Source organism: Chlamydotis macqueenii, chromosome 1 (assembly GCF_036417535.1).
Source record: "Chlamydotis macqueenii isolate bChlMac1 chromosome 1, bChlMac1.mat, whole genome shotgun sequence".
Classification (NCBI taxonomy): domain Eukaryota; kingdom Metazoa; phylum Chordata; class Aves; order Otidiformes; family Otididae; genus Chlamydotis; species Chlamydotis macqueenii.
Window position 1 is genome coordinate 189,365,669 of NC_141556.1, and position 71,336 is coordinate 189,437,004.

A 71,336-nucleotide genomic window follows, 5' to 3' on the forward strand; every position below is an offset into this window, starting at 1 on the left:
CTGAGGGCTCCCATGGGGATAGCTAGGAGCTATGGCCCCCAAATCCCTCTGCTGTTGTCCGGCCGCCCGAGAGGGGCATCTTCCCAGTGTCTCCCCACAGCAGGAGCTTGTCCCTCATGTCCCTCATGCTGGGTCAGCATCGCTGGGGGTGGTTCCAGGGCTGAGGAGAAGTCACCCCGTGCCCCACTTGACAGCTGTGGTCACCCACCCTCGCGTGCTCGCAGGCTGGTGTGAGGGGCTGTAGGCGAAGGGCTGGCTGTGGAGGCACTGGGCAGAGGCTCTGCCCCGAGTTGGGTCCCGCACGGTCCCAGGCCCGGCCTCTGCCGCCAGCCCCTCGTTGGGCCCCGGGCCGGGGTCAGGGTGCCCCCTCGGCGGGGAGCCGCGGGGCGGGGAAATGGCGGCGCCTGAGGCGGCTGCGGTCCCGCGGGACGCCGGGCTGGGGGCGAGTGTGAGCGGGTCGGTGTGTGCGTGTGTGTGTGACGGGGGGTGTGTGAAGGGGGGACTCCGTGGGTGTGGGCGTGTGTCTGTGTGTGAACTCTCTGAAGGGGGTGACCGCGTCCTGTGTTGGAGGGGGTGAGCTCAACGTCTGCAGTGGGGCTGGGTGGGGTGCGCGCCGTGCGTGGGTGCTGCGGGGGCACTCCTGTGCGTGTGTGTGAGCGCGGGGCGGCGCGGACGGGGTGGAGGGGGGGGGGGGCGCAGGGGCGGGCCAGCGGCAGCGGCGCTGCTGGCCGCGGTCCAGCCCGGCGCACTAATACAGGCTGGCGGCTCCCGCCTGACTGACGCCGGCCGGGGCTGCTGCTGCTGCCGCCGCCGCCGCCGCCACCGCCGCCGCTGCCGCCGCTGCGCCCTGGCCCCGCCGCCGCGCAGCTGCAGCCCCGCTCCCGCCCGCGACGCGCCGAGACCCCAGCCCGCGCCCGGTGGCAGGTAAGAGCCGGGGCTCCCGGTAGCGTCCCGGGAAGGACTAGAGGAGGGTGGGGAGGGGAACAGGAGGGTGGCGGTCCCACCGCCGCCCCAAACTTCCCGCCGGGGCTGCCTCGCATCCTTCCCCGTGCCGATTCGCGGGACGGCGGCGGGCCGCCGCATCCCGCCCTGCGGGGACCAAGGGCCGGTGTCCCCGCGACTGCCGGCCCCGCTGCGCTGGGGCGGTGCGGGGGCCGGGGCCGGGGCCGGGGCAGCAGGGCGCTGAGACACACCGACGCCAGGACTGCCGGCGAAAGGAGGAGCTGGGAGGGGGGGGAACCTCTTTATGGATGGCTAAATGCTGACAAGTCTTCCCGCTGTCAGGATTTCTTTCCTTCTCGTTTAAGTAGGAGGAAAAAAAAAATAACCCGACAAAAGCCCCCACATGATACTTTTGGAAATACAGAGGTTATTTTCTGTTCAAGAAATGCCGCTCCTGGACACGCTCCCGAGCAAAGCGGAGCAGAATTGCTGGGATTTGGGTTTGTATTCCAGCTACAAACGAGGACTCTCTCTTTTTTTTTGGCTCGGACGTTAAAACGTTACTTGTTAGCAAGTAACCAACATTTCCAAAAACAATACCTCTCGATATGGCAAATTATGAATTATTGTAATTTTATCTCCGTGCCCGGGCAGCTCTAACTGGAGGGAATTCGAAGTTCTACTCATTTATAACAATTTGGATATTGTGCGGTAACTTTGTGTCTTCCTACTTTGATTTTATGGGTAAATTTATGTGATGCTAGCCAGGTCTGCTTTAAAAGAGGCTTAGGGGGAATAAAAACAAATGACACACACAGGGACGCGCGCACGCACACACGCACGGGCGCGCTGTTAATTACTTGTGTTTTATAAATGAGTGAAACAAAATTTCAGCCCGGAATGGTCAACTTTTCAGTGAATGAGCTCTCCCTTGGCAGAAGTGGGAAATGATGTGCGCGGCTCGGGAATGCCTTCAATTTTGCAGTGTTTTGGGAAGGACACTGCAGATGACGCAAGTTTCAGTACTTTGTGTCTCCAGTGTGTGGAAATGTGCATCTTTATACGTGCGTGTATTTTGTGGTGGGAGTAATCTTCTCATCTTCAGTAGTATAAGCTGAAGAAAGCGCTGCAAAATTCTTCCTCTCAGCAATGGTAGGACAAATGTCATCACTCAAACAAACCTCATCCGTTTTAATCCAGCCAGACAACTCCCTTTTTTCAGATTTGATAAGTTCCAGTGTCTGGCTGGTTCATGTTTGCTTCCTGTTGGATTTTAAAGCAGAGACTGGGGAAGTTTGTGGTTTGTTGTTTTGTTATTTTTTTTTAATATTGAGTTAATTTGACATAGTGGCTAAAATAAACACACTCAAAAATATATTTAAATTTAATTGTATCAAGAAGGATACCTTGTATTATATTTACTGAGTTTGGCAGTGGTTCCCATTCTTATCTGTCCTTTGTGATGGTGTTAAAACCATTTGCTTCTTCACGTTTTTAACTTGCGTGTAACAGCTGATAAACAGTAATTCTGAAAAAAATGACTGGAATAAGGGTCAAGTGATAATCAGGATTTATAAATCAATAGGAGTTGGAGATAAAGGGTTTTATTTACATGCCGCAACTGAAACCAGTATGCAGAAAGCTGTCAACTGTGCAACTTTGTCAAGAAGTTGAGTATTAATATTTTATTAATACATTTGCCCAAGGCTAAGAGGCATGCACACAAGTGCCAAATATCTGCAGAAGGTGGGAACGTGTGTTGAGGAACTGGGTAGCACCTTTGGTTTGGAGGCTGCTCTCGTGGAAACTGGTAGTAGTTCCCCATTTTGTCTTCAGTGGGTACAAGGCGAGGCCTAACTCGCTAAGAGAAAAGTGTAGAAGTGTCGGTATAACATATCACATAACATCTGGACAGCTAATCCTCCTTTCTCTCCTTTTATTCTTTTACAGACTTTCTGCATCTCACATTTGAATCCTTAGCTATCTGCTGTTATCAGCCTGGGAGGATAGTGTGTCATGTAATCTTCTCTCCCGAATGCTAAAGTGCTGTAATTTTGATGGCCAGGCTAATCTGTCTGGATAAAGTTTTATTTTTCCATTGTTAAATTCAAAGGACAATGACTACTAATTACAAGTGACCTCTAACCAAAACATTAGCTAGAGTTTATCACCGGTACTGATACTGGCTAACAGCAATTCCAGCATCAGCATTACTAGGCACTCTGTTTCAAAGAGACTTATTAGAATAAGGGGAGCCAGAAGGGAAAAAAAAGTATATATGCTCTGGGTAGTTTGTCTGCTGCAAAAAATATAGTGAAAGTATACAGAGATTCCATTTCCTGTGCAATATATCTCTTACAAATAATTACAGGGATGAGGAAGAGAGAGAAAAAAAAAACCCATCATAAATATTTTAACTGAAAACAGCACAGCAAAAATGTACATAGGAAAGGTTGTTCTGGTAGACTGCCTGGTTTCCTGCTGCAGGCAGGTATAAAGAATCATTAGTGTTATTGTATGTTAGCAGCAAAAAATAGTAATAACAATGACAATTTGCGAGAATCATTGCTGTCCTATTACTGTCTTTGAGAACATTTGTTGTAAGGAAGCATTAGTCTCTGCATACAGTATAATAAAATTAATTTTTCAAAAATATCTCAAATTATTTCCCATCTTATATTTTGCCTATAATGTTCGAATGGTTAATACCGTGGGAATTTTACAGATGAAGAGGTGAATTAAGGAGTCTAGAGCCCTGTGTATTTTTATAGCAGCTGAAAACCTTGCTGTGCTTTTGCAGGAGTGGCTCTAATAGGCTGTGGGATCGGAGCCCAGGTTGAGATCCTGACTATACATGTACGCATTTAAGTCAAAGCAGGTGAAACATTGTCTGCCCAAGTTCTGTGCAGATATCTGTGATTATTAGGAAGACCATTCTACAGGAATCATTTCTGCAAGAATTATTGCAACATCTTAGATGTAAGGTTGAGCAGTTTGCTTTGAGGTTCAGCTCCTCTGGACAAGGGCACAGCAAGGGCACGGTGGAGGTGGACATGGAGCAGAGTCAATTTCCCAGTTTACGCAGTCCCCCCTACATAAAAACACAAAACAGAAGAGGAAAATCTGATAATCGATCTCTGTTTTTTTGAGACAGCATTAAGATTGAGGTGTGTTTCTGACTGGGAGGAGAAGTGCCTTATCTTTCCCACATCCATCTCTCCAGAACTTGTTTCCTTCCCACTCTTTTTCCTTGTCAGCAGCATCACTGTCCTCCTCTCTGCCAAACTTCACATAATCTTTGACTCTTCTGTTTCCTTGCAGATCTTGGTATTCCCAGATGTCTCTTGACACTTTTTCTTCATGTTACTTCTTATATTCCTCCTTCCTTTTGTTTGCCGCTGCCAAAGCATTAGTCCACACTGTGGCAAACTTCCAGCTTGGTACTGTAACCTCCCGTTTCCCAACAAGCTCTTTTCTCCCACCTACAATCTGCTCCCAAGTCAGCATGTCCCCTGCCAAAATCCGGCATCTTTTGCCTTTCTTTCTGAAACGTCTCCATGCAGGCTCCTGTTCTGGAGTACCTCTCTATGCCCAGTCTTTGTTTAGGCTTTGAAAATGTTCCCCACCTCCAGAGTTCCCTAGGTCTATTGGCCTCAAACTCACCGTCCACTGAAAGAGATGAATGAGGAGGAAAGAAAATTAGCAGACCCTTGGGTCATTACAGTTTGTTCTGCTTCAGGCTTCCTTTCACTCTCATTACCTGGCTACAATAGGAGCAAGATTGGTCATTTCTTGATAAGGGTTATTCTGTGTTTGTTTGGTCTGGTGTTGTACTCGGTCACACGGCCATGCTGTGAAGAACAGCAGGCAGGGAGCCGGTGGTGGTGGTACCCTTTCCAGAAAGTGGTGTCTGCTAATAGAAAAGCTCTGTGTAATGAAGCATCCTTTGTAAGGCGCATTACCCTGCTGCTGAGGTCAGTACATTTCAACAATACATAATTTTTTGTGTGTGTTTTCTTGTCATGCCTTTCCTTAACAAAAAAAAATACTTTTTTTTTTTTTTTTTTTTTAAGCATTCCTGTGCAGCACTCCCCACGAGGAGAGTTCATAGTGCTTTACAAAGCCATCCCTGTCAGGGTACCTGGATGACAGATGCAGAAATCAAGGCACCTGGGGGAAAACCATTTACCCAGAGGCCCACGGCAGGGTACGATCCCACACGCTGCCCGGTGGGCACAGAGCTGACCGGAGGCACAAGCAGTTCAGGTGGCTTTTCAAGACTCCGTTATGGTTACTTGCTGGCCTGGCCTTTCCAAACCTACTTGTCTCAGTAAAATTACTCTTGCCCAGCTGCCAACGTGCAGTTTCTTACCCTGCAGCACATACGAAGTACCTAATTTATCTCTCTCTCTCACTTCACGCAGGGCATGAGGCCTCCGTAGGGACATCTAGAGTAGAGGAACCAGAACTCACTCCTGTGTGCGGCAGCAGTCTGCGGCTTCCGTGCCTGCCCTGCTGTGTGTCCTGCAGGACCAATGCTGGGACCAGGGTTTCTTGGTGGTAACCTGCTTGGGACTTCTGGGCTAGAAGGGCTGCATGGGCGGGGCAGAGCTGAGTGCTGGGAAGGGAGAGGAAGGGGAGAAACAGCCCTGGAGAGATGGGCTATTCCTCGGACTCCTGGGGTGGCTCTGCAGAAGAGAGATAAATTTCTGTTGAAGACTCACCACTCTATTCCTGCCTTTTCCTCAGTATTCTGTGTTTTCTGAAGCTGGTTGTTAGCATGGCATGTCATCTTACATGCTAAAGAGAATCCAGCCCTCGCTTTATACTCCCAGGCTCGAATGTGGGCTTAGGAAGCCTGTTTAATCTCATAAGCAAGTGTTCTGGTTTGCAGAGAAACCAAGCACCCACATCTTCAGCTGAAGTCACTGGGAATGGCCGACTGTCTCCTCCTTTCCCCCCACAGGAGGGAACTAGATGGACAAGTTCTTGCTTCTTTTGTTCTTAGTCCTGTTGTTGTGAAGTAACTCCCAGATATATATCCAGATATAAAATATCCAGATATTTTAAATGGAAAATGCCTCAGTGCTGTTGCTTGCAAGTGTTGGCCCCTTCTCTAAGGCAATCCCTGCCACTGAATCAGATCTTTACGTGGATAAAACACACTATTAGTGCTTACCTGTCCTCCACACTCTCTATTTTTTGCATTTCTCCAAGATGTAGGCCTTGTGGATGCTCCACCCTTCCTCCCCCCCTGCAGGGTTTCACAAGCTACTGAAGGCTCAATTAGCACAGATTACTGCGGATGTTCATGAAGGAGAACCTATATGTCAATCTTATTGCATTAGCAATTTCCCACAGTGATGCACAATGAAAGCCTTTTAGGAAAAACAGATTTGAATGTGGTAGGGTTTGAACACAATGAAATGCTAATATGATTCCATGGAAAACTGCTAACATGATGTATATCGTGTACTTTTTATGTGTGAAACGTATCCCCCCATATGCGCTTGGCCAGGCTTTCTCACCTGGGAGGAAGGAGAGGTGGCCGGCAGCACTGCTGCCCCCTCTCCAGGCCTGCTGTCGGTCAGAGAGGAAGCACTTCTGGAAGTTCTTCCTTTTGAGTATTTTTATTGATGATCTCTGTGATCTATTGATGTGTATTTCACTTGCCAAGCTGTGTGATGCTAAATCTTCTGCAAAAGTCGTCTGCTGAGTTAACACCGTAACTGAGTAAGTAACCCTTCAGGCGGACCTTCCAGATGGCTCTGTCTCTCTGGGACCTTGGGTGTTAGGCAGGGAGCCTCTGCGCCAGGCTACAGCTAGGAGCATGGCTGGGGATGCCCTGTCAATGTGGGCTGCTTGGAGGCCACAGACCCCTCAGCTGTCTCCTGCTGTCACAGGTTATCTCTGACTTGGTGGCATTAGATACCTGACACAGCTAGGAAGCAGATCTCAAAAGCACGAGGTGCAGTCCTTGCATAAGGAGAACCAGGAGCCAGAGTTTCCATCGCCAGGATCAGAGCTCGCAGATCTGCCAGCATGAGCCAGCATCCCATCAGTTCTGGGTATTCCCCTGTGAAATGAAGGTGTTTGTCACTGTGCTGAACCTCACCCAGCTGGCCCTCAGGTCTCCTGTTATGTGGATGGGACATGCTACCCTAAAAACCGAGGAGAACACTTGCTTTACCCATTTCCCCTGTGTGCACTGTAAATGTACAACCAGAGCTCCAAAAGTGCGTTCCTTTCTAACAACTTAAAACAGTAGACTTTCAGGATAGGTTCTCATCAGATGTGAGCGCCACATCCTTCGTTCTTTAGATGTACCCTTATTCACAGCATTCTTAATGTCTAACTCTAAGCAAATCCTTTTCCTAAAATGGGTATTTGGGAATGGCTCCAAGAATGCCAGTGATTGATAACGAGGATTACAGGATCCGATTAGTGTGGATATAAACTTCAGGCCAGCAATGAAGCTGAAATTCTTTTCTAGTCCCCTTCTTCCTTTGTGAAGTGTTTGTTCTGGAGGCACTTGGCTGCATGCTTTGTATTGGAGACAAGTCAGCGTTTATTTTAAAAGCAGGAACTCTATTTTTTGCGTATTTCCAACTGTTCCATTTTTAGAAACACCAATGGGCTTTGCTGCAGTTTCTCTGGGAATGGTGGGTATGTGAGGAATGCAGGACTGACTGTCTATAAAATGGGGATAACCAGAGCCATGAGAAGACCTTTAGCCTCCCCAGGGCAGGTTGATGCACCTCCCTGTCATATCCCACTGCCTTCTGCTTTCTCCCACAAATACGTCCTCGGAGCTCCCCCCCTGTGTGCTCCTTAGCCTCTGGCTCGTCGGGAGGAAGGCAGCTGAGAGAGCGACTCCTCCTCAGAGCTGCTGGCCTGAGCCTGAGCAAGGCAGCCACAGGAACGGAGAAGGCAGGGACTGGGTGAATGGGTGTCTTCCTCCTGCCTGTGGGGAGCAGGGTGTGGGACAGAGGAGAGGATGTGTCCCTGTGGGATTACATCTCAGAAACTTTGGTGTGGCCCAGTCAGGGAACACAGTGTGGATCACTCCATATAAATTCGTAGTTGCTAGTTTCCTTTCAAAATTAATACCAAGGAAGGAAAGAGAGATCATAGTGATAAATCAGTCCAGTTTCATGTTTTTGCACAGACTTTGGTTGTGGTAGTTTTGTGGTGAGCCTTCAAATAATGTGTGAGATTTTCAAAGGCAAAACTCAGTGAGAACGTCCAGCCCTCTGGTTTGGGTTTACCCTGTGCAGCAGGATGCGGGGTAACCCAGGGGCCAAAGCCAGTGTAGCCACATTAACCTAGTGCTGCACCTGAAGAAAGGGGCTCTTTTGCTCGGTCATAGTAGGGGACATAGGATCAGAAGGGCTCATCTCAAGGGATTTTCCAGTCCCTTCTTCTTCCCCAAGGCCAGTGTAGTTATTCTTGAAGAAAGCTGTGTAATCTGCACTCACAGACCACCGGCAGCGGTAACTGTCTCAACATGTAGCTATCCTGTTCATATGTGCTCTCCCTGTTTCTTCACAGGGACACAAAGGACAGATTGCCCCTATCCTGCTTGCAACAGCCTTTTGCACATTGGCGTACTGCTACCATGTCCATGCACCTCTGTTCTTCCCATCATAAGTCACACTAACAAAGCTTTGTTGAAGCATCTGTCGATGTGCCCACCCAGAGCGGTCCCACTGCAGGAATTGGTACATCCCTTGCCAGTCAGGCATCATGAGTATACCAAAAGTGAGCTGGGTACTTGATTTTCTTTTGTGATGGAATTTACACGTCTTAAACACATCCGCAAGTTTTTGGCCTGTGGAGATTTATGTAGCTGTGTTAAGGTGTGCAGCTTATATACTTGAATCCTTCCTTCTTTACGTCAAATGATAATGTGTTATTCCTGTCAAGAGAAGCTGAATGATGCTGAGTAGATGAGGTAATATTGGAGTAATTCCACAAGCTCAGAGAAATTATTTGAATGTTGTAGTTTTCTAAGCACTGGCGTGAAATTTTGTCCTTATTTTATCGGAGAGGCAGTGAGTTCAGTGAAGTCTCCACAGTGTGGACGACTGGCCAGAGAGGCATGAAGCACTGTGGCATTTACTCTCTGATATTGATGGCTTCATGTAAAGTTCAGTGTAGAAGGACTTCCAGAACAAACTTGAAGAAACCAAGAAAATGGGTTTCAGAAGTTTGCATTATTCATTTAAGCGTTCAGGAATAACAATGAGATGTTGCCAGGGCTGTGTGAAACATGGATAAATTTGAGTCTCAAGTACTTTGCCTCCTGTCATTGCAGCTGTTTTCAATTGCTCCTGTTTGCAGCAGGCCAGGGTCAAACCAGGAAGAACTTTAGTTTCTTAATTAAAAGAAAAAGAACAACCTTCTTTACATCCCATTTAATTAAAACCGTGGGTGTCAGGTTCTGTGGTTGTGGAAGAACTCAGTAACATTGTAATGAATAATTCATTCCCTGTATTTTGTTGGGTGCAAAAGACAGTGGTTTCAGATAGGTTCATAACAGCACCCTTGTCTGACAGGTCCTGATCACAAGAAGTGGCCCCGAGGGATCCCAAATGTGCCACGAGTGGAACATGAGTCTTTTCAAGTGATTTACGTGCGTCAAGAGTAAGATATGGCCATCACTCCTGAAGCCATGAGCGGCAGCAGTGACGGCTGTGCGGCCCGGGCGTGCGCTTCCACGCTGCTCTTCAGGAGTGAATGCGCGTGTGAAAGCCTCTCCTGCCCAGCCCTGGTCCACTGTGCCTGCAAAACCCTGGTGCCAGGATTAGTGCTTCAGGCCCAGGCATGGGAGCAGGCCCAGGGCAAGGTTGGTGAGGTTCCTCCTTCTTTTGAGGCCCAAATATTTGTAAACACACTTGAGGCCCAAATATTTGTAAACACACTTGTGCTTTTTTATTTATTTATTTTAAACCCCTTTTCCTTGCTAAGGTGTGGAAGATCCCCATAGCAAGCAGCAGTGAGAATGGGATCTGGGAAGTTCTTTGCCAGCCCTGGGCGCACGCTGGCTGCTGCCAGCCGGACACGTTTGAAATCAAATCAAAGCTCCATTACACTAAGAAAACTCACCTCTTTCGTAATAGGTAGAAGTAACTGAATCAGTGCTAGGTAAAAATAGCTAACTAAGTCCGTGTTCACAGCATTCCTCTTTACGTTGTTTGACTGAAATAATTTTCTCCCTTCCAGTTCTTCTGTGACCTAGTCAGCGAGCAGCAGACTTCCAGCTATAATTGTCTCACTACTCCGTTATCCAGCCGCGTGCATCTCCCAGGACTGCACGGCTTATGTCTAGACGACCCTCTGAGAAATCTCCCTCTGTGGCCTTACTTAGCTGTTGCAGTGACACTGAGATGGATGATGTCAGCCATTTTCAAGACTGATAGCCATGCCTCAGTTAGCCGAGGCAGGCGCTCCGAGTGGAGGCAGCATCTTGGCGCTTTATTCTGGGACCAGATGTGTACAGACATCTGAATACACCTGTGCTTACACACGTGTACACAGATGCGCTTTTGGGGGAGACTAGGCACTGTGCTTTTACACAGTTGTGTTTTAAGCCTGTTTTCATTAGCATCTGTGCGGTTTTCCTTTTTGACTTCTGCATAAAGCTTGGAGTGAAATGTAATGAGGACTGGTACAATTCCCCTGTTGTGCCCGTGGGAACTGAATTAGAGGGAGCTTCATCAGCATGTTGACCTGCACAAGCATTCTACTGAGGGGTGATGTGAGCCTTCCCCAATGCAGTGGATCTTTTTTACATAAAGCAAAATCTAAATTTCCCAAAATCTTTCCATAGTGGAGGTGTCAGTATGGTGCCACATGGGACACAGAGGAAGGCACGTTTAATTTCCATGAGCTCTGGAACCCCTCTTAGTGACTTCAGCAGGACCTGGCTCTGGTCAGGGAAAAGCAAGCCCATAGTGATGGTGTTTCGTCTGTTCTCTTTGCTCTTGATGTGTCAGGCTCTTTAGTAGCACAGTGGAAGTTACCATAGTGGTGTTCCTGGAGGAACACGTTTCTCCTCCTGACTTGAGGACCTACAGGCTAATTCTACAGGGGGGATGAAAAATGGTCTTAGAAGTAGGAGAAGGTATTCCAGTCCCCGCTGCTCTGTGTCCATTTTGCTGGGTCTTAGCCTAGCAATCATTCAGACTTCAGGAGAGACTCATGTCACCCAGCATTAGCTGTACACAATGCTTGATTTTGCTGAGCTTTTTCTTGACGTTTGCTTTTGGTGGAATGACCGATGCCATACACACACATGTTTTTCTCGAGTACATATTTATGAATTTCAGGGTGACTAGGTCAGGCACGAGTGTCAACAATTTGGACATGTTTATGTGGCCAAGTAAATTCTACCAAAAGGCTGCTTCCATAGTAATAAATTAAACATATCTGGTACTGTTCTTGGCCTGGAGGCCAAGTGGGATCCTCCAAAACAGGATGGCTCTATGCAGACTTCTTATTAGGAGTGACTCCTGAGCCATGCACAAGAGTTATTTGGATGCGTGCTGCTGGCACAAACCAAAGCCATTCCAGATACTGTGGTAATAATTTATGCTACAGATAATCAAGTTCCTATGCCTAGAAATGTTCTCCAACACTAGTAGAGCCATAGCTGAGGTAGGCACCCTATGTTTAGGGAGAATGGAGCAAGTGAAGTAGGCTAAAGCATTTCCACTCCCACCTTCTCCTGCAGACCACAGGAACGAAAGAGTGGGTCCATGTCTTCTGCCTCTTCCCTAAAGCAAGCTTCAGATCTTAGGCTAAACTCAGTGATGGAATTAAGATTTACAGTATGGAAGATTGACTATGTTTGGTGTTGACCAGTCACTTACCTGACAGATAGACAAAGCTTTCCATGTAGTCTCAGAGGAGGGAGTTGTGTTAGGGATGTACCTTGAATGATGCCTGGCTCATACTCATGGTAGCACATCATTCTGTCTCTGAGGGAGATAGAGGTGACCAGACCAGAACGTCCATCATGGTATGGCCTAGGGCTTCATACATGTGGTGAGGATATGGATCAACACTGTAACACCTCCCTCCCACCTGCCACTCTAAAGGCATGAGCATTGAGAAACACAATGCATCATCAGCACCGAGAATACATCAAACATGGCTTTGAAATGTTTCATAGAATCATAGAATCATAGAATGGTTAGGGTTGGAAGGGACCTTCAAAGGTCATCTAGTCCAACCCCCCTGCAAGGAGCAGGGACATCCCCAACTAGATGCTGGAAGTTTCCCGTTGGATAGGCAAGTTGCCTGTTACAAAAGGCGTACAGCTTAAGCAACTGCTGTCCTGAATGACTGTTAAAATTAAATTGTGAATCGACATCTCTATCAGTAGAGCCCTACAACAGAGTGGCTGCCTAGGTATTTCATAATGGAGTATCTAAGCCTAGCAACACATGGCTTAGTCTGCTGAATAATATGCAGTATTATGTAGTTTAATAACATTAAACTAGGATGTTCTGATAATGATGTTATTTGAAAGCTGTTTAGTTTATTTAATACCATTTGTATTTTGTATGCCAGTTGAATTCAGGGAAAAAAGATTTTAGAAGAAACTGGGGGGAGCACAGTAGGAAATTGTGCAATATTCTTATCTGAGAATACATCACATGGTCTGCAAAGCACAGCTTTTGCTTTTATACACATAGTCTTGGCGACTCTCCCACTAGTAACAATAGTGCTTAGACTCATACTGATGTCACTGTTGAGTTATTTAATTTGACTGACCGAGATTAATGTGTTTAGTTAAAACCTTGGTCAAAATGGAAAAGAAAATCTCAGGACAATACTTATATGTGGACGTATATTTTCGTGTCTGATGATTGTAATGTTGCATTAACTTATCAGGGGCAGTTGTTTACACACGCTAACGCCTGGGAGACCACCTCAGATAAGAAGTGTGAGCCATTTTCCCTCTCAGCCTGGAGCTGCGTCTTCTACACCACTACTGGTACTGTGGGCTTTCATCCCAGACTCTCCTCACTTCCCACTGCTGCTTTCAGGACTGATCCACAGAGATCCCAGCATTATTTCATTTTCCTGCCTGAGGATGGGATTGGTGCCACCAAGCAATGACAGTGGTGTGGTCGTGGATCCTTCCCAGTTTCTCACCGGGGCGGTGAGGGACAGACAGCTCCACTGCCTAGGTGGAGCTGGTGCTGGGCTCTGTAGGCTGGAGACTGCCTGCCTGAGTTTTAGCCACATTATGTTTTACAAGCAGCTTGAGGGTTTTTTTCCTGTGATAAATCATTCTGAACTTATTTCATTCTCACATGTAGCCTCTAAGTGTTTGGAATATACTTCAGCATTGGCTAAGAGGCATTAGTAACCATCCAGTTAAATGCTCCAGGTCATTGGATTGTTACTAATGCAGAGTGGAGAAATAATCTGGAATCTGGAGCTTCTCTTTTCATGGTGAGACAAGTTTGGCCAGTTCCGTGGAATCGATCACTGATTGCTGAATGGCACAAGTGAAGAGATTTCTGCCGTGCTCTGTCAAGAGCCTCTCTTGACAGATGAGGGCAACTGGACATACGTGTAGATTGATAATGTAGAAATTCCATGAGCCAGAGCTCAGTGCTGTGGTAGGCACCTGAAGCAAGTTGTACCTGCTCTTCCTTCCAGTTTGGTAGTGCCTCTGTTCATATTTTCATGCATCCTACTGTCTGCTGGTGCTTGAAATATGAATCTCCTGGGGGAAGAGCAGCTGCTGCTGGGGCTTGTGACATGCCAAAGAGTCGCTGTTATGCTTTCTTTTCTGTGGGGTCATGTGCTTCTGCCTCCCTACCTCTGTGGAAGGCTTTTGGGAACTTGAGCCCCTCCCTGCCCTCGTCATTGCTGCTCTTGTGGAAGAAGGGAAAAGCTCCATATGTTTACATGTGTCTGCATTTCTCAAGGTGCTGGGCATCTGAACAGTGGGGCAGAGGAACGGGCATGACAACAAACAGAAGGTCTAGGAGGAAAACAGCTCTAGGCAGTCGTTGGTCATCAGCAAACATTGCACGTTGTCTAAGAGGCTCTGATGCCCTGGGCCATGCATGCTTACCCTGCAGCATGCTCCAGAGCTGTGTGGTGCTGAGCTTATCAGACTATGTCGAGGAACCAGTCTTTGGGATTGGCCTCCTGTCTCAATACATTGTACCTGTGCCTGCACTCGGTGTCCCCAAATGCCCTTTGAACTCCTACAAGAACTGTGCATTTGAGGAAACTGCAGAATAATATGATTTATGAAGCCCTGCTGCTCCCAACACCAGGCAATCTGTCTCCTTGGTGGCTGCGTATAAGCAGTGCTGAGGTCCGTGTCCAGGCTTTTACTGGTGGGGAGCAAGACGGACGTATGTCCTCCTGCAAGGGTGGAGCAGGGCAGTCATGGAGCTGCTTCTCTGGAGACAGCCATTTAGAAGCTGCCCCCACCTCCTGCTTTAAGTTGTGCCCTCTGTATAGTTCAGACCTTTGGACTTGGTATGCACAGGGGGTCCATGAAGTATATTTAAAGCAGTAAATAGCTTGAAATACAAGGACATGTTTCCTCAGAGTTCCAGTCAGTGGAAATATGTCATTTACAGCTAAAATTAGACTGGCTCCAGCTACATTTAAAAAAAAAAAAAAAGAGAGAAAAAAAAGAAAAACCCGCAAGAGCTAAACTCTTTCTGTTGGACTTGTCAGCTGTAGCAACTCCTAACAGAAATAACTCAGGATCCCTGCAGGACAAACCGTGTCCAAAACTCGGTGATTTTCATCCAGAAAACTTTGAATTGTTGGAGAGAGCAAAACAGACTGGCTAGGCAAACAAGGTTTTCTTTTGCGTACAAGACAATGTAAATAAGCTTAGAGAATAGTGATAGATCTTTCAAAGCCACTAAATGAAATCTGTGAGTAGTTGAATTTTAAATTAATTTTGCAGTTAATATTTTACAACTCTTGACAGTCAAGTGAGATTGGAAGGGCAGAGAGGGATTTGAAATCAGAAAAATATTCTACTCATTGCTTCCATAAAATTTGATATTACAGATTTAATTTTATAGAAGATGCTTAAGCTGAACCTACAGCTACCAGCATTTAAAAAAAAAGGAAAAAAAAAGGTACATTTTCTTTTGTAGTAAATGTAACCCTAAACCTACAATAATTTGCCTAGTGCATTAAACTCAGAATTGAAGTCACTGGACACTTCATGCTTTCCAAAGTCCAAGTCTAAAATGAGTGTGGAGGGCAGTGGGGAGAAAGGCTTGTACCCAAAATAAACAGCAAAAAACAAACAGAAAACCATTGAAAATTAAATACACATCTTGAATAATTTCTCTTTCAAAAGACTTTATTGAAGGAACAATGAAAGGAGTGTGTGAAGCCTAATGATGTATTGTGTTATTATTCCAGGCTTCACCAGCAATATCTTGGTGTTTGGAAAGTTCTGAGACCCACCCTATTGGGCTACGTGTAACCAGCGCCTGAGACTACAAAAACGTATGTGTGGAAGAACCTTTCCTTGAAGGAAGTGTCCATCTCGGTATTGTGGAAACTCCGTGGAAGCCTTGCCAGGCAGGAGAGCGATTTGTGCTTCTGTTGACGCTCGTGTGTAATCTCTGCTTCTTATGCACTCCAGCACCCCTATCAGTTCCTTGTTCTCCTTCACCAGCCCTGCAGTGAAAAGGCTGCTGGGCTGGAAACAAGGAGATGAAGAAGAGAAGTGGGCAGAAAAAGCTGTTGATTCCTTGGTGAAAAAGTTAAAGAAGAAAAAAGGTGCCATGGAAGAACTGGAAAGGGCTCTGAGCTGCCCAGGTCAGCCCAGTAAATGTGTCACGATCCCACGTTCCTTGGATGGGCGACTGCAGGTGTCTCATCGCAAGGGGCTTCCCCATGTCATATACTGCAGAGTGTGGCGCTGGCCTGATTTACAATCTCACCATGAGCTGAAACCACTGGAATGTTGTGAGTTCCCATTTGGCTCAAAACAGAAAGAAGTGTGCATTAACCCCTACCATTACCGGCGGGTGGAAACCCCAGGTAATTATATCGTCTGCAAATGATTTGCATCTCTCTCTTAGCTCTTGCACTGACAGGTGTGTCCTACCGAGTAATCTGAAAAGGCGGGCTCCGTTTGATGGAGAGACCCTGGGTGTTTCCCTGCCTAGTGGCATCACAGCTCTGGCAGCCAGGAGTAAGGAGGGAGTGAGGAGCACCTCACCCCGTGGGGTCCGCGTCCCACCAGACCCCCGAGGATGCCCGGATCTTGTCCAGGGTGCTGAAACCGAGCTTCCTCTGCAGGGACGTGGGCGCTGGCTGCCCTCTGAACCCTCCTTCTGCAAACCGCTGTCCCTTTGCGTCAAGCCTGGGCATCATCCTAGACTTACCACCCTGGCTAGATTTATGTCTCATTGTTGGAAAACCAACAATCGACTCATTAATCCGCAGAAAAAAAATGTATTACTAGCTCTCTCTTTAAAAATTAGAATTGCAGTAAGATGGCTTGTTTTGCTTTGGATATGAAACCAGGTCAGTTGATTCTTCGTTCAGTGGGATTTACTTTCCTGAATGGATAGTTTATATGAAATAAATCTCCCAAGTTCCCATAAAACTTTGAATTTTTCCACCAATGATCCTCTTTAGACTGGACTTGGTCAGCCCTGAAAATTTATGACCTCACTGAAGGGTCGTTGTATTGAGCTTTGTGTCAATGAAACGGCTGTTAGAAAATTATAGTGTTCAGTGTTGACTTCTATAGAGATCTTAGAAAGCAGGACTCGCAGAGATCTTGAGCAGTCATCCTGTTCTCCTCTGCCCCTACTCCCAAACCAAAACAAATTACCAAGTACATTCCTAACAGATGTTTTTCTAATGAGCTCTAAAAATCCCATGTGATAGAGGCTCCAAAACCTCCCCAGGCAAATGAATCTATTGCTTTGCTATCCTTACAATTCAAAAATGATTTCTAATGTCTAACCTAGCTCTCCCTTGCTGCCAAAAATCACAGTAATTTAATTTACTAATGGATACGGTTGGTAAGTGTATACTTATTATTCTGTGATTACTCTTTGTCTGGCATGAACTTTACTCTGAGGTGACATTAGGATCAGATAAGTGAACTGTGGGATGTTTCTTTCCACACAGATGAAATAAGGGAAAGACATTTGTTAACATTTGTTAAACAACAGGGGCTTCTCCCTTTTCTGACAGTCCTTCCACTGCAGTGAAGCTGTCATTTTTAAGTTGTATTTGAACTGCTGTAAACATTGTCAGAACTAAAATTTTACAGCTGCAGTGAGTGGTGCATGTTGTCAACAGTTTTCAGTGGAAAGAGCTACTCTCCTGCCTTGCTAAAATAAACTCTTCAAGAATCTAAGAAAAGATGCTCATAAAATATCCCATTTTGTGTATCTTTCTCTTCGAAGGCTGCAGTCTTTAGTGTCTTCTCATTTCTTCTGGTGTAGCTCCAGTGTAGTTCGTGGAGTCTCCTCAGCGCGGTAGCTGACAGCACTGCATAGTGCGCTGTTTTCAGCCCCAGTCTTCTGTTCTGTTCAGTGCCAGCTAACAAACACTAGTACTGGCATAATCCAGCAGCTGCTAAAGAGCTGCCAAAGCTTGTTGTTCTGACCCTGAAACTCAGAAGGTTTCAGCTGTGAACACGTCTCTACCATTTGTCTGTGCAGCGGACTGGCTGCGTCTCTACTAGTAAATGAGACGGGGCCAAGGTGCAGGTCTGGGTGTTGCTGAATTAGTAGCGTGCTCCCAGGCACAGCTTTGACTTGTGTGGACTCGCATGGACTAGCAGTTCTCAGAGTGTGGGGCTGAGCCAACAGGAGGGACTTTGGGCACTTTGGACGTGACCACCTTGTTTTGCAGGTGAAAGAGAGCGCAGCTGCTTGCATGCAAGCTGTGCCGTGCCAGTTCTCAACAAGACCTGAGAGTTGTTCTTGGATTGTTGTATTCACCCCTACCACTCTTCTTACGGGGACAGCTTAGAAGCTGAAGCTCACAAGTGAATCACTCCCCTGCTAAAAATGCAGCGCAGCAAGGAGTACAACCTACTTAGGTGTGCTGGGGCAGCGGCAGGAGAGTTAACTTACACCACTGCAAGGGGCAGTGATGCGACTCCAGGCCAGAGGCAGTTAGAAAGCAGTGCTGCAAGGAGGTGGTGGTGAGGCAAGAGAAGAAATGAGCTTGAGAAGAAAGTGGTAGCAGTGAGATCACTGCAGAAAAGGCTGGGAGCAATAGATCTAGGTGCCAGTCTGTTTAAACAGCAGTCCTCTTTTAACTACAGGAAATCTTCTACCTCTTGGCTGTAGGTGATCTTAAGCTTATGTGAGATTCTCTGAATGTCATCCTCTGGAGCTAAAGAATCCACCCATAAAATTAGCAGTGCATTTCTTTATAATCCACAGGCCAGTATTATTTTTATACAAATGTCCATCCTTTTGGGGCTCACTTTCCATCACTGCAGTCTCTCTTGTTGAGTCAACCACTCTGTGACCAGATCCATTAGCTTTTATTCAGAATGAATGAGTTGTGTCAAAAATGGGAGAGCCTCACCTTTTCTTTAATGGCCTGGCAGATCCCTAGACCTCTGTTACTAGGGAGCAACTTTAAGCTCTGGTCTGAGATTCAGGGGTTTCATTGCCTCCGCTGTTTCTTCAGGCTGCCCAGCCACATCCTAGTCTATGCTGACCAATACTGCACAGATTATGCATGGCTTTTAATGCTGCTGCCCGTGTCCCCAGCAGATGTCTTCTCTGGTCTGCTGAGCAGCAGGTGCCATTTATAAAAAAGCAGCAAGTATTTCCCCTATTTGTGCAACATCCCACTGCAGAGAGGGGTTAGGCCACCTAGCCTAAAGGAGATAGGTGAGGTGGTTAGGGTCTGCTTCTCCCTTCACTATTTTGCCTCAAAGAGCTGGTCAGAAGTCTGAATGGTTTCTTGTCAGGAGAAGCTGCAGTTTCAGAAAGATGTAAAAGCTGCCCAAACATTTACCCTATTATTTTTATATGAGATCATTCATGTGTAGACAGTGCAGATTTTAGTGTGCACCATTGCTGTAGGCAGCAGCAGCCTAAATGAACTTTTGACTTAGGCTAATTGATTGCTTTTGTCAAGCCCACGTGGGATGTGGTAGCCTCTCAGTTGGAAGACCACCTGATGATCTCACTGTTGGCCATGTGTCTGGTGGTGTGAATGGGTGTGGGCATAAGGAACAGATGGATCTCACCCAAGCATCGATCTCTGAAGGCAGTAAACTCTGCAAAGATGGGCTGATGTGTGAGAAGTTGCAGTGTGGGTGTTGTACCTGGAGTTAAACTGTGAGACAAACAGTTTTCTTGCTAGCAGCTGAAGTTGCAGGGTCTGGGCACAGCCAGGTTTCCAGCAAGAACTGTTGCAGCTGAAGAGAACAGGAGAAAGCCTAGTGCAGGAAAGGCAGTGGCAGGACTCAGGACATGACTGTTTGTCTTCAATTGAACAAAGATCATCAACACGTGGGCTTGCATAGAAGGAAGGATCCACCCTTGGCTCTCAGTGGAGGATAGCAGGCAGAGGAAAAGGACCCCATTGAGTGGAGGCAACGCAGATAAATTATGAGGACAGATAGGTCTCAATGCACTCAGTCACTCAATTTCGTGCCTCTAGTCACACTTCCTTCAGAGTGGTGAGCCCTGGAGAGTGACATCTGTTACCAAAGGAACAAGGAGAACAAGGCCCTCTAGGGAATTTTTAGCCACAAACAAGAAAATCTCTGAATTCCTCACCACCACAGAGGCTTTAGACCTCCAGGCAGCCACAGAGCAGTCAGTGGAAAGATTGAGTGAGGTGGCAAAAACTGTACAGCAGAGCAGAAATTAAGAGTACCCTGGTCAGAGCTGGGAAAGAGTTCAAGGCTTGAAAATTCCACTTGCTGACTCACTCAGGGCGAGTCAAAGGCTTTCCCTGGCAAGTGCTGTTCACACATTCAGATTCTCGGCTTTCATTTAGAGAAGGAGTTGCGTTGAGTTCTCACAGGGCTGAAGAAAGCTGCTTCCTTTAGTGGTGGTACCCGCAACAAGGTGCCCACCTCCCAGTGCTGCATGGCATTGCTGTAGCACAGGTGTCCCTTGCTCAGCACCTCTGCTGGGTGCAAAGGGATCACCAGTTCCCCGTTTTCTAAAGCTGCTGGTCAGAGCTGGCTGAGCAGCAGCAGACCTGGCAAGCATCACACCAGCTTCATGGAGCAGCAGAGGAAAACTCCAGAAGCCGCAGCAGCTCACAGCCTGGAGCTCCTCACAAGAGCATGGGATGGGAAGGATCCAGCTCAGCAAAACCACATGTGCAGTGGTGGTACTGGCCTTGTCCCAATATAGAGCAGATGAACTGAGCACTAAAAGGGTCTGTTTCTCTCTACTGTCTATGAAGAGTTCCATGGGGGAACTGGACAATGCATCTCAGATGTGAATATTTGCATTGCCTCTATGAGTCATGCCTGGGGAGTCTAGAAGTCCAAAAAGCTAAAGAAGTGGTAAAGAGACAGAAATACCTTTCTCTACCAAAGAACTTAAGAGGATGGCAACAAAATCTTCATCCCACAGGTAGGGGGCATATCAGAGGCAGAAGGAAAAGAAGTAGTCTCCAGAGCACCATCTTTGTACTGGCCAGAAGCTAATTAGAAAAGCATTGGGCCAGAGAAGGGTCTACCTATAGTCTCTTAACAGGTGTCCCAGTACTTGTGTTTCCAGGCAGGTGTCGTAGTTCAGCCCTGATCGGGACCAGACTACGCAGTCTCTCTCCTGCTCTCCCCACCCTCCGAGAGAACAGGGGGAGATGATATAAGGAAAACGGCTCAAGGTTTGAGATAAGGACAGGGAGAGATCCCTAAAGTTACCGTTACGGGCAAAACAGACTCGACTTGGGGAAAGCTATTCATTTATTTCTAAAACTAGCAGGAGAATGAGACAGGGAACAAGATAACCTCCCCCCACCCCTCCCTCTTCCCAGGCTTAACATTATCTCTACTACCTTCCCCCCGCCCCAAGCGGCACAGGGGGGAAGAGGGAATGGGGGTCGTGGTCAGTTCATCACGCGTTGTTTCATGCCGCTGCTTCATCTTTGGGGAAGAACTCCTCGCATTCCTCCCCTGCTCCTTCGTGGGGTCCCTCCCATGGGCCACAGTCCTTTGTGAAACTGCTCCAGCCTGGGTCATCTCTTCCACGGGGTGCAGTCCCTCCAGAATGGCTGTCCCAGCGGGCCGTCCATGGGCCACAGCCTCCTTCAGGCATCCACCTCCCCCAATGTGGGGTCCTTCACAGGCTGCAGGTGAATCTCTGCTCCTCCGTGGACCTCCATGGACTGCAGGGGGACAACCTGCTCCACCATGGTCATCACCACAGGCTGCAGGGAAATCTTGGCCAGGAGCTGCATTACTTCTTCCCCTCCTTCTCCACTGACCTTGGCGTCTGCAGCTGTTCCTCACAACAGGCTGGCAGACGCCTCTCAGGATCCTTTTTACATCTTATTCACTTCTCATCTCCTCTCCACTTCTTGCAGCCAGACTGGGCCTAGTTGGGCCCAGTCAGCTGCCTGGTGGGAGGCCAGAGAGTGAGGCCTGCAAGGCCCACAAGGCTCGCGCTTCCCCCTCTCTGCCCCGGCTCAGCTGCTTCACATCTCCTTTTTTTTTTTTCTGTTTTTCCGCTTCTTAAATACGTTATCACAGGACATTCTGCTACCAATTGGCTCGGCCTTGGCCAGCAGTGGGTCCGCCCTAGGCCCGGCCGAGTCCACTGAACAGAGGGGAGCGACTTCTAGCAGTTTCCTACAGAAGCTACCACCTTAGCCCCCCCCCCCCCGACTAAACAAAACCAGAACAGCAGGTAAGAAGATAACTTCTGCAGTGAGCCCCCTGTCATCAGTTCAATCTTCTGTATGTTTTTAGGACTTAGTTTTTCAGTTCATGGGTGACTGGCAAATTCCTAAATGGCATATGCCAGTGGGTGGGCAGGAGCATGGTTTAACTTTGCCCTGAGTGCAGCATAGTGGTACATCAAGCAAGAAGCTGTAAACCTTCCATTGGTACCAGGCACTGGTCCTCCTTCTCCTACTTAAACTGCCTCAGCTCCCTGAGCAATCGATGTGCACCGAGGGTACGCTCCATGGAGGATGTTCCTACAGCCTCTTCTCATGCAAACGTTTTGCATTATCTATATGTTATTTGCTTTATAGCAATTATTCCACTCTTTCATTATGCTGGATAAATGAGAGTTCACTGTAATTAAAAGGTGTTAGCTAACCTCCCTAAAAAGAATTAGCCTTACCTAGGCAGAGCTTTTGGGCCCAAACAATATGTTAAAACACGTTCAAACCATATATTCCTGTCAGCATTTATATCCAGGAGAGCACACTGCTATTTGTTTCCATAAGCTGGTAAGGACAGACTGAAAGATTATGCGCTGCTGGGTTTTAGGCCAGAGGAACTCTGGACGCTAGGTCAATCGATACAAGCCTGCTGAATTGTTCCCGGTGTTGGGACAATTCATCCTTGTCACACACAGTAACTCAAATTGTCTCCTTATCTTCCCTGGTGGCTTTTATGTCTGCACAATAGCAACTGGGGATTCATTCCCCCTGCTTGTGTTTGAGGCCTTGACTAAGACAATTAGGCTCTACGTGAGCTAGTAACTAACAGAGAAAACTTGGAGTACATGAATAACTAATTGTAGGTGCTGTTCTCCCCCGAAGGATGATGGGGGACCCAGTCAAAACCTCCAGTTGAACTCTGATATGCGGAACTGTTTAGTGAGCCTCTTTTTGTGTTCCAGCTTAGGGGCTGCATCTTCACAGGTAACTCACTAGTTGGGTTTTCTAAAGTATTTTGATTCCAATTCTGTTCTCGCTCCTGATGTGTCAGAATCCAAAATAATTTGGGTCAACTTTATGTTTCTCAATGCAGCAATGCTGTTAACAGCACTGACAGTATGAGATACAAATGAAAAGAGTTTGTGAAGAGAGGCATTTTCTTCTATTAGACCAATTTTTACATGGATGAATTTGGATTTCAGTTTTCTGACGTGTGTTTTTCATGTCTTAACTACCAACCATTGACATTTGCTTCCTCATGCTAGATCTTTTCTAACTTTATTGCAAGAGCTAAATTAATATTGCTGCTATATTTGAATTGCCATTTACATTTCCTTTTAAAGATCCCACTGTCTGGCTGGCAGCATTTTCAAGTACCTGAAAACCTTTTATATCTGATGTCTAGCTTCAGGTCTGTGCTTCCTTTTGCCCAACTGTAAAACACTGGTAGTAAAATATGTAGTGTATTGTAGAGCACTATTAATTGTTATTAAACTTGGCTGTGGTTTTGGCAAATCACGGTGATAATATTTAGCAAACTCCTGGCATGTTCAGTCTTTCAGAAAGGAAGGAATAGGTAATATTGAGAGGGAGAAATGTGCCACTTGCATTCCTGTAAGAGGGCTGTGCGCGTATGCTGTACCTGTGAATTTTATGGTACCTTGCTCAAGTCAGGAATGAGTATGTGTTTTGCATATGGAATTGCTGCAGCTGGCTGCAAATCTCAGAAAAAAACGGTCCAAGAATCAGCTTTTGATTCTTGTTTCTGGACAGGTTTGTTGCTCTTTAATGACTTGTGTATAGATAGCAATATTAGGGCCACATGGAATATGCCTCTTTTTAATTTACAAAGAGATACGCTTTCAAGAGTGCAGTTTTAACCAGATTTTTTTCTGTTCTTGTTTTTATTTTCAGTCCTACCTCCTGTACTCGTTCCAAGACACAGCGAGTTTAACCCTCACCTCAGCCTCCTTGCCAAGTTTCGAAACACTTCTCTGCACAGTGAGCCACTGATGCCACACAATGCCACCTATCCTGATTCTTTCCAGCATCCTCCTTGCACCCCTTTTCCGTCATCACCCAGCCACATGTTCTCCCAGTCGCCTAACAGCATCAGCTACCCCAACTCACCAGGAAGCTCTTCTGGACCAGGAAGTCCCTATCAGCTCATGGGTAAGAATGACCTTTCAGACATCCTGACAGAGGCAGTCAAGGTTCTTGCCAGGGCCCGGGGTCAGATGCCAATTCTGTGTGCTCCCCTCAGGCTGTAGCTACAAGTTGAACTGTCAGACAGGATGGGTTTGGTACGTGATTTCTTGTGACTGTCTCAGTTTTGTCTCCCAGTCCTTCTGACAGATACTCAAAGGACTAAGAGTTGTAGTCATCCCACTCGTAGAAGTGCCTGGATGAGACTTCATGACTACTGTAAGGGTAAAGTTGAGGACAGGAGCACATATGCCAGGCCACCTTCTCCCTAAAGCTGCCCATCCAAGCTTTTGATACAATCCATGGAAAAGAGTACTTGCAGCAGCTAAGTTAGGTGCCTCTAATAGAGATGGTCAGGGTGGGGACCTTTAGAAACGCCATCAAGAAAGACAGGATAAAATGGGGAAATTGGTACGCAGAAATATTTTTTTAATGCATAGTGATCCCGCTGACTGTATAAACTTCAGGAAATTAAGGTGTTTAACAATCTGGCCCAACACTGGTGAAGCCACCACGCAAATTCCGATGACTTTGGAAGGTGTTTCATCAGCTCCACTGTTCTGGGGTTGGCAGTGTTATGTCACTCAGATTGTTTGCATTGCGAACTCCTTACTTAGTACAGCTCTCATTACATAATGCTTTTGCTGTTAAATGTACCAAGAAGGTGTCATGCAACACAGCTGAGAGCTAGCTTTAATATCAAAATATCAGATTTCTTCACTTTGCTGTAACCCTCAAATAGTTTCAATGATCTCAGCTTTATCACAAGGATGAATTCAGGTCAGAATCTTGTAGCTTAATGTTTTAATGATGTCTCAACTACAAAGCATTTAAATTCACATCCTTAATTATATGCCTCTTTTGATTTTAAGTGCAAGAAAAGTGTTTAGTTTTACAAAGTATTTGTAATATTTGAATTTCCTTTTAAGCTGGACACTTTCAACACAGTGTGATATTTTTCCTTCACTCTCAATTCATTGAATAGACATTCTTTCATTTCTTCTCTAGATCTGTACTTCAGATTACATCATATGTAGCAACATCGAAACATTTCAGCAAGTGGTACAACTTGTTTATCTTCTCCCATCTGTGTAACCAACCCGGACTCAGTGGAGCTGGTCCTGACAGTTAAATCAAGCCCATTCCAACTATGTAATGACTGACTCATGCATTTAACTGAACTTGAGACCTTGCAAAGCTACTTAAAAATGGAAGTGGCTCAACCTGAGCTTCAGTATATCACAGCACACGACATGCTGACAAACATAATTTGCCTGTGTAACAATCAGGGATGGAAGACTATTGTCTAAAGCAAACTAGAGTAACATCAAGAACCTTGAGTGGGATTGGTGTGACCAAATATAGATGTCAACAATGCAAATTTCTGCATCTCGTGCACTTGTGTATACTCTCTCTGTAATCACTGGAGAAAACCAGGCACTCCTAGAACAAGATTCGTTGCCTCTTAAGATATATGTCTAAAGTAGCTGAGATGCACTGTGTCTACAGGTGCCTGTTTTTCTTCAGTGGCTATAAGGAGAGCTTATGGTGACTAGCGTAGGTGTAGACATCAAAAATACCCGTATAACCACATTACATTCCTTTCTGTTACTTGTATTCTCTTCCCCTCTTTTTTGATTTTGTTTTACTGTTCTAGCTTGTTGCATATTCTGTGGGAAGGTTATGTCATGTATATGTTAGAAATATCATATAGTGTATGAAATTCCTAAATCCTGAACAGTGCTTCAATACAGTAACATTCCTGAGCACTATTTAGAAGATTCAATGGTTGTCTTATGAGACAGTCCACATTTACCCACCCTTGGTGAAGTTGCTCTGTTTTGAGGGCCAGCCAACAGGCCCCGAACACAAGTGGAAATTTCAACCTGGAATCAAGTTAAACCCTGGTCTTCTTAAAGTGACCCTTAATCCTGCAAGTTTGTATATGGCTATAATTTACTTATAAGCCCACGGAGTTTCCATGTTCAAATGAATAACACTACATGCTTTTAGTGCTTACGCAGTGAATGTCGGTATTTTCTAATATGAAAATGAAGTCTGTTTTTCCTTGGCTTTGTAAAGCCTTCATTCTAGAGTCACCTTTTGTTTTCTAGCTTAGTGTGCCATAAATGAAACAAATCAGGAGCTAGGCAGGTTGTGATTTGATACTTTTTCTCCATAATTTTTTGTCACATCTGTTGCTCTTTGATGGGAGACTGAACACACCAGGAGAGGGTCAGCCTTCCCTTGTAGGACAGAGGTAAAAAGAAAAAATCTGGAGGGAGTTTTGCCAAGTCTGATTTTAGAGTGTAAAGACTTTCCAGATGCTTTTTTATAGCCTGTGAAGAAAGAGAGCTCTCTCCTGGAGGATCAATTAAAAGTTAGCTTCTGCTCTTAAATCATCGTCTTCAAGTTTTACATTTGCGAGAGAAGTCTGGAACTGAAGGATCAAACTGTGTTACTTTCTTAGGTAACAACTGGTGTTAACAGAGAGCTCGACTGGACACCAGTCTAGGCCCGAGGCACTGTTGTGACTATGCCTCTCTCTTTCAGGTGCAGCATGTCCAACATTACAGCCCTTCCTTCCTGTCCTCCCTGAACATGTAATGGTCTTAATCTGGAGATGGAAGGGAGGTCAGGTTCAGATTTGTGCTCTGTTTCCTGCCCTTCTCTAGCTGAACAGTGCTGAAGAAGTGTTAAGTATTCACCAGGAAAAGCCAGGGAGAGTTTATCGATGTATTGATTTAGGTATCTTTTCTTTCTTTCCTTCTCTCTAACAGTGGAAACTCCACCCCCGCCTTACCATACAAGAGAACCTCCAGGAAGCCACAATGGGCGGTCAATGGATGCAATAGCTGAAAGTCAACTAGTACTGTCTTTGCCCAATGGAGGTAAATCTGCCGATGGAGAAGCTGAAAGTAAATAACCTTTTGTACTATTCTTCAAAGAAAAACTGCTAAGTAAAAAAATTGTTATTTGGATAAGAAGGTTCAGTGATCTATTATAATAGGATTCAGACAGTTTTGCAGTAAGATTTGTACTAGACCCATCCATTAGCTAGCAGAATAGGTTGATTTAAGAATTCATTGAATTATGTGCAAAGTTACAGAGTTTAGACCTTATTTGCATCCATGAGCTATTACAATTAGAAAGCTGTTAAGGAAAGCAAACAGTGTTATCTACATTGTAAAGACAGAGATATCAAATCAAGGATGGTGAGGCCATGTAACACACAAGAACGCTATCGGTATCAGAATTGATTTCTTTATCACCCTCAGTTCTGGGTTTCAAGTACTTTAAAGTCCTGTGGCTGGGACCGTTCTTACTGCCATCTTTGTATTAATGTTACATTAATGACTGGCTAGAAAAGAAAATGACATGTTCTAGCAAAGTACGAAGAGATTTTTACAGAAGGCCAAACTCTGTGTCCTTATAAGAATGCTTTAGAGGAAGAGGGCATGGGTGGTCAGAGTAGAAGGGTCTGGGATCCTCCTTGCTCCACTCAGAGCAACTTCATGACCTCTCCATCATGGTCTCTGCTACCTCCAGACTAGTAGTGGCAGGTGATGCCTCTGCCATTCCAAGGGCATTGCTGTAGAGCAGCAAGGTGAAATGGAGTTCCTCTGCTGGGTTTTCCTTTGGCTTCCTGCTGCTGCAAAGGAAAAAGCACCGTTGTTCTTTTAGTCCAGCATATTGTAGTCCTAAACAAATGTTCTTTATGGCATGAGGACTGAGCAGTGTGCACACACATGCATGTTAAAAAAACAATGCCAGCCTTCTGAAACAGAGAGGAACATGTATGTATCACAGAACTGGAACAGAAGGAAGTTGAGGGTGATAGTGCTAATTACAGATGGGTACACAGAATGGCTAGATAATAACTAGTTGTCATAGCCTTATACTTTTGAATAAATTGTTGAGGTACTTTAATCTCTTTACCATCCCTGGTCACCGCCCTAGTGAATATTAGTAGAAAGTTTATTAGCGGTTATGCACAGAGGTGCTCTGGGGGCGGGGGGTCTCAAATGCCTATGGTAGGCAGGCAGGATAAGGTTTCCCACTAATTCCTGTAGGACGAATGAGGCTCAGAGATTCTATTACATTTTTGAGTCTTTCTCTGTCTCTAAGTTAGAAAACCTGGGTGTGAGTAGATCCAAAAGAAATTACCTTGCTGACATGGTCTGCTTATGGTCCCACATGGAAGTGGAAAGCCCTAAAGCATGCAAAAAAATAGGGGAGTGATTGATTACTTCTGAACTTCAGAGTTTGGTATTAGGCTGAAGGCTTGGCTCAGTTTTGACTTGCTTTGAGCCCATCTGTCATCCCTAGCTCCTGCTGGTGTGCAGAGCAGATGTATCCCTTACTATTTTCAGTGCAGGGATTGGACCCTGGTTCAGCAAGGAATGTCAGCGTGTGCTTAATTTAATGCAGTGAAGTTATCGCTTTTAAGAACAAATGGGACTCCTCAGAGGCTTAGAGTTAAGCTGGTTACCAGCCCTTTGCATGTTTGGGGCTTCAGTCATAAAATTAAGAAGAAACAGAAGCTGCTGTTGAGATAAAGCCTGACAAAAGTGACTGTTTTAGATGAAGAGCCAGAGGGGTGGGAGTGACAGGGAGGAAAGAAAACAGAATGATTGTTTAAAAAATATTACTGAGGCCTGAGCAGCTGATTAATTTTATTTCCTACAGACTTTCGTCCTGTTTGCTATGAGGAACCCCAGCACTGGTGCTCAGTTGCCTACTATGAACTCAACAACCGGGTAGGGGAGACTTTCCAGGCTTCCTCTCGAAGTATCCTCATAGATGGATTTACAGATCCCTCAAATAACAAAAACAGGTTCTGCCTAGGACTGCTCTCAAATGTAAACCGCAACTCTACTATAGAAAACACCAGGAGACACATAGGAAAAGGTAAGAGGAAATCCCTTCTTGTTGGGAATATTCAGAGCTTGAAAGAACTGTGCATTGCATTAACAAACCTAGCTGATTTGTCAGATGTTTTTGTTTTAAAACCAAAGCTCTGAGGTTGCTCTTGAAATAGAAGAAATGCAGCTGATTCTTTTCTGACTGGATAACAGTCAGCAGAGTAGCTCCTTACAAAAGCTATTTACTTGGCCAGCGAAGAGAAAAATGTTGTTTATAGTTGTGTGTTCTAATTTAGCAGTATGTATTTTCATTTTATTTATTAGAGCTTCTGGCAACTGGGAATATTGCCATTGAAATGCCACTAAAAGGATAATTGCTGGTGCCTCAGGGCTGGTTCTCCTACCACCAAATAACAGAGAGAGATGGATGAAACACTTAGTAGTTGAATTATTTAGCTGAAGAACTCTACCAGTGTTGCCTTTGTAGCTTTTTCCCCCGCTACCAGTCTGATTCCCTGCCTTTCCACTTCTCACCAGTAAAACTAAGTCTTGGATTTTCCCTCCAGCAGTTCTCCTTGTATGTTCCACTTGTGGTATACATATACCCTGTGCATGCAGGATCATATGCTACTGGTGACAAGTACGAGACCATACCTGGACTTGCGTGGCTGCACACACTCTACCCCAGCTCACTAGGGCTGTGTAGGGCCTGGTATTCTCTCAGAACTTACTGTTGTTTGTGGCAGTGAGTCAGAAGCCATGTACCGGACACTTCTCTGTGCAGATGAAGCGCTGCCTGTTCTGGTATATCCAGTCTAGACTCATTATCTTGCCAACCCAGCCTCTCACCAGTAGCTGCCTGGGAATGGATTTCCCACTGGACTAATTAACTCTAATTGTTCCACTCCTATTATCTTGTCAACTTCACCTCATTTCCCAGGCCTAGAGCAGTATTTTAATTTGCTCTTGATGGTCTAGTGTTGAATGACTGAATATGAGGAAGCTCCGAGAGAAATGTGACATAGTTTTTACAAACAACAGTGAACCTGAGGGCTAGTGCAGGAGATCTTGTACGTAGCTCTTGCACTTTTCTCCGAAAGGGAAAGCATTTGTGTTACAGATGCACAGTGTGAAGCCAGTGTGATGCTACAAGTGTCTGTCATAGTAGTTTGTTATGAGGGGTGGAAATGAGTTTTACATCTAGGTCTAACTTACTTAGAAAGTAAAGCAAAGCTTCTCTAACAGCATAAGCTGTCAGAGGGGTGTAGATCAAAGCTGAGCCCGGCCCTAAAAGAAGAATGACGAAAGATCCCAGTCAAAGCTGTCATTTGAAGATGTTACATCCTGGGACTTTCTGCCCAAAATGAGGAAGAGACAGAACATAAAGAAAATGAGGTAAATGCTAATGGTCCTCATCCATTCAAATCTGAAGATCTGTATTTGTTGATTAAAAGTCTTTTAAAGTCTTACACTAGGAATCTGCCCAAGGGAAGGGAGCAGGTTGCCTAGAGAGGAGCTTAGTATATCAGAGATCCTCAATTTTACTGCTCTTCCCTGTTTATGCAAATCTTAAAAAAACATGTTCAAGTGGAAGAGAGGTGGCACCAGTACAGGCCTGCAGAGGAGCACAGGGCAGCTCCAAAAGTGTGTAGTTCAGAGGCACGCTGGACAGATGAAAGCTACTGAAATGGATACAATTGTCACATGTTAACAGGGGAGAAAAAAGAGTGAGTAAACAAGATTAGCTCAGTAGGATAAGGATATGTGATTGAATTGTCATCTACTGTATCAGCATGAAATGGTTTCCTGGAAATACCACATCAAAGCTAAAAACAATCCAGAACACAATGCAACACCTACTAGCAATTGGACCTGTTTCAGCAGTCAGACTTCAAGGACAAAAAGGGGACTTCTGATCAGTGTCAAAAAGATGTGTATGCTTGGAGACTGCTGGATTTCCAGTTTCTGCAGAGAGCAATGACATCCCACTAAAACATATGGACCCTTGATTTGGTCTTCTACAAATACATATTCAGCTGCTTGGCTTCCTTGAGGGTGCTTGTATTCATCTCTGGCAGATGAATACCAGAAGAGTGGAAATACGCACTGACATTTCATTACTGCTGTATTTATTGCTTTTAAAAAGTCCACAAGGAAAAAGAAAATTGTAGCCTCCGCTTTCAGAAGTGACTTTAGTGGTTTTGTTATTGTAGTACGCAGTTTGGGCGATGCCTTTGAAAGCATTCATTTTTTTTCAGAAGCTGGATTACTCAATATACTCCAAAAATCCAGTCTTTAAAATTTATCACCTTAGCACCCAGAAGTGTGGTCACCCTAAATCAGTAGCCACACCTGAAGATTTGAAATGTGGTGAACATTTATGTCCTTATTCTTCTCTCCCTACCCTGTGTTCTCACTCTACCTGTTTATTTCAGAAAGTTGTATGGCCTCCATCAAGGTCACTTAGGACCTTCATGTTTTCAGTCCTTCCCTTTAATCCATCTTCCAGAGAAGGGAAAGGAAACACAGGTCAAGTAATAGCAGTCACGACATGCAGCACCCCATCATGCCTGGTGGAGTTGGACTGGAGCTGACGACTGGTCGACTGGTCTCATGGAGCTGTCATCTCACCCGTGTTCCCAGTGCAATACTAGTGTGTGCTCTGAGCCACACCTCTCCCCCCCTGCCCCCCCCCACCCCATCACGTCTAATTTGAGAGCTCGTGGGTGCATAGAAGTAAAAGTCAAGTGATGGCTTGAAGACAGACTTCAAGGTTCCCGTCTGAGTCACTCTGGAAGTCCATGGGAGAGCATATTTTTCCCAGATTCCTTTCCCACTCAACCTGCTTTTCCTCGAGCCTTTCCCACTTCTGTTTAGAAGCTGTTTTTGTCCTAAGGATGTGCTGCTGCCCCTTGCTGTCATGACCACAGAATGATGAACAGACTGGGAATATGTAACCAGTCTTTTTTGTGTGAAAGACAACAGGAATAAAACTAATTACAACTGAATTATTAAAACGTAGTTATCGCTAGCTTCACAGGCAGTCCACTGAGACTCTGTGAACACGGGCATTTGTTTGTAAGGGTTTGAATGCCATACCTGGGAATAGAGAGGAGGACTTCATTTTTATTTAGTGGTGGTTTTTATGAGAACAAAGAACTGAGTTCTTCCACCTCTCTTAGCTGTGGGAAGGGTTCATCTCACCTAATCCTAGCCATGGGAAGGATGAATGTCTAAGCATCTTCACAGGATGACTCGGGTCCCTTCAGGGTGTGGTTTCATGTTCACATTTAAGCAGTCTGGGTCCCCATTGCCACCCTTCCACTGATGAAGCTCTCACTGCAAATAGTGAGATTCTTTTGTTTTGTTTGTTTTTAAGTTTATTGGCTGGTTCAGTTCTGGATGGCTGCTCAGTCCCCAGCCACTGCTGCCAGTATGAAAGCAGGTGTGGGAAGAAGCAGCAAGGGCAGGGAATGAGAGAGCTTTTTCAGCTTCTACACAGGCTTCCATCAGTTTAAGCTGGCTGTAAGCCTGCACTCCATAGCGGATGGAGTGAATCATCTGGTCACAGTGCTTCTCATCATCTGTCAACTAGAGGAGTCATCTACACAATTAGCTTACACAAGACCCCTAACTGTAAGGTTGCTGAATTGGGCTAAGATAAATTCTCTCACCTATTTAGGTATATTTTAATGCAAGCAAACATCCTGGGGGGACCAGAGTCTTTTAATGGATAGAAATGCTTCCATCTTAATTTCCCCAAGGCACGGTAAAAATTTGAGAGTTAGTGTTGATAAGTCACTTGGGCACTGGGAAGTCCAGAAGGAAATCAGTAATTTTCTCCCTAAAGGTCACTTTGAACAGGTTCTCATGAGTAAATCACATCATGTAAATACAAATACATGGCTCTGATGGAGCTGTGATGGATAAAGGAAAATAAATAAAAGCTATTTTAAATACACACCATGCTATGTTTGAACTGCATGAGATGATAGGATCCTGTAGTAAAAAACAGCATGCAGTGAAGTGGGTCTTGGTCAGCATGTGTGTGTTCAACTGTGAAAACAGATTTAGATGTGTAATGCGTAACAGATTTGTCAGTTCTCTGACAGTTTTGATCTATGCTTTGTACATGCTTGACATATGTTTGACATGTATATGTGTGTGTATGTATGTGCGTGTCTGTGTCATTAAGTACTGTGCTGTTGGTTTAAAGAAGTAAACCAATCTTCACCAAGAGACGAGGCAGAACATCACATGCCAAGACGTTTTTCTCCAAGACCAGTACCTCCAAATAGTGTTTATGACAATTTCCTCTTAAAGCTGGTGGATCCATTGCACAAATACATAGATAGGCACACAGTTTACTGTTTTTAAAAGTCAATGTGTAGGCACTGAGCTTGGAATAATCCTGGGCTTGTATACCCACACCAGTAAAATAGTTAAAGAATTACTGGTATAAAGTGTGTTGTGAACAACAGAGAAATAATACAGGGGTTTTTTTCTTTTTCTAGGTGTTCATCTTTACTACGTTGGTGGGGAAGTTTATGCTGAATGTGTCAGTGACAGCAGTATTTTTGTGCAAAGCCGCAACTGTAATTATCAGCATGGTTTCCACCCAGCCACTGTCTGCAAGATCCCCAGTGGCTGCAGCCTCAAGATCTTCAACAACCAGCTCTTCGCCCAGCTGCTTGCCCAGTCAGTCAATCATGGTTTTGAAGTGGTCTATGAGCTGACCAAGATGTGTACGATTCGAATGAGCTTTGTTAAAGTAAGGATTCTTTGTTTTCTCTTGCATTTCTGAAAGAGCAAATCCCATCACTTACTAGCTTTGGTGCAAAACTAGCCATCATCAAATTCTTCCCAAGTGGGGATTTAGACACCCAGCTCACAAATAGCAATTCCTACTGCCTGTTTTCCAGTACTGCCTTAAAATTCTAGGTGCTTATAATCAATAGCTTTTCTGGTTAACTTGGAAATTTCTTAGATTCCAAAAATTAGATATTCCATAGGCTTTTCGTGGAAAATAAGCAGAGATGGAATGATGATATTTCCTCATTGATTGCCTAAAGAGCTCAACTCAGAAGCGCTTAGCAGCATGTAAATGTTGTAGCACATATCTTAGGCAGTTGTGATCTCTCCTGTCATTACTGGCTTGCAATAGAGCTTGGTAGAGCCATAGATCTGAAAAGAATGTCCCTATGTCTCTAGACTATTTTACAATCTCACCATTACTATCACCTGGTATATATGGTCTCAGTCAAGAAACACTGGGTCCTCCTTCAGCCTTCACTGAGCTTGCTGGGAATTGTTGTTTGCCACCTGTCTGATCCCTGGCAAGAGATTGTCTTCATTTCTGATGACATTCACTCTGGCCAGCCACACTACCAGAAGGGCTTCTTGCAAGCAGAATACAAAACCCAGAAGAACATCTGACCTTCCCCCTGTTATTTGGAAGAAACAGTAGACCACCAAAGCCATTACTGTTTCCATGTCTTTCATATCTGAACTTGGCAGTCTGACTGCTCTGTGTGCGATATATCAGTCTTTGTAGGAGTTTCTTACATCTTCTGAATGGCCTTCTCACCAGAAGATCTTTTCACTCCTTTTAGTGCTTAGGATTTACTAAGTTGCCTGTTGTAGCATCTAAACCCCAGAGAATGGTGAGTAATTTCAAGGCTGTTTACAGATGTGCTAGACTGACTGCCTATAGTGCTGCTAGGGAGAGCTGGCAGCAATGTTCAGCCTGCAAAGTAGAGAAGCTGCACCATTAGAAGCAAGTTGGTCCTGCTAGGTACCAGAAGTGGCTTGAGTATGTCTCTTGGTCTTGCAGATTTGGTTCTGTACAAATGACTGAATCAAGCTGATGATTGATTGAATTCGCATCTAAGATACTACTGCTTGAGGCTTGGGCCCAGTTCCCTTAAGTTCTACAAAGCAGATTAATTAAGTCCCACAAAGTTTTCTGCTTTTGACTCTTTCCAGCCATCCATGGGGACCCATCTCCTTAACTCTCTGAGAGCATTAAGAGTGCCCTGTAACTTTTCCCACGAGCTCACAACAAAATCTCTCTGGCTGTGACCTGTTGCTTTTTTCTTGGGAAGGAACTGACATCTTGTTCACACACAAGCATTAGGAAAAAAAAAAAAGAAAGCAAAAAACCCAACAAACAGCATTTTCTTTAATGCAAGACGTGAATGGGCATGTTGTTTGTAAAGGCAGTGTAGCCAGTTACGCAATATTTTCATTATCTCAGCAACTCAGGGGCAGTCTCTTTGATGTGTTATCTGCCTCCATACCCAGCATGGCAGCAGAAATGGTGGTGCTGATGCACTAAATAACGCTGCTGCCATATTATCACCTTGCTTTGTTGAAACAATAGCAGCCACTGTAGTGCCTCAGGCACCAGAAGACCAGTGCAAGGAGTTATTTTGAACCCTTTCCCATGACCTTTGGAAAATGGCTATGCAAATCTCATCTAGGTTCTTCCTTCCTGGTCTGTAAAAACCCTTTTCTGTACTCAGTCTTCTCAAATTCTCTCCCAAAGTGTGAGCCCCAATATGTTCAATCTGGGGACAGGAATGCCCCCTGGGTGTTGAGTATGCTGTGCACAGAGGAGCATGTTGTTTGTCAGAACCACACACCAGGAGCCCCCAGGTGCAGGTCATATACAGCCCACAGGGCAAGCAGAGCTAAAGGGCTGGAGACCCTGCCTCTCACCCCACCACTGCTTGAGCTACCAGCTGGAAGCAGAGATGGGTGGAGACCAAGGTATGAGAAACTTGCCAGGACTGTATTATCTTCTGGAGGCACAACATGGGAGAGAGGCAGCTTGAAGGGACAACATGGGAGAGAGGCAGCTTGAAGGGACTATCCTCTGTCATACTCTTTGTGTGCCTGTGGAGCAGCTGGGAGGAGCTCAACCCTGAGGCAAGTGTAAGTGAGAGCAGACAGCAGTTTCCATCTGCTGAGTGCCAAAGCACGATGGCTGTTTCCCCCTCTCCACAGATGAGGCAGCTGACGCACAAAGTGGAGAGATGAAGAGTTTCTCCGAGGCAAAGTTTGAACCCAGAGCTTTCCCTCCCACATTTCCCTAGGTCTTGGGGCTAAGAGGATGAGGCAGCAGACTTCACTGTGCTCCCTAGCATGAGGCAGCTCAGTGCTCTGGGATGTGGCTGGACCCCAGGCTGGAGAGAGCTGTTGCCCACAGGAGGTGGGAAGGGCTGGCAAGAGCAGCAGGAATCCTTGGCTGATCTCCTCTGTGCTGGAAGGCACATTTCTGGTCTTCTTATGGGGGATCAGTACCCTCTTCCCACCATCTCTGCAAAACACCACCACAGCTTTGCAAGTTATTCTTATTTTATTCCCTTGTTAAGAGAGCTCCACCTCTGGGTTCATTTCATCCTCACAGATGAAGGCTACCTGCAGCATAGCAGAGATTTATGGGAGGCGCATGGTGTCCTGTCCTCTTGGCATTTCCCCTGCTGGAAGCTCCAGCTGGCAGCTGGACTGGGGAAGGCAACTGTGAGTGTTTTGAGAGTTACCCGCTGAGGGAGGTGGCCAGCTGCCTGCACGTGCTGCCTGGCTTCTCCGGCTTGGGCAGGTTGTGCTTGCAGCCTATAATTCCTATTCCCCTGGATTTTCCATCCTGACAGTCAGTAGAGGTGCACTACCAACTCCTCTGACAGTTGCTGTTCCGGCTGGGTATCTTTACTGCAGCCGGGTATCTTCACTGCACCTGGGTACTTCAGACTTCACAAACTCAGAAGCTTGGCTGTGCTGATCTGAAGAGCAACATTTTATGCAAATGTTTCCAGAACATAAATCTGAGATGCCTGTGAACGCCGGCCCTTTCTAGCCTGATAAACGCTCTGCAGGTCAGAAAAATGCCACCTGATTAAATGTACTCTTTGGGCTTTGGTGGATCCGTCTTACTCTTCTGCTCTCTGCCCCCTTTTTCTTCATTAAGTAGAAATGGATTTTATCCGCATCATTTATTATGGCATCTGGTTTTGGTGTTGATCCTAATTTTGCAGCTGATTGTCTAGAGAACTGGGTAGTAGCAGCCTCAGTTAGAATCATAGGATGGTTTGGGTTGGAAGGGACCTTTAAAGGCTGTCTAATCCAATCCCCCTGCAAGAAGCAGGGGCATCTCCAACCAGACCAGGTTGCTCAGAGCCCCATCTAACCTGGCCTTGAATGTTTCCAGGGATGGGGCACCCACCACCTCTCTGGGCAACCTGTTCCAGTGTTCCACCACCCTCAGTGTAAAAAATTTCTTCCTTATAGCTAGTCTGAATCTACCTCCTTTTGTTTTAAAACCATTACCCCTCATCCTATCACAACAGGCCCTGCTGAAGTTTCTCCCCATCTTTCTTATAAGCTTCCTTTAGGTATTGGAAGGCTGCTATAAGGTCTCCCTAGAGCCTCCTCTTCTCTAGACTGAACAGCCCCAACTCTCTCAGCCTGTCCTCATAGGAGGGGTGTCTCAGTTATTCAGCACTCTACAGCTTAGGTACCTTTGGCAGACATTAATCTTTATATACCTCCGTGTCCTTCTCTCATCACAAGCTTAACAATACACCTGACTAACATAATGGTAAGGAAGGCCCAGCTTCTCTGATCAGCAGCCCACAAATAAAGAGCCTTATCTTGTAGTGGGACTGTGTTTTGCTCATTGCCCTGTGGAAATCTGAGTTCAGTTCTGGCAGTGAGACAGCCGGTGAGCTTTGAGACTTTGGGCTGTGACTTGGATGTCTTGTGTTGCTGTGAAATCAAGCTGCCTGCCTAACGAGCAGATACTGTGCCTGCCTGAGGCGCAGGGACTTCTGGCTCTTTTTTCTCCCTGCCGGCACTGCATCCCCATCTTCCATCAGACGCTCCATATCCCTTATCTTGTGCCTACAAGAGCTGGAGAAATTACTGCAGGACTTCCCACAGCAGACAGCCAGGACTCCCGTGGGAAAAGAGGACATATTCAAGGAATAGAAAACCTATGGAAAATGTCTATACATAGGTTAGGTATGGTACATCAGCACCTTGCTGGAAATTTCCAGAGGTTCAGATGAATACCTAGAACTTCTGGAGTCTCAGACTCGTAGGATGGGTCTGTACTGATAAACGAAGCAGTACCCAGGAACATTCTCAGTTCCTGTTAAAGTGTTATGACAGGGCCTGGCCTGCTTTTCATCTGTGCCAGACAGCAGTCCGGCAGACTTTTGTCTGGGGTGCGAACAGCAGGGACCATTCCCCATGGGCTGTTTGCAAGCAGCCAAGCTCGGAAACAGGTCTCTCCATGCCAGTTAGTCTCAGCAGCTGGAAGTGTGACTGAGCATTATTAATTTAATAGTATGGGGTCCCTGATAACTATGATAACAATAACCTTAAAAAGGAGCAAAGTTTCCAGGGAAAATGATCCCTAGGACAAAGCATTAAATCTCGGGAACTTGGGTACAACCTGTAGTTGTGTTAGACTGTTAGCACTGGAGTTGTGATTTAATGTTTTTTTTTTTTTGTAAAAAAAAAAACAAACCTCACTTTTTGGTGCTTTGATGCTTTTATAGGGCTGGGGAGCAGAGTATCATCGCCAAGACGTTACAAGCACGCCCTGCTGGATTGAGATCCACCTGCATGGACCATTGCAATGGCTGGATAAGGTGCTGACACAGATGGGCTCACCCCATAACCCCATCTCCTCAGTCTCTTAAGAATCATCTCTAGAATCCCCTTAGGATGGATGCTATTGCAGGCAGTGGCTTATAAGATTTCCAGTGAACAGAAGTTTCTATATGTAGATGTATGTAGATGTAAATATATCTATACATTGTCTACTCTTTTTTTTTTTCATGCTACGTTTTGTGGTTTCTAGTTACTCTGATGCCAGTACAGCAAGTTTAGAAATTCAGGTATAGCATATCTGTTCTCTAGTACAAAATAAGCCAAATTCCTGCAAAAGTGTCAAACATTTCCTGTGAGCATCTTCATTCCCCAGCCAAGCCAGTAAACGGTGAGAATTCTCAGCACTTTCACACGGATTCAGAAACCTGGCTGTAGCTGTTCCTAGTAGGTGAAATTCACCCCTCTGCAGGCAACCAAAGTCAGATCTCTGCACCATTTATATCCATTTTACATCCTAATTTCAGGTCTAAAAGAGGACCTTAGGTGGTGAACAGGACTTCTGTGTAGAGATGACTTATCCAGTGAACTGAAGGACTAAACTGCAATTGCAGTCTGTCTCCCTACTGCAAAGCATGATGGGACAATAGATCCTCTGAAGAGCTGAAGCACCCCTGTCTCCCCTAGGATTTGGCAGGAGGAGAGAGCCCTCGGGACGCGTTCAGCACTGGAGCCTTATCAGAACATTCTGAACACATCGAGTAGTCTGATGCTGTTAACACAGCAGCGTACGGTACAGCTGCACTGAAAAGCAACAAGCTCCTAAGGAAAAAAAGAAAGAAAATTTGAAATAGATGCCTGTAAGTTTAAAAACTAATTAACTTCAGTGCTTTTTTGCGAAGTACATACATACTTGCATATGTATCCGGCATGTAAACGGAATTCTATCCATTATACAGTATTGATGTAGTTTGTTTTAAAGTTAGGACTGTCTGTAGTTAGACTACTGTGCTGATATCAAGGGTACGCCTAAAAGGGACTTGAGCTGTGATTCAGAAAAGGGAAGTGAAGTGTGCACTGAAGAACCGAGTATTTACTTTATCATTCATCTTTGGATAGTCTCTGTGCTGCGAACAGGAAGCCCCGCGCTCACAGGATGCAATTGGAAGGATGTGGGAGTCAGCCGCGTCCATCCCTGTGCTGGACTAGTCCTCAGGATCTGACTGCAACGCTCGGGTTTGACAGAGAGGGCTTCCCTGCCACTCACTTCGTACATCCCTATGGATGGTTTCTCGTCTTAGATACAGGTTTCATCATTTGCAGTGCTTTTGCCTTGCCTGTAGAGGATGGCGAGGCAGTGTAAGCCACGAATAAGTGAAGAATTAATCTACATGCAGAACCTTTTTTCAAAGCTCCTTGTCTATGGTCCTTCTGTAAGCAAGGAAGCCTATTGCCCTTATTCTCATCCACAGAGCCGGCCTTACATGTAACACTTGGTAACCTTTTCTGAGGAGGCAGGTGAAACTTGTTACATTTTGATGGTCCCCATTACCTTGCTGAAAGGCCAGAGGATTCTTTCTTTCCAGGCATAACAGTCCACTGAAAATTGTTTTTCCTCAAGGTTCAGAAAGAGTGATAACTTCTCCAGTCTCACTCCTCCTAACACACCAGAAGTATCCTGAGAAAAAACATGTTTTACAGAATGCTTCTTTTCTTCTCGCACAATATCTGGTGCTACACAGTGTACTGCAAAATTAGAAGAGGATGCCTGAAATGTTCAGCTACATCATATATGCAAGCCAAATAACATTCAGTGGAAAGACTTTCCATGTCTTTCAGATACTATGTAATACATGTTTCAGGGTGATAATTATCCACAGAGCAAAGGAACCAGTAAACAGTAAGAGTTACTTCGTTGAGCTGTCTGCAGCATTGGTAGGACACAGAAGGATAAATGATTATTAAACTTGAGCAGTAATAGCAAGTTGTATTGGGAATTTATATATGCGAAGAACGCTGTTCTGTCATCATTTGACATCAGCAGTGTCATTGTGGAATAGGAGAAGCTTCACGGTCTCCTGCAGCAATGAAATCCAATAATAATGTTACACAGAAATTGTACATGTGCCATTTCCTGTTTAGCAGACCAGAGAGGGCAGCTTGGAAGAAGACATTTTCCTCAGCTCTGTCATTGTCACTGTACCGAGGTACTGATAACGCGGTTTTTTAGCGTGCTTATTGCACCCTTTCTTCAGTATTTTTTTCAGTGCTCTTCATGTTGCTTATCCCCTTTGTTTTCTTAGCAGCTAAGGACAGAGAAAAATCACCTCCCTGTCCAGGATCTAGCTCTGTCATTTATACTAGATTCTTCCATGCCTTTTAGGCTGAAATCTCCTTTCTTCCTAATATAGAGAGAAGCCTAGGGGTTGTTTTTAGACATTCCCAGCATTGGCATCTTCCTTGCAGAGAGCAAAGAGGGTTTTTCTGGGATACACCTGCTCTCGGGTGGCTCCAGAACCCAGTTTCCTGCCAATGCTGCAGAGGAAAATTGGGTGGCCAGTAAAGAGAAGCAGGTTCTTCTGGGGCATCACTCGCTTCATTGCAAGGCAGGTATCTCAAACAGGTGAAATACATTGCGCTCTGAGCTTGCTTCTGTCTTCCCATTGAGTGTAAGGGGAACTCAGGGTCACCAGCTCAAATGCAGGCTGCTACATTGGACCCAAGGTGAGGTGGGCCCTAGGGGAAATGCGATGGCTTTCCCAGCCTATTAACCATGCTTGCTCAGTAAGCATCTGTGGTGTTTAAGTGGAAGTTGGTAAATTCGGAGCAGTTTTTCCTTTCCTGTATGTCTACTTCTATAGCAATCCTCATACAAATACGATTTGGTTTCAGAGCAGTCCACGCATGCCCTTAATATTCCCTTACTAGTAAGTAGAGAGGCATTTCTGCAGCATGATTCTTCTGACCTATTTAAATATGTCTGCATTAGGATGAGATAAATTTCAGCAAATTTAACTATTTGCTGAAAGTTTGATCGAAGCACCCGATTCTGGGCAGTCAAAGCCAGCAGCCATCTCAGAGTTGTGAGCATTTGGGATGGCTGGTATCACTGTGCAAACTCTTTCCTATTTTGATGGCCTCTAGGGGCTCAGTCCACTGTATGAGACGCTGTGCAAACACACAGCAGCTGACAGCTCCTTCCCAAGAGAAGGGGAGAGCTGACATCGTGAGGGAGAAGTGGTAACACTGGACAAGGCAAAAAAGTAAATAGGAAGATGATCCCTGCCCAGATGCAGTGATTAAAAAATAAGGCAAATAAACAATTTATTTCCCTTTCTTTTTGAGCAAAATCTCTCTTACAGGCTTCTCTACTATGTGATTGAGATCAGTTAAAAATTCAGGTTTCTTATAATTCACAGCATTGTAACTTTGTATCTCTCCTTAATGTCTCCTCATTTGGGAAGGACGTGTTTTCTGCTGAAAGGACTTCATGAATCTATCAACCTGTAGTCAGTTTAAAGCCTTTAAATGCACTCATTAATCCTCAAGCTTTGGAGACAGGCTTCCTGAGAGATTTAAAACCACTTACAGTGAGATTACTCAGTTGAAGGCAGATTTTTTTAAAAGCCATCAACAATTCCAGCCCTCTTGGAAGTTTCTGTGGAGAAGCAGCGTGCATCAGTAGGCAATGGTGGGAGTTTGATTGGGCAGTGGCATAAAACACATTCATCATGGTACGTAGACCACTTGTTTTCCTATTAAGTAGCCGAGAGAAGATGACTGCTTAATTGCTGGCAGTTCTTCAGTAGCACCAGTATTTATGTGCCATTTGCATCCAGAGGTGACGGAAGCAAATGTGGCAGACTGACTGCCTGGAGCCATTCAGTGGCACTGCTGCTCTGACAGCTCAGTCCCGTAACCTTGTACTCTAACAGCTGATCAGGTACAGTATAGCAGTGGCTGCAGCATTCAGGAGTGTAGCATGTGCTTTGCCTTCCCATCAGAAGCTACACCACAAGTGTATTTTCTCCTCATGAGTATTTAATGTTTTGCTATGCTCAGTCAGAAGGATAATGTATCGGCAACATGAAGAGGAATTGTAGCCCCAGGTAACATCAGCTGAATTGAGGAAATTCCTTCTATGTCTCCAGTAGGTACCATGTCAAGACTTTTCACTGCTCTGAGCAGCCTTCTCCAAGTGGTCCCTGCCTTGCGCAGGGCGTCAGACTTGATGCCCTGCAGAGATCTCTTCCAATTTACATTATCTTGTGGGGCTGTGCAGAGATTCAGTAACTGGATGCAACAGGGAGGAGCCCTCTGTCTGCAGAGACAGTTTTAGGATGAAGTATGTTTATCCTCAGCTATTTCTGCATGAGTTCAGTGGAGGACAGAGTTACGAGGTATTAATGTTCCATCAGTATGCAATCAACACTGTAAACATCTCTCAGTGTAAATATAATCTCTACCACATAACTCTTAAAATGTGGAAAATCAGGCATTTGTGACTGTAACTTTATCTAATCTTCCTGGCTCACAATACTCACCTTCTTCTGTAAGCTCTATGAATCAGAAAGTCTCACCAGCAACTGAAGAGTTGCACAAACAGCTGGATTTACAGAGGCAGCTTGGGCAGGGACGATTTGCTTCTTGGCTGGATGGAAATGATTTATAAAGAAGCTTGAATTAATTTAGTAACTTTGAAGGGGTCTCAAGTACATGGCCAGTTTTTTTGGTTCATTAGAGACTTCTCTAGTGCAGCTATGGCTTTCAGGAATACTTGAGCACTACATGGTGCTCAGCACAAGAAAGAAACGTTTCATCCTCTGTACTATTTACCTCTCCCTCCGGCTCCCCATAACCTAACTTAGTAAAACCAAAACCAAACACAACAAAGAAAGATTAGTGAGTCATAGGGTAGAGTAATTAAATACCATTTTTCAAAGTTGAGAAGTGCTGCCCAGACTATAGATTTATATCATCAGAAGTGTACTGGACGTAACACGTCCCATGTGCTCTCCAAGCCAAAGGCAAGAGCTCCTTGCTCTGGAGAAGCCTGGAGAGCGGGCTGCTACTTGAACATCTGAATCCAAGCTCTTCTGCATGAGTGAAAAGTCCACTGATGGGCCAAGAAGATTTTTAGAAGACTTCTGGTTCATGGATGGTTTCTGTAGCCAGACGTGCATTGAGAGGATGAAGGGACCAGGGAGGAGGGAGCATATGACCGGATACGCTCAGTGGTCATCACAGGAGGTGTGAAGGCAGCACGTGCTTGGTCAGCCATTCTGTTCACTAGAACTTTTTACATTCACATCTAAACTAACCAGCAAGACTTGTTTTAGAAGTAGCTTGAAGTACCACAGTCCTTGATCTGGTGCTTCCTATACACACAGCCATTCAAGGACTGTAAGCACATCCAGTGTGCGCTCCCCAGAGAAAACTGCAGTCTGAACAGAAACTGCATGACTGAAAGACAAGCATTATATAGAGAGTCTACCTGGGAACTGCAACAAAGCAACTCACTTGATGCATAGGTGGAAAACTGCAGTGCCTGAAGAAGACAGAATCAGTAGGAGCCTTCACAAGAGACTCCTGACTATGGAATAACATTTATAACAATAACTGAAAATGGACAAGTGTCCTTCCCTGAGAGCAACTAAATGGTCAGGTCACCATCAGAAAACAGTTGGTCCCATCTTGCAGCAGGGAGAGAGATTATATGAGACCTTAGATCTGTGAATTAAAAGCTTCTCAACCTGGAGGCTTCATTGCAGTCACTGAAACAGCGCTTCTTCCTAACATACCTTTCTGCAAGGCACAGAAAGCCTGAGTGGGCATTTAATCTTTTTTTCAGCAGAGAGAAATCACTTTGTGTCTCTAGTGCAGACAGACACTTCTGCATGTTGTGCACCAGCACAAAACACAGCCTTTGGTTTGTACCAATCATCTACTCATAGGAAGCTCCAGAGTGGCCAGGAGCAGCAGGGATCCTGTTACCTATTCAGCCCAGGGCTTCCCAAACAGCTTGCCCGGGCGTGCCTTACATTATATCGCCATTCTGATGCTGTGCTTTCCTGCAAGGGAGGTGAGGCGTATGAGAGTCCTATCAAGAGGATGCCTCCACTTGCACCTGGGCCATGCTTGCCAACTTGGTGCCTGCACAGATAATGAATTTTTAAGTTGCAGGCCATGTCTCTTATGCAAGGTAAACATAACCACTACGTCCTCCAGAGTCAGCTACTCTTCCATCACAGCCAATGCGAACGTTTGCAGCTAATTGTGAACAGTTTTTAGAACTTCAGTCATAGTGTTTTTATTATCCATGGATGCTGCTATTTTATATTCCATGTTAATATTCAAATAATATTGCATATGAATAGCATAGGAAGAAATAGACCAACCACTTAATAATTTTAAATGCAGACCTCATCAGGAAAGTAAGGCTAGAAAAAACTTGGTAAAGTCTGACCCTTTGCACTTTTACAGTAGTGAGCACATCATGTTTCAGTGTGTTTTTTTGATGCTAAAGTGTGTGTTAAGTCTTATTAATTCACAGTTAGGTCCATGAGATGCTATATAAACAAGAGAGCAAGGTAACAAACATATTGATCAGCAGAGATAATGCACATTCAGATAAATTTTCTTTGCTCACTCAAGCAGTTTTTAATTATTTATGATACTAAGTACAAGTTAAATGTACCACTGTGTACTTTCTGCAGATAATTCAGTGTTAGCAATTTAATATCTCATCTCAGTATCGCCTGTGATATAAATTGGGCTGAGAAGTGAGACAAATGAAGCAACAGGCCTTTTTGTGTGGATCGATGAAGCCAAAAGGTTGCAAAGTTCTATACAGTCAAGGGCCAAAATGGTGGATTTGAACAGGGTGTTGGTTTCTTTTGTTAAGTACAAGCTATCACAGTCTGGTGCAGAAAATAACCTTGAATCATGCATAAAGATTTAATAGTGTCACTTCTGCCTATGAACAATTCTGCCCTCTTTTCCCTCAGAATCAAGGCAAAACGTCTGCACTATCCAGAAGAAAGTATTATTCACAGTTAGTGATATTCTGTAAAACAGTGTAGATCACTATAAAAAAAAATTGCTACTTGGATTATTGCCTCTTGAGAATGAAAAATATCAGACATACTTAGTTTCAGGAACCTGAGAGATCAGGGCAGCTCAGAGTCCTCCAGTCAGCCCCAGAATACCCTATCTCATGCCCTGTCATATCAAGAAAAATATAACAACTGCTAATGGAGTGGACATTTTCACAAGCATTCCTCCTGCTGCATCTGATTTGAGGCATTCTGAAGTCATCATATTTAGTCTGATGTTTGAGAAATACACTTTTTAACACACTCCATTTTCTTTGGCTGGAATTATTCTATTGTAAAAGGGATTATTCACGTCTTGTGTTTTACTGTTAATAAAGATATTTCTGATTTAAGAGCTCTTTCCTTTGTTGTCTCTTATTTTTACCTCTGAATGACTGGCCTTGCAAAGCTGTAGGCCTCAGTCTGATTACCAGCAACTTTGGGAACCGGAGCATTTAGAAAGCCTTTATTCATAGAAGTTGTCTTCGGCAAGAGGAATCGGTGATTTCACTGAGTAACGGGATGAGACAACGCGTCCAGCAGAATGGAATGCTAGACACTATAAAATGGATTGAAAATTAATACAGCATAAAATTTGCATGTTATAAAGTGTATGCATCCCTCACTGTCCTGTGGTAGATCTGAAGATTCAAGAGGATGGTGCAGCTTACTTTTGAAGGAGGCAGCCCCAATCCAACAGGCAGTTAACAAGCAGTGATGCTGCCCAATGACAGAAGCCCAGCCATGGACCAGACTGACATTAGTGGGAAGACAGACTTGCAGCTGTGCAGGTCTTGAACTGCTCAAGGAAAAAGAGAGATGTAGTAAGAATGTACTGTTACAGAAGTCAAGTTCTAATCTTGCTAAAGTTCAGATTTTGTTCTGCAATAACAGAAACAAGGCAGAAGATGTAACAGTCTTGGAGCCATGTGGACACTGCTGGGTTCACACACAGCTTGGGAATCCCATCTAACACTGCTTGAAAGGACAGCCCTGTTACCAGCAGATCTCCCGACACCTGCACCAGCCTGTCAAGCACCGATACCACAGACCACCAGAAATACAGGACAGCTGAGCTGCACTGTGCTGAACATCTCTATGCACATCTTCAGCGGTAACCAACTGATTCAGCACTGTCTTAACAAAAGCTCCCTGTGCCCCTTTTTCTACCGTGTGGGTTGGTTTGTTTTTTTAAAAAAGCTTAATCATATCTGTTCACCTAAATGCTTTCATAAACTGGCCATTTAAACAAAAGCAAATACTTTAATCTACAATTTCAGCCCACTACATTTTCACATATATTCTGACACACTGAAAAGAGTTATCTGATTTTACTTAAAGCTGAAATAACTTTCTATAACAAGGGCCTTGGACCACAAAAGTTTTAATGCCACCTGGTCAGAGCAGACTATTTTAGTACAGAAAAAAAAACCAACAACATACTAATATAGCAGAACATAAAAGAACAAGCTTTGGTTTTGTTTTTTTTTAAGAAAAACAAAAGATTTTACTCAAACACTTGTTGGTCCAGAACTATTGGTACAAAGTTTTCCAATTTCTTTTTTTATAGAACAACTTGCACAATGCTAAGTACAATAAATCTCTACTGAACAAGTTCTATACATTCACAAAGCACAGCTTGTAAAAATTCATGAGACTAACAAATACTCCTGAAGATTTATTATTCAGCGGATCAAACTGCTGCAATATCAAAGTAGTACTTCAATAAGCACCTACACCATTTGGGTAACCTCTATTTGGAAATATAGTTTAATATAAAACTTCATTTTAAAAACAAAACGTGTGATTCAACACTTACATAATATAGCATTTGGAGTCTTAACCCAATCAATTGCAAGTTCATCTGCGTTGGCTGAAAACCTGAGAAGTCCAGCACTAGAGCTGATCAGGTATCAGTTGTCTTAGCAGAAAATTTTAACTATCCTTTTTTTTTGGAAGAGAAAGACTACATAAAGGAAAAAAATACATAATTACATTTTAGTTTTTGGCTGTGTTTGCTATTATGAGTTAAAAGCTTTAAAATTTAATTTAGTCACTTAAAAATGAGTGATATTCTCATCTGTAATTATGTTATATTTCATGTGTAAGAGGTTCGTCCTTACAAATAAATCCACAAAACAAGGTCCAACTCTCAGTTGCATACATTCCACCTAATTCTTCTCTAAAGCATTTTGCCATTTCTCTCTTTTGGAACTTTTAAACACAAGTTCTTTTACATGCTTTGCACAGACAATGAAGCATTTCAAACCTATTCAACTTGCAGATAACTAATATATAGCAGAAGGATCACCTGATTTGCACTTTTCTGAGCCACTGGATCCATTTCCTGATGGCATGTTGTCTTTAGCCTTTAGTGCAAGATTCTATTGGACATAAGTTCCTCATATCCCTGAGCAACTGCTGTTAGGTCATGCCACCAGACTGGCTCAAATTCAGGACTTTATTTCACAACTTCCATAGAAAGCAATTTACTTCCTTCAATGATTGTCATCAAAGAGTGACTTGTTTAACAGTAAATCCTTATATAGAAAAACGTTAATTTAGTGGAAGACTTTGGTAGGAAAAGGGTGTACACCTAAACATTACTAATATAAACAAATGTCTACTAAAAAAAATTAAACATTACAATGAAGATTTAAAAAGAATCAAAAAATAGACTCCTCCAGATTTGCTTACAAGTTTGTAGACACCCAAGCAGCTCAAAACTTCAAAAGTGCAAAGAAGAAACAAGTAAAATACATAGCAGCAGCAGCAACATTAGTTTTCGTTTAAACATTGAGATTCTTTAGATTGATATAAAATACACATCCTATTCCTCCTTCAGCACCAAACTTATCTGCAGGTCATTGATCTGTTCTGATTACCCAGGTGCTCCTTGAAACTGTTGCTGCCGTTGTTCCAAAGCCTGCTGACTTAACAGTTGCTGCTGTTTCTGTAGAAACTGTACCACTTCTGGACTTCTGAGTAGGGACTGCAAGAAAGAGAAAGTGGACTTTATAAATAACTTGTATATATTAAATAGCTACCACAGTGATTAAATTTGTATTTTATTTTTCTATTAATCAATTTGCACATTTCCCCCTGTTGTGGTTTAGCACCATTCAGTAACTAAGAATCTCACAGCCTCTTGCTCATTCCCCCCACAGTAGGATCAAGTACTGTTCAGCAATAACTAAAACATCGCTGTGTTATCAACACTGTTTTCATCACAAACCCAAAGCATATCCCCCCTACAAGCTACTGTGAAGAAAATTAACTGTATTCCAGCCAAAATGTCTGTCAGAGTTCAGGAACCTCTTAGTCATATGGTTTAATTTTAGGTAGTCCTGCAAAGAGCAGGGAGTTGGACTCAATGATCCTTACGGGTCCCTTGCAACTCAAGGTACTCTACAGTTCTATGTTCACTGAGTGTTCAGTAATATCCAAACCTTTCCAAACAGCAGTCCAGCCACAAGGAATGAGTTAAAAACCCCTCTGGTTTCAGTCAAAAGACAAAAGTATCTAAACCAATTTGCATCTTTGCTCCTGGCCTGAACAGTTGCAGTCTGTGATACAACTCTGGTTGTTCACTCTCCTTCCTGCATGGTGGCAGCACAAGTGTCTGTAAGGTCAAATGGCAAATCAGGTTGGGAATGGATCCTTCCGAAAATTAACACAGGAAAAAGGTGATTTTTTTCAGCTGAATTAATTCTGTAGACTGCTTGCTCATTATGCATGGTCACTTCACTGATGCAACCAAAGAGGCACTGCAACTCTGCAATCCATATTTACATTCAAAAGGATCAGCAGCTTCCAGGGCAGGGTCTAGAACTTTATGCTATTAGGGGCAATTCTGCAGATGCTATAGTTGAAAACAACAACAACAATTCTGCATATAACTCACACCTAGTTCTGCAGTAAGCAGTTCTTTATCTGCTGCTGGTTTTTATGACATTAAAGTGTTTCAGGCTCTCCACCCACAACCTGCTGCTTCTCAGCCCCTTGCTTTTGCTTTCTACATCTTTACCCAGTGCAAGCTGCACACCTGGGCACACCTGGGCCACCACAAAAGCCTTTCCTCACAGAGATGAACCACATGCAAGACACTCACTTCCCCAGAACACTGCAAGGAAACATCAATTCTTGAAAAGTCTTGACATAACTCAAAAGCTGAGAGCTCAATATCTATTTATTTTAAGAGCTCCTGGTTGCTATGTTTCTAGAAAAAAAATAGTATTTCATTAATAAGATACCTTGCAAATTTAACTAAAAGCCACATTAATAGAAACAGCCAGGAAAGGGGACAACAATTCAGTAAGTGTGGCATGAAGAACAGATAACGTGAAACTTAAACTCCATAGTTCATTACTTTTTTTCTTGTAAAACCTCAAGAGCTACAGATACTCCTCAGAGTTTTACAAATAATTGTTAAGTAGCTGCTATTATTGAGAAAGAATTCAAGAAAATAAATCCATACAGCTGTATTCTTAAGACTGATATGATGTTTAAAGATTTTTCAAATTTCTGAACAAGGACTACAGCGCTTTTATGAGTACTGTTAAATTGCTTTGTATAGCTAACAGAGGGAACAGGCAAACAGTCCTGTTAGCTTTTGGAGAAAGGAGACTGCAAAAACCACTAACACAGAAATTTGTAATGAAGAAGCCAAAGGAACAGTAAGTACTGAATTATTTCCCTTCATTGGGCTTAACTCTTTAAAGAAACTTAAAGGAGCAACAAAAGTATCTCAAAACTAAAAACACATGCCATTCACACAGTCTAGGCGTTACAAGTCATAGTTTGCTTACACAGTTTGCTTTATCAACAAATATATATACAATGTTACATGTGATACCATGTCTACAACTTTTAAAAACACACTACAGTAATTAAAGCTTATGTCAGACCTAAAGTCGATGCATTGTTCTATCTGAAGCTTTACAGAAAAGTTGGTTTAACAAGTTAAAAACATCTCAGTTATAGTATAAACATGATTTACCCTAAAGAATAACTACATCTATGTATTACTACCAAAATACTTAACTTCAGTTAACGTGGCAGTGATCATTAAATTATATCATCATCTTCATACAGAGGCTGAGACACACATCTGCTCTGCAGCGTTATTTCCAATTTGAAAATATGCACGTCACATGTTGTTTACAAACATTAAACCGATTTTCATCTTTCACAAGACTGACAGTTAAACATTGTTACACTGCGTTTATCTGAGTTCAAAACATCTAAGAAAACAAAACTTACCAGCCTCTTTTTATTCAATACTTGTTCTAAAAGACTAGGTCTTGCTGGGCGATCTCCGATGGATCCTGTTCTCTGTTTTGTAACAGAAACGGAACCTTCAACACTATCCTGCACGTGAAAGAAAATAAAAAGAAAAAAAGTGAGACTATAAACCCTGATATAATGATACATTTACTCTTCATCACAGAAAGTCCCAAAAGCAAAGAATGTTTGCTTCATTGATCTCCAGAGTAAAATAACAGCACAAGAATGGACACATATCTATTCAAGAACCGGCCTCTTCTTTCCACATTATTTTCACCATTTCATCAGTCACAGTGAAGCAATGCAGCTCAGTCAGTCTTCTAAACTGGAAAACTCACCAGGTTACTATGGTTAGTTAACGGCTTGAATTTACTTGATGGCATTTCTTAAAAATGAAGTCACTGACAACAGCTCAATGTCCAGATTGTGGAAGTGAATGATATTTACCATCTGCAACTGGGTAGGAATGACAATAATACTTTTACTAGCAAAACAAAGCATACTTCAGAATACTGTTATGAACTTGTCAAAGCCACAGGCAAGAGACAGTAAAAGCTACATGGCTTTTCCTTTGTAAATTTATTCTGTTCCTTGTACAATCACCAATCATATGAATTAGACTGTGTTCTAAACAACATGGCTCTACAACCTGCTGTAGAGAAAATATTAATGGCTCGGAAAATTTCAACCCATGGCAAATCCTATGTGTGTTAAATTCACAACTTACTGACGTTTACCTAAAAGGGTTCAAACAAGAACATCAACAACAAGTATCCCACTATCTTTCACTTCAATCTTGTCCACAGAAGTGAAAAAAAATGAAACTTCTATTAGGAATCTAACTCTGACCCCACAAGACAACAGTATCTTGTGGGGCCTTGATAGACACCACTGCAAAAAAAGCACACTAAGTTTAGCACTAAATACCTCGCTTTCTTCTGCAAGTTCAGGCCTTAATTTCATAACATTTAAAGCAATCTGCACTTGCAGAAACTGGGAGAAGCAAGCCCGCTCTCTTCCAACATGCAATAGTCACTTCCTCATGTTACAGATCAAAAAGTCTTAACCCATCACTACATGAAATGCATGAATTTTACCCTTCTCCCATACTGTCCTCTTTTCTGAACTAGCACAAGTATTTCCGTAGTCAAATCATGAACTCGGCATGATGAATTATTAGGAATGGGAGAGAGAGAAGAGGGGAAATCCTGCTGCTATATAAATCTAGAATTCACCCACATCTTGAATACTGCGTGCAGTTTCTATTCTCTCATCTAAAAGAGAAATAGCTGCTAGAACTAGAGAGGCTTACAGAATGGCAACAAGGATGATAAAAGTACACAACTTCTCACTTGGAAACAAGCATGCTATGCCTTTTCACTGCAGGAAGGAAACAACTTGGAGGCAAGCCTACCAAGTAAGCGTCACAAACTGAACAGGAATTAGTAATTCACTATATCTCCTAATGTAAATACTAACTGGGAAATGAAATTAACAGCAGTTGGGTTCAAAAATGAGAAGATCATTCAAACCAGGTTGCAGATCTGAAGAAACTATCAGAATGTAACGGATGCTGAGATTTTATAAGGGCTAAACAAAAATCCGAAAAAGTACATGGAAGAGACATCACTTAGAGCTATAAAATACATCAGAAAACCAACAGCTGTCTCAGCAAGCCCTCTGAGCTGAAAGAGAAAGAAGCTGGGAGAATATTCCCAAGCAGCATCACATACACTTGCCTTCATGGCAGCTTTTACAGCTAGACAAAAAAAAAAGATTATTTGGCATGACACTCAGTATGGTTACTATTACATTTATAATAAGAACAACAGAAACAGGAGAAGTTTTTTGATGGTTAGTTTGCAGTTAGATCAGTTCCCAGTCACGCAAATCCAGAGACAGTTGTGACAAAAAAGGGTTGCCGTTAGCAGGAGCACCCAGGAAGATTTTTTTTCCTTCTCGCAGCCACTATTTTATACTTGCCCTTTTGAGCACAAACTAGCCAGCACCTTCACAAGTAAAATCATTTCCCTCTTTCTAGCTCATCAAGACGCAAGATCTTAAATGCTAACTCAGTACAAGCAACCATCAGAAACTGTGTTATCCTGGCTGAATCACAAACTGTAAAAACCAAAAAAAACCCCAAACCTGTCTAAAAAGTTGAAACGTTAATATCAGTTCTCCCATTGACAATATTTCCCCATTTAAACAATATACATAGGTTTATGTATACATCGGTTTAAGTATGAGCTATCAGTGGCCTAAATATTTAACTGCCATTTAATATATACATTTAAAAAAACCAACAGGTATCTTAAGAACCTACAAAACTGATTTTTATATACAATATAGTCTGATACCCAATGGCCTTTGCTATTTTAAAATCCCACATTTCAGTATCAACTCGGCAAGAAGACTGACATCTCTGTTACATCTATACTTTCACCTTTCCTCCTCCGAAATAAACACATGCTTCACAGCAAAGCATCTTTTAGCAAGAATTTTTTTTTTTTTGGACTCTTCTGGTATAGCTGTAAGTTGCTACAATTTATATCAGAGAAGGAAAAAAAAAAAAAAAAAAAAGAAAAGAAACGGGGTTTGCCCTGGCACCAGAGGAGCGAGTTCTAGGACTGTCCTGGAATTCTTCCCCTTCCCCGGGCAGAAAGATCCCACTCCGTGTGACACAAACCGAAACACAAACCGTTTTCCTTTCCAAGGAAACCCCGACCCGCAGGGGACCACACGGTCCGCCCACCGCCTTCCCCACGGAGGAGGCCCCGGCTGCGGCCCCCAGCACCCCCCGCCAGCCGGTTCCTCACCTCGCCCCGCGGGCCGCCCCCCGCGGCGGCCGCCCCGCCGCCCCCCAGGGCCTGGTCGCTCTTCTTGCGCTTGTACTTGTCCTTGTAAATCTTGTTGCGGTGGCGCTTGCACATCCAGGGCTTTCGCTGCTTCACCACCTGCGTGGTGGTCTCGCTGCAGCCCTGGTAGGTGCAGCTCTTGCAGCCGCCCCCCGCCGCCGCTGCCGCCGCTTCGCCGCTCGAAGCCGCCGCCGCCGTCACTGCCGTCGCCGCCTCCTCCTCCTCCAGCTCCTCCGGGCTGGCCGTGCTCTCGCCGCCCACCGCCTCGGCCTCTTCCCCCGCCTCGGCCTCGCCGTCGCCAGGGCCCCCCAGCTCGTAGAATAACATGAGGCCGCCGCTACCGGAGGGTGGCAGGGGCGGGTCGACGCCCGGGAGCGGCAGCACTCCCCCCGCCGCCCCAGCCGCCGCCGCCTCCTCGCCGCCGCCACACGGCTGCATCACGAGCAGCGCCAGCTGCTGCGGCGGCGAGGAAGAGGAGGAGGATGAGGCGGAGGAGGAGGGAGCGGTGGCGAGGCTGGCCCGCAGGGCACCGGCAACCGAGCCCGCCACGACCCCCGGCCCCTCAGCCGCCACAGCAGCCACTGCAACGCGCACGCGCCGCCGCGCCACGCTCACCGCGCATGCGCCCGCGGGCCGGAGGAGGGGCCGGGTGCGCCATCTCGCCGGGCACGTAGGCAGGGCGAGCGCGCCTGCGCGGGCTGAGAGCAGCGAGGTGCGAGGCGCTGGGGGCGGGGTCACGTGCCCGGCCGGGGGTGCTAAGGTGGGGGGGAAGGGTGAGGGGGAGGCCGAGGCCTGTCAATGGCGGCTCAGCCTCCCGGGCAGGTCTCTGGGGCTTTGCCTTGGGGCTATGGCAGCCTCACTAGCATGAAGCCCTCATGTAGTCACAAGTGTAAAGAACCCTCTTGTGGCCACGTCACAGCCACTAGCATGGTGTGGCCCTGTCAGCCTGTTCAGCCTCCTGGCCTGCTGCAGTCCCATGATTGCCATCCATGACATGTGGAAAACAGACTCCACAGTCTATAAGATTGTAAAGTAGTATGTTTATTCAGTGCTGGGCAGCATGGAGGGGTGGTCCCACCAAAATCGTGTGCATCTGACATGACAACTCACTTTAAATTGATATAACCAAGTGTTACATATACATAAAGTTTCACAATACGCCTATACATATGCATAACCTATCCCCACTTCGCATTAAAATTAGTCCCGAGGGGTCATTTTCACAAACTCCTCCCATCTGGGCTTGCGCAGTGCCTCCTGGTGGTGGTCGTCGGGGGTCGTGGGGATGAAGGCAGGTGGCTACTCACCGCTAGTAACCTTCTGTTCTTGCGTAAACTCAGTTATCCCTTGGCTTTCATTTAAGCTGCAGGGTCTGTTTTAGCTGGTTCTTGAAGCGACCCCCCTAGTCCTTACCAGGAACTGTCTTTCGTGAAGAATCGCAAGACTTTCTGCTTCAGATAGTTTGCACAATGGTTAGCAAATTGTTAAGCAAGTAGTTAGTAAAATATTAAGCACTATTTATCAACTTGATTCCTTAGTATGCACAGCAATAATTAATTAACGCCATATCTACTAAAATTTCTTTCACTCCTTCTCTCATCGGGACTCAAACTGTCCTGTCATTGACCTTCACATGGGGGTGCAGTTTGGCTTTCTCTCCCACATAGCCTTTTCACTGCCTGCAACCCACTATTGCATTTGTAGCTTTCAGCTCGCTGCTCCCTGCCTTTTTTCCCTTCATTTGGCTCACTTCGACATGGCTCATTGGATGCTTTTTCCCTATTGCAAAATTCATGTGAGTAGCTAAGACCGTCGTCACCCAATTTTGTACCATTACAAATAGATTATTCCTGAGGAAACATCTTAATTCTACAATGTAAATGAATGCTATATCCATAATCTTAGCCATTTTTTCACTCCTAAATCAAGTCCTTTTTTTTTTTGCAAAGGCCTTGCATTTTATTCCAAGGATAAATACAATTATCTTGCCGACTTTCAGTTTTCCTTCTACTTCCTCCTTCTGTTTGGCAGGCACTGAATTTTCCTCACCCCTGCAGAGAAGTCCCACTGACCTCCATCTCTTTGATCACCTGCTATTTGCCCCCCTTCGTTTCTCTTACCTCCTTACTCTCTGTGAGTTCTTGCCTTTTTCGTTGCACACATTGGTTCATCCCATATTAAAAAAAAAACGATGCTGACCCCATTTGTTCGCTGGTGATTACCACAGCTCCCTTTTCCTGTCATTAAGGTAAATTATTATGCTATTTACACTTGTAGCCATTTGGTTTCACCCTTGACCATGTCTTAATACAGTTCTCCCTTTTTTGTCAAAACAGCTAATGATGTGGTATAGTCCTAGACAAATCGCAGTGACTCTGTCCTCATTGTCTTTGACCCACCAGTCACCTTTAACATGTCTGGATTTTTTTCACATTATAGTTCCATTGAAATAATTTTAGTTTATTTATTTTGCTTTAAATGCATCTTGAAAGAATGTCTACTTAGAATCTAAGTGCTCCTGACATTAATTAAAACAAAATCCAAATGAATAATTAATCAAAAACAATAGCATTTTTGTCCAGTCACACTCCCTGCACATATCCATGCTATAGCTAATTAAAATGCAAATAAGAAATGGGAAGCTGATACCTTTTAAATCCCAGAAAGAAGAGTTGCTTGTGCCCTTCCCCAACACTTCTCTGAAGCCCCACTGAGACAGCTAGGTTTGGAACGGGCCAGTTAGACCAGTAGATTGAAGCAGTTCAAGGCTAAATGAGAAAATTGTTTCCAGAGTGAAGGTTTCCAAGAAGATGCTCTGCTGAAAGATCCCTCTTTTTCAGTCGGTTTCATTCTACCTCAGACACTCTGGTAACACATGAGGATCTCATTGAAGAGTGTGCCTGGAAGCATACTTCAGCCCCTTGGTTCTTGTTTTACTCATCTGAGTGAAAAATAACAACCAAAAACCCCCAGAAAAGGAACAATAACTTACAGAGTTATTGAGGGGGTTAATTAATTAGTAAATCAATATGATATTTAATGAGCCTATTACTGGACTGCGATGTGAAGTATTATCCAATTCTGTTTACCCCAAAACCTTATCATCCGCTTGCTTGAGGACATAGAAACATAAATGGGAATTAAATTAAGGACAGCTAACAAATGAAGCTCTCCTTAAAAAGCTGCCATTGATGCTTTTTTTTTTTTTCTGCCTGGTTTGCTCAGAAAAGAGAAACATTGTGATGGAAAACAAATCAAGTAAAGTATTAGTTTCCTTGGGCTGCACTTCTGGCAGCTCTTGGGGAAGGAAGGTCATGTGTGGAAAATTTTGTCACTAGTCTGTACATCATTACCATCCAGCCAAGAGCAGCTGCACTGTGTTTTGCTTTCCCAGGTGCAATTAGGAGGAGATGCCAAATGTGGTTATTGAAATCTAGTAAGTTCATTTGTCCTGAGACTGACAACTTGTGGTTTAAATAGGTTCTGTAATTTTCTGCTGTCTCTTTCATTTGTGTTTGTGAAGTAGTTCATTTTAATGTTCGAGATTTCTGTGCCAGTTCTTAGTATCCAGTTCTTAATTGTCTCAGGAAATAACATGTATTTAAAAAAACAGATACAGGATAAGATTCAGGAAGGGAATCATCATTGGAGAGGCTGATTTGTCCTACTTGCAGACCAAGATGTACTAATGATTATTGCTGCAGTAATATTTTCAAATTGTGAAAGTTATTTCAGCATTTTTCTGTAAGTGACAATACAAATTCTGTTCACTCAATATCTGTCTGTCTATCTACCTATGTTTTACACAGAAGTACATTTGCCTTTATCATGTGTTTTAAGAGCACAAGCCATAGTAAGAACTTCTGTGAGAAGCGGGACTATGAAATTCATACATCCAGTCTTGTGATAAACCTACAAAGAAAACATAATCTAAATGCAAATTATCTTGTAACCTTATTGCACTGTTATAAAATGAAAAGGTCGAGTCAAGGAGAGTATTTGGGGTTTTAGAACAGCTGTGTAAGATACTTGAAAGATAAGAGGGAATGAAGACTGCTGGAGGAAGCTGAGACCTAACAATTTTTAAAGCACATTTCTTAAGAAACACATCATTTGATGAGGGAATCAAAATGCGCATATATAGTCAAGAGAGATTTTTCTACTTTATTGAACCTCTTACTGCTTAGCAATCTCTCAGTTTATTCCTTTTACTTGCTTTTGGGGTTCAAGTCAAATTGCACAGTGATACAGTCATAGAAAGGTTCAAAAGCTCAGCAGCCTAAAACCAGATCTCCCCTCAAAGGAAGGCAAAGTGCAGAGTGATCAATATGCTCACTGATAGAATTTCCAGGTGACAATGAGTGCTGAAGTCTTACTGTGAACAGCAAAGCAAATTACTTCAAGCTGCTGTAGCCAGTTTGCTAAAAATTGGTTTTCAGATAAGTGTACAAAAGATTGATGACAATTTTATCAAATCTTATAAACATCTCTTTTTCCATTATTCAAGTATTGCTGTTTCCCAACAATACTAGTAAGTCAGAAACTGTAGAACACTGGAACAGGTTGCCCAGAGAGGTGGTGGAAGCCCCATCCCTGGAAACGTTCAAGGCCAGGCTGGATGAGGCTCTGAGCAACCTGATCTGGTTGGAGATGTCCCTGCTCCTTGCAGGGGAGTTGTACTAGGTGACCTTTGAAGGTCCCTTCCAACTCTAACCATTCTATGATTCTATGATTCTATAATTGCAGACACATTTATTTCTGCAAATCATGGAAATAAAAACCTAAATAAACAGAAGTTTGGTTTGCATTATGGATTAATATTCTGTTTTTAGTCTACGTATGGCATAAATGGTTGTCACAAATGGATTTATTTCCCCAGAGCCTTCTCATTTGGCATGGTTACCTTTGTCCCATGACAACAGATAAATAAGTCTGCTGAATGTAAGTCTCCCCTTTCATTTATTTACATTTAATCAGACATAAATTAACCAGCTTAAAAGAAAAATAGCATCCACAATATAATAAAAACAATCAAAAATAGAGCTGAATAAAAGTGTGCAGAAGAGGAGTTAGAATATGCCTTGAACCTCACATTGGACATTTATTAGCCCTTGTGATTTCAACAGCTTTAGGTACTAGAACACTTCTAATTCTCAGAGCAGTGTTTCTTTGCTCTTTTCAGTTGCTAAGGTAGACCTTGTCTGGAGCCCATCTTATTCATCTAGGTGATTTCCATTCACAGTGGATTGATGGTGATTATTGCTTTTAGCGCCCGAGCAGGATCAATGTCATTGTAGATATTCTCCCACCATGCAGAGCCAGCATCCTTGAATGTGTCCTGAGATGTCTCCTATTCTGTGTGAGTCATGAGATACGCCTTTACGGTGCTGAGCAGTTATCACCTTGGCAGAGATCAGTATCTGGTAATTCTAGTTATTACCATTTCAGAGATTGATTCCTTCTCAGTCTAAATCATTCAATTCAGGCCTGCTTTAAAATAAAATGCTAGAAGATCTCTCTCCTTATAGCCAAGAAAACATGAATAACAGAGAAGAAAATTGCTTACCATAGCAAAAGTAGGCGTAGTCACTCTGCTTAATGAAGCAATGAACATAAATAATGGGATACATTTACAAAACTAAAAAAATAAAGAAAATGTAATGAGCTTAGTTTTAGACTATGAAATATTTTCTTCCAGTAGAAGTAGGGAGAGCCTCGTTTATTAAGAAAGTTAAAACTAGGTGGAAGCAAAGCTCTAGATAAGGGAAGCAATCCTCTGTTGGCAGGGAAATATGTCAGATTAGCTGCTCCGTCCGTTGCTACCATCTGTGACTGCCAAATACAAGCGACGCATACCTGTTTCTGAATGTCAGCATCTTTTCCTTCCTTTCTTATAACAATTGGTAACGTTGCTCACATTTTTTGACCTTAGTGCTGATATTCCTTCATTATCTAAGGGAGTCACACCTTGGGGTCACTCCTACCGTACAGTTACTCTCACAGATTGTGTTCTGAGTAGTCTTTTCTCACTTTAATCAAGCAGTGAATTATTTCCTATATAGTTCTCATAAGTAGCTTTTACATGTCGTTTCAAGCAAAAGTTGGACAATTTACTTCTGGCATAGTTATCTGGACAGCAAAATTTATATTTTCTATTTTTGGCTTAATGTCACACATTTCTCACATATAAGTGTTATCAAAAGCGTCTGGTTTTTCTGAAAGATGTGTTTCACACTTGAGAGTCCCCCTTTGTGGATGAGGATGGCTCTAGCCCATCAACAGAAATATTCTTTCTTGAACTGGAGCTATTTTTGCACACTTTTATCACTTTGTTGAAGCCGTGAAATAGCAACTTTACTGATTCTTCTACAGAGCCACAGAGGTTTTTCTGTTTTGTTTTTCAATATGAAATTAGGGGGTTTTGTTTTGTTCTGTTTAAGCCACCATTCCTAAAAAAGTGAGAGAATCACAATCCCTTTGTACAAAGGTAGTTGATATACAGGGACTTCAGTATGATCAGATTCAGAGTATCAAAGATCAGAAGGGACTCATTTTTGCCCGAGAGAGAGGAAGGAATTAGCTCTCTGCAGGATTGAAGCATGGCTTAATCCTCAGAAAATAACAAATCTGTGCCTAAGAAGCTATTTCTTCTCTCCTTTCTCAGGCTGATGTTACGTGACTTGTATATTTGGGAACAGTAATAACATTTTCTCAACAAGTGTGCCGTCTTTGTATTGTGTGCATACAGCTATTCTCAGCCTTTCATCTTGGCAATCAAGAACATGTCTGATTTGGACCTGAATGCCTGCCCACAAGCATCCAGGATTAACAGCCTGTTGGAAAGTCCTTGGGGACCCACCTGTTTTCAAAGCCATTCTGTTAAAGCTGGATGTTTAAACAGTTTAATTCTGGAGGAGACAGGGCCCAGACTTCCATCTGGATCAAGTTGATTCCAAATACAGGAACCCGAGACCAGCCCTCGGAGAGCTCAAAAGGGAGTCATTAATGTAGTAATTAATATTCGTAAGAGCACTTCTTAGTCATTTGCTTAGATCTCTTAATTCTGATTGCCTTTATCCTTCTTCTCTTTCAGAGATCTAGGGCCAGGTCCTTGTTAGTTACTAGACACCCTGGGACTGCTATTTTGCACAAAATATATTTCTCACACATTGAGTTTATTGGTCCCATCTTGCAGCCTCACCTCAAGCATTTGTATTGATTGACAGTCTTTTTACCACATTGGTATTGCAGTTACATACGCCTGATGCAAGTATTTCTGGAGGCATATCACTTCAGCATCAAAAGCCATTTCTAGGCAAAGGAGCTCCATGTATTTTTTCAGAAGCTTTTTGTGGACCCAGAAGTCCCTACAGCCTGCCAACCCATTTGGCTGAGGCACATCTGTTTCTGCATAATTCTTTTCCATTCCAGCCAGAAGGATAAATATTACGATTCACAGGCTGAAATTCTCTCAGTTGGGATCAATGGCTTGCGCTATTCAGTAGAAACTCAGATTCTGTCCAGATCCTGGTTATTATTTTAGAGGCAACTATTCGCATACAGAAAGCTAGAAGTTAATTTGGTCTCTACAGATTTAATGGCTGCGCTGAATAATGCTACTGGTAACATAGTCTGGTACAGGAAAATCAGTGAAGGTTATCTTGCTTTGGATCATCTCATTGGAGATGATCAACTTCAGATCCAGAATTTTTCCAAGAAGCAGCAGATATTCATGGAGCTTGCTTTGGGAAGGAGTTACTGTGTTGCTTCAAGTCATAGCACTCAGAGGAGACCACCTCCTTAAAGAAGCAGAGCACAGTGTTCCCCTTTGAACAGTGCCACCCCAACTGCTGCGGATTTTCAGGAACTCTATTCAGCACAGGAAAGTCAAGCTATTTGAAATGCTGTGGTGGAATGTTGTGTAATATTTTTTATGAGTTGAGGATAGGTAATAAACATTATGAATGATACAGAGTAAGTAACTTGCAGAAAAATGGGATTCCTCAGTTCCCAAGGGCTGTAAGTACTGTCCTAGAGGAGAAAATGAGTTGTTGAGTCAAGAAGTTTGAGACTCCCTTACAAGGTAGAGGGATTTATGGTTAGCTGTATAGGAAACATGGGAAAAGTGCTGAGGGGTCTTGGCATATTAAATGTTGAGAGAAGTAGGGACAAGTCTTTCCTAAGGCCTTTGTATGTATAATTATGAAGTTTATTTCATGTTCTAAATAGACAGCATCTTACGGGCTTAATGAATTGTTAGCATTCAACATCCTTTTTTGTACTGTTGCGCAAGCAGTCTTATAGCGGTCTGTGCCACTCAGTCAGACTTTCCTGATCATCTGCTGGGTTGTGTTTGGAAAAGAAGGGAAAAATGTGCAACCTAGACTTTTCTCCCCTCGACTCTCAGTCTTCTAGACTGTTTTGCCCATTCTGTGTAAAGTTGGGCATTTAAATTCTTGAAAGCAGAGTAGGGAGCTTAAAAAGCATTTTGAACATGCTCAAACCATTGAGGTTTGAGGATAAACATAAGGATATAAACATAAGGATAATTATGACTTATCCTCTCTTCAACGGAATCGTTTATATGAAAAAAATTTCGCTACTTCTAGTGTTCCTCCTTGTATTCCAACTGTTGTACAATACTGTGAAATAAAAAAAGTGGTTCCCATGGTATTATTTTCTTATTATAAATTATTCTTCACACAACTGTTTTTGTGAAGATAATTTTATTCCAAGTAATGTGTGAAAGTTGACTAGGGACCAGGTAATCTTTGGTCGGCTTCTTTTTCTCAATGAAGAAAGATAAGTCGTCTTTAGAAACATGTAAATGTCTGAAAACTATAAATCTGTTCCTCTTTGCTTCTCTTTGTCACTGACACTCCGCTCTTCTTTGTCCTGAAATGAGGAGGGCCAGTAACTTCAGGCCAGTGCTTTGAGGATAAAGCTAATTGACAGTCTGCGGTGTAAGAAGTACACAGATGCAGATTTTGGACTTCATTAATGGTGATTAAAATTGCAAATGCTGTGCTTTAGATAATAAACACAAGCTGGAACTTCAGATCATTGTGCTTCTCTGAAACTGCCTGTATTACAAAAGATTTTTAGATGCAGAGAATCTCGATGTTACAGTCTGCCCTCTATCTGTTTTAAATAGTCACTATTGGTTTGATTGTTTTAAAAACAGGTATTAAGAAAGTGAACCTACATCTATATATGTTTGTTTACTATCTGGTGTGAAGGACCACTGATTGTCAAATTCATCTCTGATTTAAAGCCTGACCAGCCACTCTGAAATCAGTAAGAACAAAGTCAACCCTACCCATTTCCCCATAGCTATGCAAATACCACACAAAGCAGAATTTGGACCTACAGGCCGTTTATTTGTTGACAGTCTCTTCTATGATTCAAGCCTTCCTGTCAAGGAAATCACAATGACTTTACTTATTCAGGCGCTGTCTGGAAGATCCATCTTGCTTGTAGAAAAAAAAGAAACATTAACACAAAAATCAGTCATCACTACTGAATGCAATTATATCCCTGAAGGCTAATAATTTATTTTATTGTGTTTAGTCCTCCTGATTTGCCCATGACCTGGATCTTTTGTTACAAGGGTAAGTGTGTCAGATGTTTGCAATGACATGACCAATTGCAGCTGTGTTTGGCCTATTTCCACCAGTATCAGACGTGAGCTTGTATATAATATCCTTAATTTCTTGGTAGCTTGCTGACAGGCAGGACAGCCAGCACTACTTAGTGTATTAATGTAATCCATGAGAGTTGCTCTTTAACCCACGTCTAGCCTTGTTAGTTTTATCTGCTTCTTTACTCCCACCTAATAAATTAATTGTTCTTAAAGTAATGGTCTTCCAAGCATGTCCTAGTCAGGCAGATCAAGAAAACTTTTCATCTTTTAACAATTTATTCCAGAAAAAAATACATCATTCTACTACGTTAAAAGTGTAGAGCACCGAGGAGAGAGGGCTCGGACTGTCAGGGCTAAGACATTGTTAAACTCCCTAAAAATTTGAGACAGCAATTTTCTTACACAAGAGATGCTGCACTGTTTGGTGACCAATTATGATAAAGAAGAATTAATCACAGAGTGGAAAATTGGTAGACCAGTAACCAAGACTAATTGCAGTCACTGTGGAAAAAAGACTACCCTAAACAGTAATTCTAGAAATACATACTACACATAAACATGCACAGCATGTGTACGACTTACTTAATTTTTAAAACAGAAAAAATTGTGCGCAGAATTGTGTAGAAAAAAAAGAATGAAAATAGGTGGTTTAAAGGAAGTATTTATTAGATGGTCAAAAAAGAGAGTTCCAATATATCAGAAAGGAGAGCTTTGACTTAGAGCGACTCTTAGAACAATAATGAAGCCAGGGCAGGATTAAAAAAAAAAAAAAATATATATAATGAAAAATAGGTAAGGAGTTATGGCTAGAAATTAATTTACAATCATGAAATATAGAAAAATTGCTAAAGAACCTTAGCATCACATAAAAAAATGAGAAGCTGAATATTAAAAGAAAATTAATTCTTCTTAGGCTACTAAATGAAGACAATAAAGTTATTATTAAGGAAAAAAAATAGAAGTTCAATAAGTATTTCTGTTAATTCATTGGAAAATGTACCATATCTTTTATTTTCCATCATAAGAGGAAATGAAAAGTAATTTTCAGTTTAATAACATATAAGGAGGATATGAAACATCTACAAAAGAAAAATTTTGTGACGTCTACAAGCTTATATAATTTGTACCCAAAGACCTGAGGAGCTGGCCAGGTAGCCCTCTTGTCTGTTGAAATTTAGTTTTGATTAATCTTGGAAGACCACAGTTGTTCCAAGAGCCAGGAAGACTGTTAATGCTGCGGCAGTATTCCAAAGACAGGGATGATGGCTCAAAGTAGTGTATACTGGTTATCCTGTTGTAAGTCACAGGTATATAAATCTTCAGTAGTGAAGACTGGACGTGAATTATAGCTATCAAAGAGTTAAATATCAAATGCAGAGTAAGTGCCACTGAAGATTTTTTTTTTTTACTGGGAGACAGACCTTTTAAAGTGAGTCTGATTTTGGATTTGTTTGGGGTTTTTTTTTAATTGTATTTTTAAGGTAATATATTCTTGTTTGAGAAAAGTACAAAATGTAATTTATTTAGGTGTTGGTAAGAAATTTGGCAGTATACCAGTGCATTCAGATAAAGATCAGTATTGTATATGAACAGTAAAGGAACAGTAACAAGTCTGGGAAGTGATTTTTTATACAGATGCCAGTGATGAATTGTCCACAGAGAGTCATAACTAAATATGAATGTCTGTAGTGGGATTTTATGTAGAGTTGTACTAATCTTGATATTTTTCAACATTTGAATGTATGATGGGGAAGTAAATACGAAGAACTGATGAAATTTGCAGACCATATGAAGATACATGGTGTGGTAAACTATAGTGAGGTGACGGCCGTGTCCCTAGCACTCTCAAAAAACATAGTTCACCAAAATGCAAAGCTTAGAGATGAAATTCAAGCCAAAGTTACAGAGTCGTGAATTTTTACTGCAAGAACGTGGTTCTAAAAATGATTTAAAGGTCACAATGTGCAAGAATATTCAGGTAAAAACATCACTTTCAATACTCATGGTTAGGGAGACAGAATCATTTTCCTGTAGAACACTGGTGAAACTTGATTCTGAAATACTACTAACAATTCCAACTTTTCTGTTTTAAAACAAATGTCTAGAAAATTGAATACATGCAAAAATCCCTTCCCAACAGGGCTTTAAGGAAAGTGCAGGGATGGCTTCAGTGTGAGACACAAGTTCACTCAAAAAGAAGACTTGAGACATGACATCATTATAAGTACCTTTTGGAAGAGAAAATAGTAAGGGACTTGAATTAAATTGAATTAAATAGAGAAAACCACAGGAAAAAAAAAACCCAAACAAACAAACAAACAAAAAAATCCATCCAAACCAGTTGCTGTAAACTAAAGTAGTACAGATTCAAATAGGACATTTGGCACAATTTTTTAACAGTGAAGCTGATTAACCACTGGATTAAGCTAATAAAGCAGTGGTGGATTCTCCAGCTTTCTGCTTCTTGGATTCAAGCCTAGCTAAATTGCTGGAAAATGTGTTTAACTAAACACAAGATACCACAATAAAAGGCGAGCTGGGTGATACATCTGTGAAATTGTCTGTGAAGTACTAAAGGTTCAAATCCAGTGATCCAATTCCTTCTGTCTAAACCACCTTCAGTTCAACTATAGGTACCATAAATTGTACTTTGATAATACTCAAGTTATTAATGTCAAGGATTGTAGAGCTCAGTCATACTAGCTAGAATAGTCTGCTAAGCTGTTTGTTTTTTAAATATAAGGCACCAGCCAAATGATAGAATCATAGAATCTAGTGGAAAGATGTTCTTTCCCTTCCCCTGTATTTTGGGGAAGGATCATTCCGCCATTATGTAGAGTTGTCTTCTCACTGTAGCAAAGGAGAAACTTGCCTTCTTTTCCACCTCTTCCCTTATTACCTCTGAGTTGTTTCCTGTACTCCCTCAGAGGAGTTTCCTTCAGCAAGACAATGGTCAGCACTGCTGCCTGTGGTGTCCCTCTCTCTGGAGCATTGAGAAGGGCAGAGCCGGGATGCTGACAGTTGGGTAGGTTCTTGTTTGTGGAAACTGGCTTAGTGCTGTTGTAGCAGTAATGCACTTGCAAGCAACGACTGGGGCTTTCCACTGGCTTTTCGGATTTCTTCACACTGGACAGCGATTTGGGAATTTGTATCTGCTCTTGTATCAATTAGATGGAGCAAAGTGTACCTCCTGCAAAGATGAGGAATGGTCTTACAAAGAGGACGGCTTTCTTACAGACAAGTTGTCGTTGTCCAGTAGGCTGGGACCACAGCAGTACAGTCAAGTGAGGGACAAGTTTTGCAGATCATGTGGGGAGAATGGAAGAAATGGGCGAAAACTTTGGTCTCTACACTTCCTAAGTGTTTCAGCGTTGCAAGCAGGGTAACCCTGTGACTCTGCTGGCTCTGGCAGCCCTCGCCATGGAGGTACAAAGCAATCTCAGAGCAAAGGTCAGTTTCTGAAGTTTTTTGTGCCTCAAGTTCCGTTCCCTCCTAAAAGCAGCATTTCATCTTTTTCTTTCCATGTGTATGCCAACAGAAAGGCTTGGCTGAGGAGTTTATAGCTGGCAGGAACTGGGAAGCATAGCATACATTAACACAACTCTCTATCCCCTGCAGCCTGTCATTTCTGGCTTTCAAAGCCATCCCCTGACTTCTGGTCCAGAAGAAAGGAATTGGACAAAATTGTACTTCAGAAAATTCTTGACCTGAGCTTTTCCATTAAAGGTTTTGTATAAAAACTAATTCTTTTCTAGTCCCACTGTCTGATAAGAATCCATGCTGATATTCATGTAAAGACATGAGTATGTTCCAAAATTAAAGATTAAAAGTTTCTAGCTTGAGGAAAACTGTTTCTACAGCTCTAGCTGTGAATATTTGGGGTTATTTGTAGAAAAGACACCTGTACTTCACATAAAAGAGGGAGAGGAGGGGAGGAGAGAGGAAGAGAGAGGAGGCAAGAAAGGGAGTGATGAGGTAGGAACCATTAAGAAAAATTTCTTGAAAAGAAAATGTGTTGAATTCTCACTTCTTATTCTCATGTGGATGAGGTATGTTTTACCCAGTGGATCGTGTTCTATCTGGTACTTACCCAGAAATTCTTGTGACATAGAGACTGTTTCTGTCATTTGCTGTGCTGCACCTACCAAGAGTCCCAGAATCATCAGTTGGCATTGCCAAGAATCATCATATAAGAAAAAGACATAAGCTAAAATCTGTTAAACAGGCTAAATAAGCTAAAGCCAAAGACATAGAGCTGAAAACCTCTTTGTTAAATGCCAGAATGCAAAATGTCTAATAAATCAACTCTTCTCACCCTTCTCAAAACAGAATAGTAAAAATCTCAATTAGAAAAACGGAAATGTGAGAATAACGATGGACCATTGCTCTCCAACTCCTGCTGAGTGCATAGTAGAGTCTGCTTCTCACAGATTGCGAGGTCAGGAAGTAAACTGCAGTGCAGTAAGGAAGGAAGGCCGTTTACAACCCCTGTATGGCCAGAAACTCCACCAATGCTAATTTCATTCAGTAGGATTGGTTTCCTTTCTTGCCCAATTCATTCTTGCAAAGTCTAGAGCGCTGTTACTGAAATAGCAAACTCTAGTCTTGATTTGAAATGAACTTATCTTCTTGATGTGAAGATAAGGGAGTTAGATTTGTCTTCACACAGTTCCATGGATTCTCCAGTATTCATATGGAAATGTTCCCAGTTTCCACAGAAAGGGATGCCTGAATTTGTGAGTGCTGCAGGATCCTGGTGGGGCAGTTATAGGTTAGTTTGGTGAGTCTAAAGGTAGAACGACATGTGAATAAGTAAATATAGTGTCAAAACTTTTATTTTTTTTTCCATTTTCTCCTCAACAGATCTCTTCTGTAGATGAGGACCAAGAATTGAAAGTGTTCCTTTCGGCATCTCTGAACAGCTTTACTAGGTGAAGTTGAACCCAGTACTGGAAATGTTATGGATCACCCATACCTAGTTATAAATAGATCATCTCCCCTTTGGCTTGTTTTTCCTTTATTTGCCATTCTCAAAAAACATATTTCTCTCAAACTTCTCTTTTCCTAGCTTCCTTATATATGCCATAAAAATTCTCAGCATTTCTCTCCAAAGCTCTGATAACACGACCATGACAGTTCTGTATTTCCTCTCATGCAGTTGATGCTAATCTTTGTCTCTGTTCTTTTCTTTACACATTCATTTTCTTGTTTTTCTGATTAAAATTCTACCTGTCATGACTTAAAATTCAAGCTCTATTTATTTGTCAAAGCCATGAAAACTCTGAGAAGAAGCCTCCTCACAGTGCCTGTCCTCCAAATGGTGCCATGTGTTTGTGTGGAGTCCAACTAAATCTCTATGGAAAACACCGAGCTAAAAGAATTACTTTAACATTCTAAGGCCCTTTGTTGAATCAAAATTAATCCAGTCTTAATCTTTGTAATTATAAAACGTGGAAGCAGTTCCTCCCAAATGAAAATCCTAGAACCGCTGGAAGAGCCTTCTTCTGGGCCGGTTGCTAACAATGTCAGGAAGCGATCCCCTCACATGTCCCAGCTTCTATGCCAGGTAATTAAAGCTCCTTAGGAAGCTGTCCCCAGCCGGGAGCTGTGAAGTCTTAATCTAGATCTCCTTCTGGCCCAATAAGTTGTGAAATACTGGTCAAATGCTGGCCCCTTGGAAATGTCATATCCCTTCTGTAGAGCAATAAATGCTGGTAAGAAAAGCATTAGGTTAATCAAAGCATTATTTTTAATAAAAGCTCTCATTTAAGACAATTAGGTTCAGTAGGGATATCTAGGCTATATCCTTGTTATTTCTCTAATATATTGTTAAATTGTTCTGGTTTGAAGCAAAAAGCAACTAGTGTATTAAAAATTATTAGGAAAGCAATAGCAAGCTAAACAAAATAATATGCACTCTGCACCTCTTGGAGATGCTCAGTGCAGTTCTGATTCTTCTATCTCAGGGGCAATAGTAAAACTGGAAGAAGTACAGAGATGAGTGATAAGGATGATCAAAGGTATGGAACTGCTAAATAATAACTAGACAAGTGAATAGTCTGGCAGAGAGATAACTGAGAGGGTAGAAAGGTCTACGAAAGTGAGTAGCTAGAAAAGAATTATTATAAGCTATCTCATCCAGTACAAAAGCAAGACAACTTCAAATGAAACTAGCAGGTGACTAGATAAAAGCAAACAAAAGAGGTGAATTTCCATACAGTATTCAGTTGAGCTGTTGCAGTTTTCACTGCAGAAATTTATGGATGCTACTAGTTTATGTAATTCAAAAAGTGACTGGACAAATTTGTGAAAGCAAACTTTAACCAAAGTAAAATGCAGAAGTATTGTGTTATGTGCAATTGTACTATATATAATGATATGCAACATATGTTTTAAATATGCATTGTGTACACCACAATTGGATTAAACAGTTGCATAATACAGTTCTAATAAACACAGTGACAATACCTCTGACTTAGGAAGTCCTCAAATGATTATTTGTTGGATGGCTGCCGTGAGAGCATTTGAAGGAAGCACTACTGTGAATTTAACTGTTCTTATTGCCTTTATCAAGCACAGTAACTGCTGTTTTTCAGGGGATTGTTGTTGTTGTTTTCTTTCTTTTTTTCCCCTTTCCCCCCCTTCCCCCAGGAAAAACTAGTCTTACAGAATTGAGTGCCAGAAACTTCTCTCTGTAGTGTTTCACCAAACATCCCTTAACTAGAGGAATGTTACCATCCATTCTTGCCATCTTTGAAGTCTGGCTGCTGCCATGGGCACAGGATTGGCCAAAGCCTTGCTCTGCTCCACTGGATGGTGCTTTTTTTCAGGAGATGGGATAAAAGGAAATAGAAAAGTTGGAGGTGCTGGGGTTTCATAGAGGCTCATCTATTACTGCTATTGTAGAATCATAGACTCAGAATAGTCTGGTTTGGAAGAGACCTTTAAATGTTATCTAGTCCAACCCCCTGGCAAGGAGCAGGGGCATCTCCAACCAGATCAGGTTGCTCAGAGCCCCAGCCAACCTGGCCTTGAATGTTTCCAGGGATGGGGCATCCACCACCTCTCTGGGCAACCTGTTCCCATGTTCCACCACCCTCATTGTAAAATTTTTTTTCCTTGTGTCCAGTCTGAATCTACCTCCCTTTGTTTTTAAAACCATTACCTCTTGTCCTATCACAACAGGCCCTGCTAAAGAGTTTCTCCCCGCCTTTCCTGTAAGCCCCTCTTTAGGTACTGGAAGACCGCTATAAGGTCTCCCCAGAGCCTTCTCTTCTCCAGACTAAGCAGCTCCAACTCTCTCAGCCTGTCTTCATAGGAGAGGTGCTCCAGCCTTCTGATCATCTTCATAGCCCTCCTCTGATTCGTGGTCTCCTTCATGGAGACCCCTTGTATTCTGATTCTGTGATTTCCAGAAGAACCAATCCTAGTATTAGATATTGGAGACTGGCAATTATGGATGGTCTGTGCTCCTGGGAAACGGAAGGTCATTACCAAAAGGAACATAGCTAAATTGAGACATCTGCGGCCAAATGTGCCACGTGTTATATGCTCCCTCTGACAAACCACATAGTAACTCCTTTTGAAGGCTGAATCCTAGGCTAGATGAATTATTCCTCTGACCCTGTCCAGCCAATTTCATATTCTTATAAGCATGAGGAAAAGATTATTCCTGATCATACCACAGTTTCTCCTTACTAAATCTTTCATAGTAGCAGTTGTAGGAGACTTCGTTGAGGCTAATAGCTAATATACTAGTGAATATGAGGTTTTTGAGACAAGTATCTTGAAAAAGACAGTTGTATTGGTTTGGAAAGGGCATGGTAGTTCTTGCAGGCAGCAGCTCGCAGCTTGTCTGGCCATGAGTCCATATCCTTTACAGCTGGATTCACAAGGAACAGGCTTCAGACTTGTGTTTTTAAGCTAGGCTTGAGTTCACAGCTTCAGGTCCACAACAGGAGACCTGATT

General features: G+C 43.2%; 2 protein-coding genes across 4 annotated transcripts; one reads left to right on the forward strand and one right to left on the reverse strand.

Annotated features, from left to right (window-relative positions):
• The first annotated feature begins 862 nt into the window (after positions 1-862).
• SMAD9 (SMAD family member 9) lies at positions 863-41,388 on the forward strand. Of its 3 annotated transcripts, XM_086771962.1 has the most exons (8): positions 888-924; positions 5,367-5,499; positions 15,370-15,996; positions 23,716-23,973; positions 26,787-26,924; positions 28,696-28,917; positions 33,386-33,642; positions 38,435-41,388. In XM_086771962.1, exons 3-8 carry the CDS (start codon positions 15,585-15,587, stop codon positions 38,576-38,578), a joined length of 1,431 nt encoding a protein of 476 aa, XP_086628088.1. In that variant the 5' UTR covers positions 888-924; positions 5,367-5,499; positions 15,370-15,584; the 3' UTR covers positions 38,579-41,388. The 3 variants fall into 3 exon arrangements, with proteins under 3 accessions (XP_086628087.1, XP_086628089.1, XP_086628088.1); XM_086771961.1 differs by lacking the exon at positions 5,367-5,499 and having other exon boundaries at positions 863-924; XM_086771963.1 differs by lacking the exons at positions 5,367-5,499; positions 15,370-15,996 and having other exon boundaries at positions 875-924.
• A 5,560-nt stretch (positions 41,389-46,948) lies between these two features.
• RFXAP (regulatory factor X associated protein) lies at positions 46,949-55,895 on the reverse strand. Its single transcript, XM_086757810.1, has 4 exons — positions 55,853-55,895; positions 53,686-54,479; positions 50,843-50,950; positions 46,949-48,572 (listed from the first exon to the last, which is right to left on the reverse strand). Exons 1-4 carry the CDS (start codon positions 55,893-55,895, stop codon positions 48,462-48,464), a joined length of 1,056 nt encoding a protein of 351 aa, XP_086613936.1. The 3' UTR covers positions 46,949-48,461.
• Between the last annotated feature and the right edge of the window lie 15,441 nt (positions 55,896-71,336).

Excerpts from the sequence above, each read along its gene's own strand:
- SMAD9 (XM_086771961.1), top strand. The coding sequence starts at position 15,585 with ATGCACTCCAGCACCCCTATCAGTTCCTTGTTCTCCTTCACCAGCCCT. Across the intron at positions 26,925-28,695 it reads TGCCGATGGAGAAGCTGAAA|ACTTTCGTCCTGTTTGCTAT; the intron begins GTAAATAACCTT and ends TATTTCCTACAG. Across the intron at positions 33,643-38,434 it reads TTCGAATGAGCTTTGTTAAA|GGCTGGGGAGCAGAGTATCA; the intron begins GTAAGGATTCTT and ends ATGCTTTTATAG.
- RFXAP (XM_086757810.1), bottom strand. The coding sequence starts at position 55,895 with ATGAACCAATGTGTGCAACGAAAAAGGCAAGAACTCACAGAGA. Across the intron at positions 50,951-53,685 it reads GGGGCGGCCCGCGGGGCGAG|GATAGTGTTGAAGGTTCCGT; the intron begins GTGAGGAACCGG and ends TTTCACGTGCAG. Across the intron at positions 48,573-50,842 it reads TATTGAATAAAAAGAGGCTG|TCCCTACTCAGAAGTCCAGA; the intron begins GTAAGTTTTGTT and ends TCTTTCTTGCAG.